Genomic DNA, 60559 nt, shown 5'->3' on the forward strand with positions numbered 1-60559 from the left:
TTGGGTGGTTCCATGTAATTCCGGAGTAGAACGGGTGCTTTGAGGATGGATTGGACTGTATTTAATGTCAACAGTCTGCTACACTGACTCAGGAATACAGTTGCTTCTGATCATCATCACTGTACCCCGCAACATTGTATATCTGCTTCAAATGGACATTCGGTGCAACCCAGATGAGGATGGGTTCCCTCTTGAGTCTGGTTCCTCTCAAGGTTTCTTCCTTATGCCATCTCGGGGAGTTTTTCCTTGCCACAGATGCTCATCAGGGACAAACTTACTTACAAAGAACATATTTACTTTTAATCACCACATTATCTGTGTAAAGCTGCTTTGAGACAATGTGCATTGTTAAAAGCGCTATACAAATAAAAATGAATTCAATTCAATTGAATTGTTATACCACAAATCAGTAAGTCATCAGTGTATTGCAAAACCGAACTGGCTATGTCTAGTGAAGCTAAATCTTTTGCTAACACTTGGTTAAAGTTAGAAGGACTTTCACAGTACCCTTGTGGCAACCTGGTATAGGTATAGGTAAATGCAAATATTGGCTGTGGTTCAGGGTGTAGTGGGACACTAAAGAAAGCAGAGCATAAGTCAAGAACAGTGTACCACTTTGTTCCTTCAGGAATATTTGACGATAATGTATTTGTGTCTGGGACAATAGGCATGTCTGCTATAACCAGTTGGTTTATTGATCTTAAATAAAGCACCAGTCTTTATTTGTCTGAGTTGGGCTTCCTAGCAGAGAAAATTGAGGTATTGCAATGGCTTCTATATAATAGGTATCAATACCCCTGCTTCCACTAAGCCTTGAATAGTTGGTCTTATCCCTTCCCTAGCTTGTACTGACAATGTGTCTCATCCACAAACTTTGTTAGTTTCTTTAATACTTCCTTTGTTTGCCCTATTTCTTTCCCTGTTAATGCTAACTGTTTCGCTTCTTCTTCATCTACATCTATGCTCTAGCTTTGTGTGCGTAGCTATTGTCTGGTCTATTGCTACCTGTAAAATTCATACAAACAAACAAAAAGTGAAACTAGTATATTATATAGATCCATAACACATGAACTGATATATTTCAAGTTTTTATTTCTTTATTTTTTTTTTATTATGGCTTACAGCTTATTGGGTCACCTGGTGGTCTAGTGGCTAGGATGCGGCGCTCTCACCGCTTCGATCCCCGGTCAGGGAACCAACCCCAGCCACTCTTAGTGCCAGGCCCAGCCCGGATAAATGGGGAGGGTTGCATTAGGAAGGGCATCCAGCGTTAAAACATGTGCCAAATTAAACATTCGGATGATACGCTGTGGCGACCCCTGATGGGAGAAGCCGAAAGAAAGTTTTTATGGCTTACAGCTTATGAAAACCCAAAATTCAGTATCTCAAAAAATTTGAATATTGTGAAAAAGTTCAATATTGGATACTCCTGGTGTCACAATCTAATCAGCTAATTAAATAGAAACCCCTGCAAAGGTTTCCTGAGCATTTAAATGGTGTCTCAGTCTGGTTCAGGCTACACAATCATGAGGGAAGACTGCTGACTTGACAGTGGTCCAGAAGATAATCATTGACACCCTGAACATGAAGGGTAAGACACAAAATGTCATCGCAAAAGAAGCTGGCTGTTCACAGAGTGCTGTATCCAAGCACATTAATGGAAAGTTGAATGGAATTAAAAAATGTGTTAAAAAAAGGTGAAACGAAGCCCATTCAATGGCCTTTAATGAACTTCTGTTCCTAAATACTCATTCTTTTTCTCCCTCTGGTGGAGTCAAGATAATGGGTGTCGCCTCCGTACTTGTCTCATCCATTCTCTCTTTCACGGGTTTCTGTGCTACGGCTTGTGCTTTTTCTGCCCATTGACATGTCATTTTAACTGTTTCAGGTTTGTATCCAGCAACTTGCTGCCCTCATTTAGCAGTTTATAATTAGTTGTCACTATTTCTTGGCTTTTTCTTGCAATTTCTTCCATTCCTTTCACCCCTGACCTAAGTTCTGTCATTGCCTCTGCATTTCTATCCAGGTCTTTGTCTTCCTCCAGCAATATTCCAACTTGGAAGATTAGCGACCACTCGTGGAAGCTAATGGGGTTCCAAATAAATAAATAAATATAACTAACTTCTCCTTCCAGTCTCACTAGCTTGCCCTGTACATCATTTTGACTACATCTCTGACTATATTCTTTCATGCTCTTGATGAAGTGACTAGGGTCTTGACTCATCCCTTGATTCTGCTCTTTTTCTTTTATATTCTTTATGTCTGTCTTCAAACAGTTCGAACCCTGCTGGTTCCTCACTGTTTAGATATGGTCTCCAGTTGTCTATTATTTACTAGTTCTTGGGGGGTGCTGATCTCTGGGTAATTTTTCCAATAGTGCGTGACCTTTCGATTTACTTTGCCTGTCATTCTTTTGCTCAAAGAATGTTTTCAGTCTTCTTCTTGTTTTGTTTGGAGCAAGGCAGACCGATGGGACTCCACTGTGACATAGTTTCCTTTGTTTGACTTGTTTGCCATGAGTTCAGTGTTTGTATTTTTCTTTTTTAAACTTAAAATTAACAATTTATCTTTTTTTCCTCATTTAACAAACAATTGTGAATAATAGTTTTTTTTGTCTTCCTGACTTGTGCCTGTAGCTCGATAACCAACTACCACTAGTGTTGATTACATTCATTGCCTCACACCTTATCTTAACTCTATTTGCTATTATAAGCACTACGTTGGTTGTGTGTCTGCCTTTGAGCACAGGTAAGGACTCATTCAAGTTGAAAGCAGTGGAGGTGGAGCTGGAGGCTTTGGAGAAACAGATCTGCGACCTACATGCAAAGCATGCCCAACTGCGATAGCGGAAAGCGGCACTGGAAACATCCTGGGCGGAGACATCCCGCTCACTCATCCCAGGTAAATTCTCGGGTTGAACATAATGCTTCCAGCAACTCAACTCCACGTGTCTCCCTGCCCAGGCCCAGCACACCTAGAACTTGGTGTGAAGCCCCGGTCGAGACTGCGAGACAGAACGCGATACCGTGATTCTTGGAGATTTTATCATCCGACATATCCGTGCTACCGGGGCCAAAGGTAAAGTACACACTCACTGTTTTCCTGGTGCTCATGTTCTCGATGTCGCTGCCTGAACGAGAATTTTGGAGCTGTTGTTTTCCATTCCGGCGCGAACAACACCAAGCTGAGGCAAATGGTGATCTTAAAGAGGGATTTCAGGATCCTGGTGGAGACGGTATGCAGCACATCACCCACAATGAGGATCATAGTGTCAGGACGCCTTCCCACTTACCAGCAAGCAATTGAGAAGTTTAGTAGACTTTTTGCATTAAATGAATGGTTGCAGTCATGGTGTTTAGAACACAAACTACTCTTTATTGATAATTGCAATTTTTTTCTGGGAGTGTCCTAGGTTCTTCCGTCCATGGTTAAAAACCTGGAGAGATGGTGCCAGGAGAACAACCTTCTCCTGAACATCAGTAAGACTAAGGAGTTGATAGTGGACTTCAGCACAAAGCAGGAATGGTCATACCAACCGCTAAACATCAACGGGACCCCAGTGGAGAGAGTGGACAGTACCTAGGTGTTCACATCTTACAGGACCTGTCTTGGTCCTGTCACATCAACACCCTGGTAAAGAAAGCCCGGTAGCGTCTGTACCATCTGAGATGCTTAAGGGACTTTAAACTTCCTTCTAGAAAGCGTCTTGACGGGTAGCATTACTGCCTGGTTCGGGAACAGCACCATGCAGGACAGGTGAGCCCTCCAATGGGTGTTGAATGTACCATCCACACCATGCTCCCTGACCTGCAGGACATCTACAGCACACAGTGCCGGACCAGGGCCAGGAAGACTGTAAAGGACCTCAGCCATCCAAACAATGGACTCTTTTTTTTTTTTTTTTTCCTTGTTTCGTTCAGGAGCGCGTACGCTCCATGAAAGCAAACACAGAGAGAATGAATAGGAGCTTTTTCCCGCAGGCCATTTAGAGTTTAAACCAGGAATCACCCAGGATCTAGTACTGGACCTCTCTCTCTTTTTTCTGCACAACTTTATTGCACTATGACACTTTAATCTCTGGACTGTCACTTTAACTCTGGACTTGCACAGCACAGTGCCACTTTATACCACACCATACTGCACACAGACACTTTAAGGACAATCATGTTAATTACCTTAAATTTTACTGTTCTACTATCATACGCATCCTTGTATATACACATTTTCACATATATCTTCATACATATATTTTATATAGTTTATACTTTTTATTTATCTACCTTCTTTTTTTTCCTGGTTTATTTTTCCTCATTCTATTCCCTTTATATTCAATCCCCCTTTATGCTTGAATGCCAGACCTTTGTAAAAAGTTTCACTGCATGTCATACTCTGTATGTATGTGTATGTGACAAATAAAATTAGATTTGATTTGAGATCATGCAATTTACAACTATGACAACATTTATACAACATACCAAATAGTCACAAGTACACACACAGCCCAATTTATAGAAACTGTGTCTATTCCTCGTGTAGTGAGATCAAGAAATAAATACACAAGATCCAGAAATAATCTTATTGCAGTTAAAACTGAAAAATGCCAGATAAGCAAACACAAAAAAAGCTCTGGCGCTCTGGCCACCATGTACTGACCCCCAGGGCCCTATGTTCTTCTTCTTCTTCTTCTTCTTCTTCTTCTTTCGGCTTTTCCCATTAGGGGTCACCACAGCGGATTATCTGTCTCCATACCCCCCTGTCCTCTAAATCTGCCTCTTTTAACCCAGCTACATGCATGTCTTCTCTCACCACATCCATAAACCACCTCCTTGGCCTTCCTCTTTTCCTCCTTCCTGGTAGCTCCATCCTCAGCATTCTCCTATTGATATACCCGATGTCCGTCCTCTGCACATGTCCAAACCATCTCAATCTCTCCTCTCTCACCTTGTCTCCAAAACGTCCTACATGCGCTGTCCCTCTAATAAACTAATTTATTTTTATTTATATTTTTATTAATTTCCTGTTAAAACTTAAACAAAACAACAACAGAGCCAATCAGTCAACACACACAGCATACACTCAAGCATATTAATAACAATATAACAACATTGTATTTAGTTAATTTGAGAAGGTGACCATGGAAAGGCAAAGGGCAAATCAAAACATGAGGGAAACAATTACAAAAGAATAAATAAATAAACATAACAAAGCAAAAAAAAAACATAACGGACATAAGTCAGGGCGAGAGTCTTGCTTGTTCAAGTAAATCCCACAATGGGGCCCATATCTGCCATTGGATTTATTCTGCCAGTCATATGTAAGTTTTTCCAAAGGGAGAATATTAGCCACTTGTGTTAAACACATCTTTAAAGTTGGTACCTGTGATGATCTCCATAGAATAAGTATGCATTTCTTTGCCAAGTGAGAAATTATATTTAATAAAGAGTGTGAGTCAGTAAAGTAATCTAATGACGTTTTTGCAGTTTAGTAAATATATAGTTGGAGACTATATATTTGAGTTTTCTGGCCAGAATTTTCTAAACCATATCATGTACCTCACGCCAAAAAGGTTTAAATGTTCTTACAGTCCCAAAATAAATGCATCAACGTTCCTATTTCAGATTTACATTTAAAACACAGCTGAGATACATTTGGGTATTTTTTGTGGAGGCGTACTGGGGTAAGACATATTCTGTATATAAACTTGAAGTTTTGTTCATGCACAGAGTTTGTGGTTGATTTATAAAAAACATCTTCACATAGATGTAAATGATCGCCCATATTCCTTTCCCAAATCTTTCTTAAAGGATTTAAAGGGGAAGAGGCTTCTGATAACTGAAAATACAGAGAGAAAATTTTGACCCTTCAGTGCCCCTGGAAGAAGAAGACTATTTTCGATATCAGAAAGTTCCCAACGAATTTTCCCCTGTCTCACTTCAGACTAAATAAAATGACATAATTGGAAAAATTTGAATGAATCTGTTTTGGGAATTTGGTAATCTATTCTAAGCGTCTCAAAATATTTAAAAACCTTCTCTGTAAATAAACTAGCCAAATTAGACATACACTTTTCTGCCCAGGTCCGAAAGCCATTGAGCTAATGAGTCAGGGAAGTCAGGGTTTAAAGCGATTGGGGATTGCATGGACAAATTCTTACGGACATTAAGATACTTTCCGGCATCGTCAAAAGGCAAAAGAGTGTTTAATAACAAAACATTCCTAGCTATTGGGTAGACCTTCCTAAAGTTATGAATAAATGGAAGGGATGTTAACATTCTTGGCACACATGCAAAAGATTCCATACCAACCCACAAGGAGTCTGTATCATTTAAAAAAACATCTAAGCATTTGTTTAAACTGAGCAGCCCAATAAAAGAGCTGCATGTTGGGCAAAGAACCACCCACACTACCTTGGTTTGAAAAGGAAAGCAAGTTTAATTGCAGTTTTTTTAATTGTTCCATATAAACCAATAGCTGCATAATTCAGATCTTTAAAAAAGTTCTGATTCAAGTAACAGGGTATACACTGAAATAAATAGAGCAAACAGGGAAGCACATTCATTTTGATTGCGTTAATTCTTCCAAAAAAAGAAATTGGTAAAGGGGTCTACCTATTAATATCCTGCTTAAGTCTTGCCATTAAGGAAGAGTAGTTCTTATAGAATAAATCCTTTAAATCAGAGGTTATGTATGCCCAAATAGAGAAACCCAGAGTCAGGGATATGAAAGGGACATTGCGAGTTAACAGGTTGTGCGGTATTTAAAAAACATGGCCTGGGATTTTCCAAAATTTCTTTTATATCCAGTAAACTGACCAATTTCATTAATTGTCTCCAACAGACTGGGAATGAATAACTGTGGTTGTTTTAAGTAAAGAAGTACATTGTCCGCATATAATGATAGATGGTGTTCCATCCCACCTGCCATCACCCCCTGGATGTCCCTATGCATGCAAATACTTTCCGCCAGTGGTTCGATATACAAGGCAAACAAGAGTGGCGACAGGGGACAGCCCTGACGGCAGACTCTTTGGATTGAAAGTCTACTTGATAGTAAACCATTAGTATTATACACAGCTAATGGGCTAGAATAAAGAAGTCTCACTAGTTTAATATAGTTAGAGCCCAAATTAAATTTCTCCAACACTTGAAATAAAAACCTCCACTCAACCCTGTCAAACGCTTTCTCTGCATCCAGAGATATTATAGCAGCCGGGTCACCATCTACAGACAAATGCTGTATTATGTTCAACAGATGACGCACGTTGTCTGAACCATAACGGGATTTAATAAATCCAGTTTGATCTGGTATAATGATCTTAGGTAGAATCCTTTCCAGACGACAAGCTAAGGTTTTAGCCACAATTTTAATGTCTACATCAAGTAAACTGATTGGGTGAAATGAGGCACAGTCTAATGGGTTCTTTCCTTTTTTGAGGATCAAGCTAATATAAGCAGTCCTCCAGGAATCTGGAGTAAAACTGTCTTCCAAAAGATTTTCAACTACTGGCATGAAAATAGGGGACAGCACATGCCAGAATTTAATTTTTTACTCTGGAGGGAAGCCATCCAACCCTGGTGCCCTCCTGATAAGCATAGATTGAATAGCTGCAAAATTTCTTCTTTTGTTATAGGGGTATTGAGAAAGGCCTGGTCCTCGTCTGAGATTAAGGGTAGGGATATATAATCAAAAGGCAGGGTCTTGGGGTGCACAAGAGAAGGTGTACAGATTCTCATAAAAATCTGTAAAATTAGAGTTTATTTTAACTGGATCATGTGAAATTACTCCCATAGCGGTTTTAATGGCTCTAATGGACCTTTCAGCCTGTTCACATTTGATTTGATATGCCAAGAGGTGACTGGGTTTATTGCCATACAGATAAAACTTCAGCCAGCTGAACATCATCACTTTTTTTACATGTTCTGAATAGTTTAAGTTTAATTTAGATCTGGCACCAGTTAGAAGATTTTAGTTGTTTTGTGTGGGTGAAATTTTATGAACCAATTCCAAACTTTCCTGTTCTCTGCTTTTTTTTTTTAATGCCATGTAGAAAAAGAGATAATGTGGCCTCTTAAGGTGGCCTTAGCTGCGTCCCATTTGGTGGTGCTGTTTACTGGACAGAATTCATTATCCTGTCAGTACTGGTATATGTTTTCTTTAAAAAACTGGCAGAAAGCATTGTCATTAAGGAGAGAGCTGTTAAATTTCCAGTAAGAAGATTTTGGGGTTGAAAGTTCTATTAAATCTGAATACACTGGGCTATGGTCTGAAAGAATTTCAGAGGATCTTACACAATTAACAAATCTGTAAGGCAAAAATAGATAGTCTAATCTAAAATAAGAATTATGGGGAGAAGAGTAAAATGTATAATCCTTGACCCCCATTCTTTTACACACACATTCAAACACACTCCGTTTCCACACAACCTCCGCCGATAAGTCTGGGAAAAAGCGTAACGTGGTACCACTATGGTTTACCTGTGTTTTCCTGGCAGCTCTTAAAACTGCCCCTCTTACTGGGAAGCATAAGACTGTTAGGCGTGGTGCGGAGGCGGAAGCCGGAGTAACGGCAAACAGAAACTTTATTCAACAAAGGCAGAGCCAACACAAAATACCCGCGTAGATCGGGATAATCCGGCAAACGGAAGTCCAATAATACCATCCACGGTGCGTTATCGAGGAAGCGCGGCGCGGAGGAAGCGACGGGGAAGCGTCGGAAGTCCGAGGTGCGCTGGGGAAGGAAAACGCCGCCGTGGAGTGAGCGAGGAGTCCGGGAGGAGAAGGTATGTAGCGGGTGCAGCATACACACGACCACGCATGAACACATACAATAACGGACGGGGAGTGTGGGTGAGTGAGCAGTTTATATAGGAGCTTGGGGAGAGTGAATAACAAGCTCCCGGTGTGTGTGATTTGAGCTGAGAGCTTGGGAGCACGCGGAAGCAATGACAGCCACTGCAAGATGGCGTGGCAGGTGGATTTCTGACACAACCCCCCCCTCAAAGGGGCAGCACCGGACGCCCCAACCCACCACCAGCCCGGCGGGCCAGGGCACTCGGAAGAGGGCCCCCCAATCCTCCAGGATCAAAGGGGACCCGGCCGGAACCGCCGCGAAGCCAGGAACAGCCGGGAAGGGCCCGAGGCAAGGCGCCCACCCCTGCGGAGAGCAGGAACGGGACAACGACCCCCGCGGGGCCCCGGAACTGAGCACGGCCCCATGCGGAGGCCAGGAACGGGGCGAAGTCCTCGGCGCAGACTAGAGGCGGAGAGACGTCCACCACGGAGACCCGGAGCAGAGCGACGCCCTCAGCGAAGACCGGAGGCAGCGCGACGTCCTCCTTTCCTGCCTTGGAGCAGAAAGACGCCCTCTGCGGGAGCTGCAGGCGGAGCGACGACCCCCCCGAAGACCTGGAGCGGAGCGATGCCCTCGTCGGAGACAGGAGACGGAGAGACGACCCCCCTGGAGACCTGGAGCAGAGCGACGCCCTCGGCGGAGACAGGAGGCGGAGAGACGCCATCCACGGAGCACTGGAGCAGACTGACGCCCCCAGCGAAGACCGGCAGCTGAGCGACCTCCTCTGCGGTGGTCTGAAACTGAGAGGCGGTCACCCTGGAGCCCTGGAGAGGCATGACGTCCCTGGCGGTGACCTGAGGCTGAGCAATGACCACCCCGGCGACGTGGAACGGATCGCCGCTGCCCAGGAAGGTCTGGAATGGAACCTCATTACCCACAGGGACCTGGAGTGGAGAGACAACCCTGGTGACTACCTGAAGCAGGGCTAAGCGCTCAACAGGGCTTACCGGCTGGAAGACCCTCTGGATAGAGACCGGAGATGGAGCGACGCCCCTGACTGAGCACAGAGGCTGAGTGATGACCTTGGCAGGGTTCATCGGTGTGACCTCACCCTCCAGGGAGCTCAGGAGCGACTCGTCTTCGTCCAGGGAGCTTGGAGGCAGGCTCAGGAGCGAGACGTCGCCGTGGGAGGAGCTTGGGAGCGAGACGTCGTCGTGGGAGGAGCTCTGTGACGTGACTTGGTCTTCTGAGTGCTCGTGGGGCGGACCGTCACCTTTTGGGAGACTGTGGGGCGAGCCGTCGCCTGCGGATGAAGCCAGGGACAGCCGTTCGACTTCCCTTTCGCAGTCCCGGAGCTGAGGTGAGTGCTCTGGGGTCTCCTTGGGCGAAGAGGAGGTCTGTTACGTAGCTTCGCCTTCTGAGTGCTCGTGGGGCGTGCCGTCACCTTCTGGGAGACTGTGGGGCGAGCCGTCGCCTTCGGATGAAGCCGGGGCAGCGGTTCGACGTGCCTTTCGCAGTCTCGGAGCTGAGTTGAGAGCTCTGGGGATCCTTTGGGTAAAGCGGAGCTCTGAGAGGTGGCATCGCCTTCAGGGAGACTGTGGGGCAAACCGTCGCCTTCGGTGGAGCCCAGGGGCAACGGGACGACTTCCCTTTTGCAGTCTCGGAGGTGAGTTGTGTGCTCCGGGATCCCATTGGACGAAGAGGTGTTCTCGGGGAGGCGTTGGCGCGGAACCGGGCTCTTCTTGGGACGCTGGCACGGAACCGAACTCTTCTTGAGACCCTGGAACGGAGCTGAACTTTCCTGGGAGTCCTGGGACGGAACCGAACTCTCCTCGGGAATCGGGAGCGAAGAAAAGCTCTCGTCGGGGACCTGGAGCGAAGAGAAGCTCTCGTCAGGGACCGAGAGCGGAGAGGAGCTCACCGGGAGGTCCTGGGACGAAGCCGAGCTCTCGGGGACTCTCTGGAGCGGAACCGAGCTTTCGGGGACTCTTTGGAGCGAAACCGAGCTCTCGGGGACTCTCTGGAGTGGAAACGAGCTCTCGGGGACTCTCTGGAGCGGAACCGAGCTCTCGGGGTCGCTCAGGGACAGAGAGGAGCTCACTGGGTCACTCAGGGACAAAAAGGAGCTCACTGGGTCGTTCAGGGACAGAGAGGAGCTCTCACGGAGGTCCTGGGACGGAACGGCGCTCTCACGGAGGTCCTGGGACAGGACGGTGCTCTCTTCAGGACCCTGGAGCGAGGCGGAGCACTCTTGAGGAGCCTGGAGCTGGGCGGAGCGCTCTTGAGGAGCCTGGAGCTGGGCGGAGCACTCTTGAGGAGCCTGGAGCTGGGCAGAGCTTTCAGCGGAGACCAGGAGCTAGGCGGAGCTCTCAGCGGAGACTAGGAGCGGAGCCGAGCTTTTCGGGAGGTCCTGGGGCAGAGCCGAGCTTTCCGGGAGGTCCTGGGGCAGAGCCGAGCTTTTTGGAGGTATTTAGTATTGGAGGTATTTAGCTTTGCATATAAAGCCAGTATGCTCAGCTACAGACAGGTGCTAAATGCTGCTAGAGCTGAGCACCTGAGCAAACTCATAGAAAACAACAAAAACAATCCCAGGTTCCTTTTCAGTACAGTAGCTAAATTAACAACAAATCAGGTATCTGAAAAATGTATTCCATCACAGTTTATTAGTGAGGACTTCATGAATTTCTTTACTGAAAAAAATTTAAGTTAACTAAATATATATTATATATATATAATATATATTATTATAATTTATAACTAAAAGGGAGAACCAGAAGGTAACACAGACAAAAAGGATCTCTGGGATAAGAGACGACCCACCACACAACCTTCAACAAACCTAAGTGAACGTGTGAATGTGAGTGGACGACAGCATACAAATATACCAGTTCACCAAACACTCTATATCTATGTTCCCTCCAGATCTGAGCCTTTACCTAAAAAAAAATCTACTGGACAAGTGTTTGGTTTACATTTTAATAATGTTAACAGACCGAGTTTGTTAAAACTAAACCTTTTGGTGGAATGCAAATCAAACCAGACTCAACCCCAACTTTTTTTGTCGTGCAACCTAAATAGATGAGATTTCTTGCCTTTTTCTATATAAAAGAATATTTATGCTTCCTCTGGTTTTCTTGTCAGGTCTGCCACCTTTCCTCTGTGCTGAGTGCTCCCGTCTTGCTCTTTTTGCTCACCCTCTCAGTTCTGTTTTTTGCACAAAAACAATCTTAGTTTCTCCACATGTCAGTTTGTCACAAGTTATGATTATTTTAGTTATATAGGTTCATCTGTGTGTCCATTTGTTCAATACCTGTTTTTTTTTTTTGTTCCTCATAGAATCTTGACCTCATTTTTGTAACTTATGTGCTTCTTTTTCAACAAACACAAACAAAGCTAACAGTGACAGTCACAGTGATTTACCAGCCTGAGCTTGGGATTTCCCTACCATGCAGTCCTGTTTCTTTATTATCAGTATCTAAGGGAGGCCTTTACACACCTATCTTCTATGCAGCCCTGCTTGCCCATGAAACTCCAGTTCACATAAGCAGCAGTATTACAAGAAATGTTCTCTTTTTCTGTAGCCACTTGCCCAAGCAAACCTATTTCACAAATGCCTTCATTACACCTGGATATACTCTGTTATATGCAAAATAGTGGTATCACGAGACTTCCTTTCACTTAAATTCACATTCCACAGCATTGTGGACGATCACACACACCCGTCACACACACTTTTTACACTCCTACCATCAGGAAAACGGTTCCGAAGCATTTGGGCTGCCACAACAAGACTATGCAACAGTTTTTTTCCACAAGCCATCAGGCTTCTCAACACAAAGAACTGAAACGGAACTCTCTCACAGACACACACGAACTCAAATGTGTGTAACGATCTGTAAAATTTTTCCTGGACTTAACACTTAACACACACTCATCACTCATCTCAATCCATTCCACCAACATTCATTTATTTATTATTATTCTCAACTGTACCTCACTCTTAACTGCTGTTTTTTTTACACATTTATCATTTATCACTGTATTATCCTGTTTACATGCTGTTTTTTGCACCTTCGACTGCTGCTGTATTTTTGCACTACATTGTTCTGTTTACACTCACTTCTGGGATAGTTTTTATTTTGTATAGTTTTTACAGTTTTCTTGTACAGTACTGTATAATCAAGTATACTGCTGGTTTACTGGTCGGCGCTATATAGGGTTTTGTGTCTTGTCTTGTGACGTCTGTCTGCACTGTCTGTCTGCACTGTTTGCACCAGGTTGCACTCGATGCACTTTATGTAACTTGTGTTGTAGCTCTATGTTGTTTTGTTTGTTGTTGTTTAGTGTAGCACCAGGGTTCTGGAGAAACGTTGTCTTGTTTTTACTGTGTACTGTGTACCACTGTGTATAGTAGAAATGACAATAAAAACCTCTTGACTTCTTGACTTAACATTCACACCTGTCCAGAGCTCACTGTTTTTTGTTTTTGTTTTTTTCATCTGGAGGTATTCTTTAAGTTACATTAATTGCTCCTACTTATCCACTCACCAACATGATCTTTAATACACATTTTTTTTTTTTTTCCCAGCTTTCTATCACCTTGGGTGCTTTTTCTCTGCACTGTAAAAAATTATTTTGGTGGGCAGTAAATATTACCCTTGCCAATAGTGTACTATTTACTTAATATTTAAGTCAGCACATTTAATTATATAATAATGAGTAAAATTAACCCACACTACCTAATTATTTATAGTAATAACTGCAAACTAAAAAAACTTTGTAATATATACCCAAAAACGTTGGCCTGTCTGTTAGAGCAAAAGCTATTTGGGGCACATGTTCGTTGGGCGAGCTGGATTGTGGAAGTTGACTACATTGTCAAGCTTCAGTGCTGACGGTAAGATAACTTTTTAGCCTGCATATTTATCATGTGATAAAAGAAAACGGGCACTTAGTTAGTTTTATCTGTCATAAGATTGTGGTCATTGTTCTATGTAAGACGAGGAGTTCACGTATAGCTTCGGACATCGGTCATAACGAGCTAGCTAAAAACACATTTTCTCTTGTACTAATGGTAAAAATGTGCTTTTTTCCGCATTATTGAAGCGCTAATGGTACTGCAAGAACGCAATTTCGAAACATTTACCCGTGCTATTATATTCTAATCTAAGTTTTATTAAGTTACCGAAAGGTATCTACCTCCACAATTGTTTTTCTAATACTATCAATTTTTTCAGTGAAGAAATTCATAAAATCCTCACTACTAAACTGTGATGGAATACATTTTCAGATACCTGATTTGTTGTTGAATTAGCTACTGTACTGAAAAGGAACCTGGGATTGTTTTGGTTGTTTTCTATGAGTTTGATCAGGTGCTCAGCTCTATCTGATCTGTAGCTGAGCATACTGTCTTTATAAGCAATTCTAAATACTTCCAATTTATTTTAAAAAACATTAAAAATTAAATAAAATACAACCTACTCACCAGAGATGCATACTCATAATTTGCACCGCTCCTCGTAGGCTGTAAGCCAGTGGTACTGCTTGTATTCACTGGTCTGGAAGTGGCGGACAAACCCTTTCCCGGGCTGAGACAAGCTAGCTAGCTTCGGGGTTGGCCGACCTGTCCTCACGATGTCTAGCTTTTCTTAAAAATGTATTTTTATGTATGCCCGAAACAAAATTAATTTCTCTTTCTTCGCAGGCATAAAAAAAAGGCTTAAATCAGATGTATTAATGTGTGCAGAGTGCTACACACGTGTTTTGCCAGTCGAACTTGGCTGTAACTGTTTCCCTCTGACCAAGCAAAATGCTGACGCTATTCTGGGCTAGCTAGCTGGCCCTGTGAGGCGAATATGAAATCTGAATGGATAAAGAAACAGACCCATTGCTAATATTCTCTATGGTAAAAGAGCCAGCAAAACTGATTTTGAATGCCCTGGGCAGATTAGATTGACATGGCAGCAATCTGATTGGCAAAAAAATCTAACATACACATTCACGTACTAAAAGCAGTGCAGCCAAAAATAAAGCTACGAAATGAAGAGAATAAACTGTTGGGAATAAATTAATACAATTTCTGTTGTAAATGTAGGTCAGTGCTTCTGATAGTGTTTAGGCCAGCAGAGAAGGCTTTGCTGGCAATGACCGCCCGCCACTGATATTCACAGTCCTAGCTCTTCCAGTTTTTCTTTTTGGATGCCAAATAAAGACTACATCTGTAGGTATGGGAAAGTTTTGTTCTGTCAGGCAAGGGCAGAATGTACAAACACAGTTGTGTGCGTCAGATGGTCAAACGCTACATTATACCACATGCAATATATCCACCTGTGCTCTGGAATTAAGGCCAAATTAAGTTAAGCATTCTTTTCAGGTACCAGTGTTCCTGTACCTTTCCTCTCCTTTGATCTGCCTGGTTTGTCCCTGTGCCCTGCATCTGGATAGAGTTCTATTCGATTAGAGGCCACTCTGTGCAGCTGGGGGTGGTTTAACCTCAACTGGCTGGGGATACATTAAATTGTGGAGCCACACAGGAGCTTTGATAATGGATTTGGACTGTAGTCAATGTCACCAGTCTACTACAATGGCTCAGGCCACAGGTTGCATTTAATAACATATCACTGCACACCCTAACAAAAATGATAAACTGTAATGAATGGACAGTGGCACCCAGATAAGGATGGGTTCCCTTCTGAGTCTGGTTTCTCTTAAGGTTTCTTCCTCATGCCATCTCATGGAGGTTTTCCTTGCCACAGTTGCCACTGGCTTGCTCATAAGGGCCAAACTTACAATTATAAGGAACAAACTTATACATAACCACTTTATGTCTGTGAAGCTACTTTGATACAATGTCCATTGCTAAAAGCGCTTTACAAATAAAAAACAATTTAACTGAATTTAAGTTTTGCTTAAAAGATAGATAAACCTATAACCTAACATTGAAATGTTTCTCAGAAAATGTACAGCTCACTTAGGCCTGAAAAGCATCTGTTTACTGACTGCATAAGAAACTTTAACAGTTTAAGTTTTTGGACAAAGGTGATGCCATAATGAATTGTCTCCCTCTCCTTCCCTTCATTAGACATTATGCAGGTATGGCTTTTTACTAGACATGTTAAGTTAAATATAGAATAGCTTAGAGTTACATACAGGTTTGTATTTAATAAAACCTTGTTGCCCCAATAAGGTGTTTCACTTTGAAGAGCACAGAACTGTTCAATATTCATCTGTTTGAACAAAAAGATAGATAGTTGCATCATGTATCTTTGTACTTTACTTTTGAACATAGTTATACTGTTTGATCAAAATCACAATCATTTAATATTTTTTTCTTAACACTATTCTTCCGCAATACTGACAGTTAACCCAATCCTTCCAGGTTTTAATAATGCATTTGACAGTTCTTAATCTATTGATTTCAGCAATCTTTTAATTTTTTTTCTATGCTTGGTGTCCCTTCTGAAACATATTTAATTCAGACATAGTTGTTTAGGAAATGAGAAGCTACACATTGCAAGAGTATTAAAAGTCAGTTAAAACATATTAATCACTGTTTATTTTAATTCAAATAATAACTGTTTCGAATAGGCGTGTGTGATGGAAATATCTTCACATGTACATTTAATGCTTTGGTTTATTTTGTTAAGATTGTATTGTATTGCATTTTTTTAAGAGCTTGGCTCTTCTAGTTTGCCGTAAGTGACGGAATCCATCAAACTGCTCTTCACTTTTGAGCTGACCTTTCTGATGTTAATCCTTTTCCGTTCAGAAGGTGGGATCTTCTTTTCGGTCTCTGTGAAATGTAAGATGTTGAAAGTTCTTTATAGTTGTAAGATTTTAAGATAACTGAGACAAGTCGACACGTGTACTGTTACTACGGTCCAGAAAGGTTTTTTTTAAGGAGTTTTAGTGAATAGCGAGGCAAATACCACCTTGGAAGCGGACGGGGGGGCGATCTTCCACATACTTAAAGTTTTACAAAATCTTGGACTATTATTAAGTCGGCAAAAGTTTGTGAACACCGTTAGCATAATAATGGCAACGTGGTTTGTTTGCTTCAACGATCAAGCAAAGTAGAGTAGAGTAAAGTAGATCGCCGAAGTTGAAACAGCAAGATCGGGTTCCCTTCCGTGTACAGTTTGGTATGGTCTCATTTTAGAGTCCTAGTTACAACAAATCTGGAATGCGTTAGTCTGGGAAACGTGGATGAAACATATCTGAATTGTTCCTCTGTGAAACTTGGGGAAGTTTGAGTGTGAATCTGCCTTTGATATGAATGCAGGTGGTAAGTCAGCGTTTGTTTTGGTTTTTTAAAATAATAAAAGCATGAACAATTAATACGACGCGTTAACAGATACACTGAAATGTACCTATAGACTGTATTCTGTTTCGTACAGTAGGCCTTATACAATTACCTAACCTTTAGAGTTATACCCTCTTTATTGTTATCCTGCATGCTATAAAATAGAGCTACAGTACAGATCACACATTTTAATCTCGAGGATGCCTCTTATTTACAGAATAATCGAAACTAGGCTCAAAACGAACTTTTTTCAAATCAGGAACTTCGGATACAGATTCAGTTCTTCAGTTACCTCGTTCACAGGTCGCTGTGAGATCCTGCATCTCTAGAATGCGGGATCAGTAACTCTAAGAAATGTAACTTGGAATTTGTTGCAGTAAATTAATTACCAGTAACAATCTCTACAAATGCAAGGAACTTCTTTTACATAGCATTATACTGAACGTGATTTCTGTCCTAATCTGCGTGTAGATATGTGTCATTAAATCGTCTGACAATTATTTCACAAATTCGGTTTGTGACTATAGACAGGCTTATAAATTCTCGTCCCCTGACACACTGTTATTGTTATTTACAAATCTGCGCGCAAATAGAAACTTACTACATAACTTTCAGTTCAGTTTAATCGGTTTTTACGGTTGTCCAGCTCTTTACTGAGATGCCAAATGAGCAATGTGTTAAAAATATAGGCTATACAAATGGCTTTCAAACAACTTTACTCAGGGACATTAATAGTAAAATAAATTGCATCGAGCCAGACAGTATGTATTTATTTCATGAGCACTATTTCACTATTTTCAGCACTATTTCATGAGCAAAGTAGTTTTCCATTACTGATATGTCCATTGACAAAATACATGGTCAAAGTTGATGTTTTTATATGAACCTAATTGTTTTTGACTGATGAATTTTGGTTTAATTTAAACTAGGGCTGCAGCTAATTCTTATTTTGATAATCGATTAGTCGAACGATTTCTTTGATTGATCGGATAATAAAAAACTAGATAGCTTTAAAATGAGATATTTTGCTTATTATAACTATTTAAAACCCTAATTCATGGTATTCATGTATAAAAGTGTACTGAAAAAAAGCAAAAGGCACATAGTGAGTTTAACTATCTTTAGTTTAGACATTTTAAAGCTTATAGTGGCATTTGTAGTAGTTTGTGGAGGAGTGCATGGGTTATTTCTCTTTTGAATAAATTTCCCCATGCTGAGTTTCTTTCCGTAAATTTTTTTTTATACAAAATAAACAGCATTTGAGTATGCAAGATGAGGCAATTTGTGTAAATCAACATTTGTATTGTATTTTGCAGATGGCAAGTAAAAAAAATTATATAAAATATAATACATAATTAAAAATTTTGTTTACAAAAATACACAGACATTTTGTTAATTTGTGAAGATATAAGCATCTAGAATATATAATTAATTTAATCTTGTATAATAATTAAATGATATATGCATAAATAAAATATACAAACATTAAAAACAAGCATTTGAATGTAGTAAAGCCGCCGTAAATCACTTTTGAAAACAGATAAGTAAACTGTTGTAGTAGACAAATGCTATAAAAAAGGGAAGGGAGAAACGGAGCAAGCTAACAGGCTTGATTAATAAAAAGAAAAAAAAATATGCATTGGTTTACAAATGCATAATCATAATTATAATCATAATGACTAAAAATGTAATTGTTTACTGCTGCTGTTATGTGCTGTTTTTAGATTTAGTGTTTGTTCGCCCCGTTTTAGTTGAATCCATCACTATGTCGCGAGCGAGCTGATTGTGCAACCTGATGCTCATGAGTCACGACAGAACAGATCCAGTGATACTGTCCCAAATTATTAAACAAACAGTTTACACAATAGCACTTTATTAAACACCATTTTTACATGGTGATGATTATACAGAATTTGCTTACTGTGCTGATGTTTCGCCTTCATCTGTGACACCACTGTGCTTTATTTTCACATGCTCGTGCATCACTGTGGTACTTCCATGCCACACAAGCTCCGCTTTGCAATAACTTGCAGGTACATTTGTCCTTATTATGTTTAATATAAAATGTTCCCATTACTTGGGACACACACTTCTTAGCCTCCCCGGTTACGGTATCTGAATCCTATTGAACTGCAGTGGGATTAACTGGATTGCAAGGTCAGAAAGAAATATTTAACTCTCAAAGTAAAGCTTTGTCAAGTTTTACAAGAGGCATGGCATAGTATTTCAGCTGAATCTTTGAAGTTAACTATCCAGATGCCAGGAGTGTGTAAAGCTATTACTAAGGGAGGATTTTTCAGTAAAGATATACTATAGAATATTTATTACAATTTTGTACCAAATCATTGTTGGATCAAAGTAAAAGTTGTGGCATATAAAAAAAGAATGTGCACGTGTCTTTAAAAAAATTATAAAATACTAGGTGTAACTTTTGAAAGGCACTGTACATGTTTTAGTTTTGATATAATAATAGGTCACTTTGTACCATGACAATCATACAGTTGCTTAGCCTCAACTGAGACAGTAACTGATCAGATGACCTCAAAAAACTAGGACCTGGGTGTGGAGAGAGAAGATGCATAATTTATGAGTGCATTAGCCCATTACAATATTTAAAAGCATATAAACGAACCCTAAACTAGATTCTATACTGAACTGAGAGTCACAGAACAGACGGTAAAAGTGAAACGATGTGATCCATTTTCATGGTGCCTGTAAGCAGTATTGTTCCAATGTTCTATATTAATTAAAGGCAAACATGTGCTGACGTTCTGAGTCCTGTGTATAAGGAATTGCAAGGGACGGGCTGAAGGGCTTTTAGTTTGCATTCCAATCTTGACACCTTCCAGACACTCATTCAGACACTTCAGCAGGGGCAGGTTATTGTGCTTTAGAAGAAGACAGAGCAGCATAATTCAAAAATAAAATTGTAACTTCTTAAAGATGTGACCCAATATCAATCCAATCAAACATCTGTGCTAAACAAACAAGTCCAATCTTTGGAAACCCTACCTCAGATCTTGGTATCACAACACACCTTTAGAGAACTTATAGAGTCCATGGCTTGATGGGTCAGAGTTGTTTTGACAGCAAAAACATGGGGGATTCACCTAATATTATTTAGGTGGTTTAAATAGCTAATTCGTATATATATATATATTGGAAAAAGACAGGCCCTTATAAGTAGGCCAGATAATAGGAAATACAGTCAACCTTCGATTTGTACTACAAAATTTGGCCATTTGTACCACTTCGTTAGTTATAGTGCTCGACATAGTTATAGTGCTCATTGTGCATTTAAAAAACACTATTATTGCTCTCTTTATGGTTCTTTAATTTGTACATATTTGATCTGATAAATCAAACTGTAATAGTATATACCATACTGCACTATACTACACCATAGTATACACGGTTTTAACAGACAGTTTGCATTTCCTTATTGATTGAAAAAAGGGCAAAAACGGTTTCTTTACTGAAGCATAAGTGAATGGCAATTATCCTTGAATTCTGAAACTCTGGACTTGATTAATGGCCATTTGATTTAATTAGGAGTCAATTTCACATTTTGATTCCGCCAAAGCCTTACAAATATGGAATTCGGGGGTGTGGTCCTAGTAATTCCATTAAATGATATATTTTAGGGAACATCAAATCATTCATTGTTTATGCTGAAATCAGTTGTATCAGCATATATTGTAGACTAGTATGTCTCTATATCCCACTGAGGTTTTTTTTTTTTTTTTTTACATAATATTTGGTGATGCTGTTAAGAAATTCTCAGAAACTTGGGGAAGGCAGTAATTATGATATCATAATAATTTACAGTAACAATGTCAGAAAGATTGTGTGTGTTAAACAGTCTAATTCTTTCACTTACCTTCTGTTATTTATTTTTTCTGTGTGCTGGTATAATATGGTAGGAATTGGAAATTATCCTTCAGGGCTCCTAGAGCTGCACCAGGGGTAAGCCCCTGCTCTAGGTGTAACAGAGTCAAGTCAAGAAGCTTTTATTGTCATTTCAACCATATATACAGTGAGGAAAATAAGTATTTGAACACCCTGCTATTTTGCAAGTTCTCCCACTTAAAAATCATGGAGGGGTTTGAAATTGTCATCGTAGGTGCATGTCCACTGTGAGAGACATGATCTAAAAAAAAAAAATCCATAAATCACAATATATGATTTTTAAACTATTTATTTGTATGATACAGCTGCAAATAAGTATTTGAACACCTGTCTATCAGCTAGAATTCTGACCCTCAAAGACCTGTTAGTCTGCCTTTAAAATGTCCACCTCCACTACATTTATTATCCTAAATTAGATGCACCCGTTTGAAGTCGTTAGCTGCATAAAGACACCTGACCACCCCATACAATCAGTAAGAATCCAACTACTAACATGGCCAAGACCAAAGAGCTGTCCAAAGACACTAGAGACAAAATTGTACACCTCCACAAGGCTGGAAAGGGCTACGGGGAAATTGCTCAGCAGCTTGGTGAAAAAAGGGTCACTGTTGGAGCAATCATTAGAAAATGGAAGAAGCTAAACATGACTGTCAATCTCCCTCGGACTGGGGCTCCATGCAAGATCTCACCTCGTGGGGTCTCAATGATCCTAAGGAAATCAGCCGAAATCTACAAGGGAGGAGCTGGTCAATGACCTGAAAAGAGCTGGGACCACCGTTTCCAAGGTTACTGTTGGTAATACACTAAGACATCATGGTTTGAAATCATGCATGGCACGAAGGTTCCCCTGCTTAAACCAGCACATGTCCAGGCACGTCTTAAGTTTGCCAATGACCATTTGGATGATCCAGAGGAGTCATGGGAGAAAGTCATGTGGTCAGATGAGACCAAAATAGAACTTTTGGACCATAATTCCACTAAAAGTGTTTGGAGGAAGAAGAATGATGAGTACCATCCCAAGAACACCATCCCTACTGTGAAGCATGGGGGTGGTAGCATCATGCTTTGGGTGTGTTTTTCTGCACATGGGACAGGGCGACTGCACTGTATTAAGGAGAGGATGACCGGGGCCATGTATTGCGAGATTTTGGGGAACAACCTCCTTCCCTCAGTTAGAGCATTGAAGATGGGTCGAGGCTGGGTCTTCCAACATGACAGTGACCCGAAGCACACAGCCAGGATAACCAAGGACTGGCTCTGTAAGAAGCATATCAAGGTTCTGGCATGGCCTAGCCAGTCTCCAGACCTAAACCCAATAGAGAATCTTTGGAGGAAGCTCAAACTCCGTGTTTCTCAGCAACAGGCCAGAAACCTGACTGATCTAGAGAAGATCTGTGTGGAGGAGTGGGCCAGAATCCCTCCTGCAGTGTGTGCAAACCTGGTGAAAAACAACAGGAAACGTTTGACCTCTGTAATTGCAAACAAAGGCTACTGTACCAAATATTAACATTGACTTTCTCAGGTGTTCAAATACTTATTGCAGCTGTATCATACAAATAAATAGTTTAAAAATTATATATTGTGATTTCTGAAATTTTTTTTTTTTAGATTATGTCTCTCACAGTGGACATGCACCTACGATGACAATTTCAGACCTCTCCATGATTTCTAAGTGGGAGAACTTGCAAAATAGCAGGGTGTTTAAATACTTATTTTCCTCACTGTAGCTGACACAGTACACAGTGAAATGAGACAACGTTCCTCCAGAACCCTGGTGCTACATAAGCAACATAAAGCTACATGACAGAAAAACACAGTGCTAAGGACTAGTAAGTGTCCTCGCCACATAAAGTGCATCGTGTGCAACCTGGTGCAAACAGTGCAAAGACAGACACTGCAAAGACAACACAAGAGATTGTAGGACAAATACACAAAATAGCACTGCCAGTAAACCTGTTGTATATTACACAGTGTGGTGTATAGAAGAGAACTGAGTACAGGAGTGAACATTGTGATTTACAAAATGTAAAATGTAAAAACAAAATGGTTTGTGCAAAAAAGCAATAGTAGCAGTCAAAACAGATGTGCAAACATTTTGTAGTAATGAAGTGATTTAATATGAGTGGTGCTGAAGACATGGATGTGTGCAGTGAGTACGATTGTGTGTGTTAAGACCTGGTTGTGCAGATCAGCCACACAGTTAAGTGTGTGTGTGCATGAGTTTCAGTTCAGTTCTGTGTTGAGGAGCCTGATGGCTTGAGGAAAGAAACTGTTACACAGTCTGGATGTGACGGCCTGAATGCTTCGTAACCGCTTTCCTGATGGCAGGAGGGTGAAGAGTGTGTGTGAGGGGTGTGTGGAGTCGTCCACAATGCTGTTGGCTTTGTGGATGCAGCATGTGATGTAAATGTCCGTGATAAAGGGGAGAGAGACTCCAATGATCTTCTCAGCTGTCCTCTCTATTCTCTGTAGGGTCTTGCGATCAGAGATGGCGCAGTTTTCAAAAGAGGCAGTGATGCAGCTGCTCAAGATGCTCTCAATGGTCCTTCTGTAGAACATGGTCAGGATGGGGGGAGGGAGATGAGATTTCCTCAGCCTTCTCATGAAGTAGAGACGCTGCTGGGCTTTCTTGGTGATGGAGCTGGTGTTGAGTAACCAGGTGAGGTTATCGGCCGGATGAACACCAGGAAATTCGGTGCTCTTGACGATCTTCACGGAGGATCCATCGATGATCAGTGGAGAATGGTTGCTCTGTACTCTTCTAAAGTCCACAACCATCTCTTTGGTTTTGTCAATGTTTAGAGACAGGTTGTTCGCTCCACACCAGGCTGTTTACTGTTGCGCCTCCTCTCTGTATGCTGACTAATCGTTCTTGCTGATGAGACCCACCACGGTCGTGTCATCTGTGAACTTAATGATGTAATTCGAGCTGTGCATCACTACACAGTCGTAAGTCAGCAGAGTGAACAGCAGTGGACTGAGCACACAGCCCTGAGGTGCCCCAGTGTGAGTGTGGTGGTTGTATAGGTCAGTCAGAGGTCAGTCTCAAGAGATTGATAACCTTAAGAGACTAGAGGCCATCGAGGTGGTCCCTTCATCAGACAGAGAGTCCGGGTTCTACAGGTACTTCATAGTTCCAAAAAAAAGGACTAAAAATTAATATTTATTTATTATTATTTAGTTTATTTAGCAACTCTAATTTAACTCAATTGAAATTTGTTTTCTGATATTTCCTCATGTCTATCTCTCTTAAACATTGGAAAGCCTGCTCTAGAATCTTTTTTTTTTTTGTGTGTGTCTTTTGTTTTGTTTTTTTAGTTTTAGGAACATGTTCTGTGTTTGCATAAATAGTATACATCATTGTGGCAGTTGTAATAGGGCAAGTAAACTATAGACTAAGCCAGGCAGAAATTTGATGCTGTTTCAAGAACTTTGTATCTTTTTTATAGTTTCTGCCTTTGCCTGTAATATCATTGCTTCATAAAAACAAACAGAGCCGTTACCAGTTTGCTTAAAACACACGTTCATACAGGTGTAAATGTGACACTCCCCTATTGTGCTTGAGGGGAATGTTGCCATGTTATTTCACAACATTGTATTTTTTTCTGTGGTTGGAGTTGGTTGTTATACATATGTCATACATATGACCAGCTCAAGGAGTCATTTTGACTCATTTCTCTTGTAATATGTGTAGTAATATATTAGTGATAAGCAGCACTGACTTTTTAATCATTCTCCCAGCTGTCGACACTGCTGCTGACTAATGACACTGTCATTTTAACACAGACATTTCAGCACATATTGCCCTATAGACTGAAAGCTAAACATATTTAAACTGGCCTGTAGCCCAAATACTGTCACATCTGTGTCACTTTGTGTATATGTGTAGTTGAATGTGGCTTTGATGGAATGAAAGATATAGTATTTTTAATTAAGCATATTTTTAGATAAATTTTTAATAAAGTTGTTGTAGAATAAGAAAATAAATAACATTCTTTAAAGTTGCTGAACCATGCATTACAGGCATCATTATTTTTACCATATAATATTCATTTCACAAAAATGTTTGAGGCACTTTTTTTACTCAACAGCTACCACATTTTTTTATGACCATGCATTTAAAAATAATTTGGTACAAATAATATAATAATATATTTTCTTTTTTAGATATGGAAGCCAAAGAGGAGATCAGTGACACAGACAGTGGAATTATTATTCTGCATTCTGGTAGGCACAGCCAGCCAATTTCAATTTGTAATAACTGTTTATAACCCTAACTAACCAGAACAGTGTGGTTAGTTAATTCAAAGATTCTTGACAATGTGTTGCTATAGGATCAATTATTTCGGTAAGAGATACATTATACTTTAGAGCAAAAAAAAAAGAAATGTTACTACAGGCAGTTGTCGACTTATGACCTATGCAACTTACAAACATTCGACTCATTACGACCACAATCGCTAGCCGCGGCGTACGACAGTAAGAAACAAAATGGTGTAGAGATTATACAAATGATGATATATACAGTATAACAATAATTAAAGAAAATTATGATTAAATACTACAGGCAGTCATCTTAAAGATTTTTATAACATCATTTCACAGTACTGTACATATAGCCTACTCTACTTATGACCAAATCGTGTTATGACCGGTCTGTCGGAACCAATCGTGGTCGTAAGTCGACAACTACCTGTATTAGATTGAGATATTTTATAAGTTACAAAATTATTTTTTGTTAATCATTGTGCACAATTGATTGTCCATGTCACTTCCCTATGCATTGTTTAGGGTGTATGTTTTTTAGAAAGTGACAAGCCTGTGTTCATAGTTCCCATAAGTATAGTTATTTATTATGAAGTTGAGGAACATTATTTTCTAAAGATGTTTCTTACAAAATCTGCAGTGTTTTTTAAAATCTGCAGTGATCTTCAGACATTCCTGACAGAGTCAAATTCGTTTCAAGACACTGCTGACCTAAGAGAGTAAACTTCTCCAGCAATGTTTCCAGCGAATTTCCTCTGTTGAAGGACATTAGCAATCTTTTTTTTTTTTTTTTTTTTTAAATGTGGGTACATTACGGTTGTATAAATATGCTTTTTTTCTTTTTTTTATTCACACTACATACTTGCAACTGGAACAGTTTTTCAAAGCCAGCCATCATTGCATTGTTAGAGAATGCAAACTTTTAACTTCAATTTAAAAGTGTGAATTGTTGAGAAAAAAAGAATTGTGGTTGCTTTAAACTTGACTTTTGACTATGTCTGTGTTGTAGGACTGGACAGTCCTATTATTCTAGCCAAGGATGCAAGTACACACACACGGGCTGTGAAGCTAAAACGGCAGTCATTGCAGGATAGGCTTGAGCTGTGTATACTGGAACTAAAGAAACTCTGTATTAGAGAGGCTGTGAGTAATGTTCATAATATACACATACAAACACTTCAAACAGACATGCTGTATTTAATAACCGACAGAACATCAGAAAGCAAAACAAACCGACTAAAATTTCCATTTACCTTTTATTTATGTAAATGACCTTAAAGTACTAGTAATCTAAACTGATCATATATTTTAGACCAATTTGTTTGCAGAGTTTTTTTTTTTTCCAGATTTAAAAGGATTTATTTTAATTTCAAGTCATTTCTAAACTAATTTAAATAAGTTGGATTACTATTTTGTAAAATGTTATGACTTTTCTGTATCTTTTTTTTTTTTTTGGAGCAATGAGAAATACTTCCCTTCCTCTGAAGGACTACGTTGCCACTCAGTAAACATTTCTTCTTGTAATAAGCTTTGCACTTGCATGGGCTTGTCTCTGATGACACCTCAGCCCTCTGTCACATTCAGGACTGAAGTCATTCCCAAGTGTGTGTCTGTAGTATAAAAGACACACCCTGATGTGGTCCACATGACCTAGCCATGTGAAGGTTAATTCCTCACTTAGAGAGATACACCATGTATGTCTTAAACAGAGCGGATCTTTGGAGGCACAGTAAGAATGCCTTAAGAAGCAGAATAAGAAAGGAAAGAAAATCTCTGTATGAGAACACAAACTTGTCTGGACTTGATTGTACTAAATAAAGTGATTCATACAGGATAAGCAGGAACCCCAGTTAAAGCCATGTTTCCAATAGCTTAGTTATATACCTGTTTTAGTTGCAATTCAGCCATGCTCTTTTGGGTGAGCCGTATGAAGTCATGTAAAGTATGAAATTACAAGTATCAGCATGCACTCAAATGTTTTTTGAACCATTCTAATTTGCTCACATAATAATAAAATAATAAAACTTTCTCTTAATACAGGAGCTCACTGGATATTTGTGTTCTGACTTCCCTCTGTTGCCTGGAGAGAAACCTCCACAAATACACAAGCGCATTGGAGCTGCTTTTAAATTGGATGAGCAAAGCATTCTGCACAAAATCAAGGTACAAAATAAAACCATAAGGTCATATTTTGTCATACTTATCTCCCATAAAATCCAACATTAGGAAAATTAATTGTAAATTCATTAGGGTTAAAGTAAATGTTACAATATGAAACCACTTTGATCATAGAGAAACTGGTTTTGTATTAATAATTAGTTAAAATGTGTCCAGCTTTTTAAATATAAACTAATTTAACTCTATTGAACATCTTTCAGGACTCAGATCTATGCTCACTGGAGGCTAAGCTGGCCCTTCAGCAACAGATCTACATAGCAGTGAACAGGTTGTGCCATGAAGAACACCTGAGCAAGGCAGTAAAGAAAAGCAGAGTACAGCAGTGCAAGCGTGAGGAGCAGAAACTAAAGGAGCTCCAAGATTCTATATTCCGATTACGCCTTGAACACAGCCACTCCTCACCACGATCTAGTATAATCATACAAAAATGTAAGCACCCTTTTTGTCAATGGGCCTACTATAGCTGACTTACTTGTACTGGTACCTGTTTTTTGTGTTTGGTTTGAAGTCTATCATAGATCACATTTAATAACAATATTATTGCTTGTGTTTCCAGATCATGGCACTTTGGATAATAGTTCATTGTCAGATTCTGCAGTGTTGGATGAAGGTAAATCATGCTAATGCTAGTTGCATTATCTGTATTTGTTTTTGTATTTGTATATCTGTCAGTATTCTAATTGAAAGGGGCATGGATATTATTGACTTTGTGACAGTTATGTTTTGCCTGTAAATCCCGATCTCTAAAGCGGAAAGTCTTTTTAAATAATAATTAGTGATTTAACCAAACAACATTTTCATTCTTGTGATTATTTGTTTTAAAATTTGTATATGTCGCAGACACATTGATTTGTTTCCAATTTTCATCTTCGTTTTTCGAAGAGCTGACAAGCCAGTCATCCCAGGCTTCGTCAGAGTCCCCTTCCATTACAGAGCTTCATTTTGTGGCACCAGGCCCTTCCCATATTTGTCCACATCCCTCTGTTCCACTGCTTTATCCCTCTGAGCCAAGATCCAGCCCCCATCAGCCACCTCTTGAGAATTTGCACTCCTGTCACAGCCCCTTGCTGGAGTATGACCCTGCTCCCATCCAGAATTCACCTTGGAAAGAGTCTAGCCTTGATCAGCCTTACCAGAAATTGAAGAAACCTCAATCCAGTATCGTTAGCTCCAGGTATGTCAATTTATTGAGTTTTGTTAATGGGAGCCAGCACTTTTTGTGATAATGATAACCCTCTTTACCTGCTTTTGGGGTCATTTTGGGTAAAACAAAAAAATTAAATTTCACCTCCACTTTCATAGTCCTCTTACACAAATTATAGATGTAGCAGAAATAAAGTTGGAAAACAACTAAAGCCTATTTTCCACTGTCAAGCTGAAAATTTACCACAGACATTTACTGAAGTTTTTTTTTACTGTTACAGTTAGGTTTATATGGTAAGGAAGGAAGTGTTATCAAAAAGTCAAAAGTTATGTCAAAGGTTTGGAAACACCTAGTCTCATATGTTTTTTTTTTTTTTTTTAATAAAACACATGCATGGTCTTTTGTATATATGCAACAATCTTATTATTTTATCTGTATGAAGATTTACTTTGACTAAACAAATATAAAAAATTAATAAAGGTAAACTTTATTTGTGCATGTGTTTTAAAAGAAACCCTCCTTTAGCATGAATAATAGCTTTACACACTCTTGTCATCCAGACAGTTAGGTTCTAAAGACTATCCAGCTGAAATACATTGTAATGCTTCTTGTAAAACTTGCTGAAGTTGTTGTTTTGCTAGTTGGATATTTTTTCTGATCTTGCAATCCATCCCAGAACAGTTCATTAGGATTCAGTTTCAGGTACTGGGAAGGTAAGGGCATGATGGATAAGAATCCAGCCGACTGTTTGTTTTCTAAATCATGCATATAGGGTATGATTCGGATTATTATCTTGTTTTATGGTAAAGTTGGTTTCAATTAGCTACAGTCCAACCGAAATTGCATGGTTTTGTAGTATTAAATGGTAGTCATATTGATTAAGTAATCCTTCCAACTGTTAGTTAAGTATTCCTTTTAGCCTTTCCTGTTTTAAATTAACCTCAAACGTTAAGCTTCCACCTTCATATTTGACTGAGGGTGTGAGGCAGTCTGATTCTCTTCTGCTCTCTGTCTTACATCAGTTTGTCTGTTAGAGCCAACAGTTTTGACTTTTGTCCATATAATTTTGTTCCAGTGATTTAGTGTCATATTATTGTTTTTTTGACTTACAAAGTTTGTTACATATGAACAGAAAGAACATGCATCTTTTAAAAACCCTAAGTTTCCAAACTTTTCACAGGCACAGTACAATGGCTCGCAAATTCACCATGCAATGTTAAGGAAGGAAAAGCAATAGGGTATCGTATCAGTGACCTTAATGTATTAAGCCATTATAACAGAATTGTTCTGCTGAACTAAGCATGGGCAATTGTAAATATTTCACCCCAAACTGTGGTCAGATGGCAAGGCTTTATAATTTGGCTGTACATTTGAAACCTGGCTGAAATGAAGAATATTTTTTATCACAAATTCATTTAATTGTGTAACTTGTAGTCCTGCAGTTATTCCTACACTGCCCCCATTGGAAGCTTGTTTAGAAGAGATCGACCAGAAACTGCAGATACCCAAACATACAGCACTGAGCCACACACAGTCCAGCAGTACTCCCTCTACTCCAGAGATGCATCTACGAAGAGCACTGTCCATCAGGTCAGAATTTGCCTCAATTGCTTCACACATTTGTCCTGTGTTGCAACTCAAAATACAAAGAATATTTGGTTCACTTCCTGCAGTTGGCTTGATAGAGCAGCAAATGTAAAAGCACCCTTACATACTTCTTTATTTTCCTAAATTTGTGATTTTCATTGCTTTCATATTTATAGACGCAATTGTCTGCACTTTGACAGAGTTCCCAGTAGTGATCCACCAAATAATGAAGAGCGAGACAGAGGGCGGTCACGCGGTGCCAGAAGACGACTGACGGATGTTATTCTGACATCACCGGAGTACTCCTCTGTAATGTCTATGGAACACCAATTACATTACTCCAGCTCAGAGGATAGTTGCTCTGAGCACTCGTTAGCTACTTCCTACAATAGCTCACCATGCCAGGAGCTTTTAGCTGAGCCAGACCAGCTATGCCAAGCACAGCACAGATACCAATACTCTAATCACATCTCAATGCCATACATAACTCACAGCTACTACAATTCTACGGCCCAACTTTCCCCCAGACTCTACAGAGGCTATGTAGATAAAGGAACAGGCCATGATATGGACTTGAGTAGAATATATATCAGGCGTCACCCTTCTCCTTGTACAAGTGGTCACTACGAGTACCGGTACGAAGGGGCACCACTATACCAGCAAGGGGGAAGACTGATTCCCCACAATCTGACACTATCCCGTGCCCCCTCACTCAAAGAGTACCCTCAGCACCCAAGCAGAACTCTTCCACGACAGTTGGTTTCAGATGAGCTGAAGTCATGGCATCAGCGCTGCCAGTTGCGGCCACGGTCTCTAGACAGACATGGAGCAGTGCGTAGTCGGAACATGCCCTTACATGAGTCACCACTCTCTCATCAGCATGACTTCTTTGATCAGGTAAAATATGTAATTCTGTTACTTATTGTAGGTAGGTGGAGATAAAAAACTTACAGAAGGACAAGAAAGCAGCTTGATTTAGTATTTTCTGACAAATCACTTAATAAATAATATGTTAGCAGTTAAATAGATAAATCAATAGTTAATTAAATTACATTTATTAAATTATTAACAAAATTACATAAGTTATCTTGACTAGCATTATATCAAGAATTTTGATAGTGATTGATTTCCACAATCTAGTAATCATAAGAAAGTAAAAGAAAATGATAGTAATGTAAATTTGTCAGTAAAGTAATACATGGATTAATTATTGATTGCCCCTGCCAAACAGCTTATCCCATATTGTAGAGGTTTGCGTAACAGAATTCCTGAAGCTCTTTTTACTGTCATGTTTTTATCTGTTGGAGGAGAAAGAAATTTAGCAAAAATGCAAATTAAATGATCTGGGAACTGTCTGGGCCTGTTTGTGAGGCCACGTCTCAGGAAGAGTTAAAGTGTGTGTGTATGTGTGTATTGCTGATGGAAGGAGGTTTTCACTCAAAATCTCATGATACATGGCCCCATTCATTCTTTCCTTTACACGGATCAGTCGTCCTGGTCCCTTTGCAGAAAAACAGCCCCAAAGCATGATGTTTCCACCCCCATGTTTCACAGTAGGTATGGTGTTCTTAGGATGCAACTCAGCATTCTTTCTCCTCCAAACATGACAAGTTAATTTTTTACCAAAAAGTTGTATTTTGGTTTTATCTGACCATATGACATTCTCCCAGTCCTCTTCTGGATCATCCAAATGCTCTCTAGCAAATTTCAGACAGGCCTGGACATGTACCTGCTTAAGCAGGGGGACAAGTCTGGCACTGCAGGATTGGAGTCCCTGGCGGCGTAGTGTGTTACTGATAGTGGCTTTTGGTACTTTGGTCCCAGCTCTCTGCAGGTCATTTACTAGGTCCCCCCCGTGTGGTTCTGGGATTTTTGCTCACCGTTCTTGTGATCATTTTGACCCCATGGGGTGAGATCTTGCGTGGAGCCCCAGATCCAGGGAGATTATCAGTGGTCTTGTATGTCTTCCATTTTCTAATAATTGCTCGCACAGTTGATTTCTTCACACCAAGCTGCCTACCTATTGCAGATTTAGTCTTCCCAGCCTGGTGCAGGTCTACAATTTTGTTTCTGGTGTCCTTTGACAGCTCTTTGGTCTTGGCTTTAGTGAAGTTTGGAGTCTGACTGTTTGAGGTTGTGGACAGGTGTCTTTTATACTGATAATGAGTTCGAACAGGTGCCAATAATACAGGTAACAAGTGGAGGACAGAGGAGCCTCTTAAAGAAGAAGTTACATGTCTGTGAGAGCCAGAAATTTGCATGTGACCAAATACTTATTTTTCACCATAATTTGCAAATAAATTCTTAAAAAATCAGACAGTGATTTTTATTTTTTATTTTTTCTTTCATAGTTGAAGTGTACCTATGAAGAAAATTACACGCCTCTTTCATCTTTTTAAGTGGGAGAACTTGCACAATTGGTGGCTGACTAAATATTTTTTGGCCCCACTCTATTTATGTATAAAAATGTACTTAAAAAAAAAATGCTAAAGCCATATTAAATTTTGACATTTTAAAGCTTATAGTGGCTGCTTGTTAAAGAGTGCATGAGGGATTTCTTCTTTAAACGAATTCAGTCATGCTGGGTTGTTTCTTTCTGTAAAAAAAAAAAACAGCATTTGAGTATGCAAGGTGAAGCAATTTGTCTAAATCAAATCAGAATCAGAATCAGGTTTATTGGCCAAGTGTGTTGACACACACAAGAAATTTGGTTCCAGCTGTTAGTGACTCAAAAGTACAGACATAAATTAAACCTATACATGACAAAACAGACAAGACAAAAACAGACTATACAAGACAATACAAGACAAGACAATACAGACAATGTGAGACAGTATAGACAGTGTGGGTATTAAATAGGGATACAGATCAGTAATGTACATAAAGTGTGCATGGTAGTGCAAATGACAGTATTGTGTGTCAGGTATGATTAGAGAGTTTACTATAAAACTTTGTACAGTATATAGCAGCCATAGTGTGTGCAACATATACAGATGATGTGATGACTGACAGTTCTGTGCAGTACTTATAGATATGAGCAGGGAATATAATTATGGTCAGTTGTTAGTGAGGCTGATTGCTTGGGGAAAGAAACTGTTCCTGTGGGTTAGGGTTAGGGTTCTGGCAGTTTTGGTGAACAAAGTTCTGTTGCGCCTGCCAGAAGGGAGGAGCTGAAAGATGTTGTGACCAGGGTGTGAAGGGTCATTAATTATTTTTTCTGCCCGGTTTCTGGTTCTTGTTTGGTACAAGTCCTGGAGAGTGGGCAGAGGAACACCAATGATTTTTTCTGCTGTTTTAACAGTTTTCTGCAGTCTGTTTCTGTCCTGTTTTGTTGCTGCTTCAAACCAGATGGTGATTGATGAGCACAGGACAGATTCAATGACTGCAGTGTAGAACTGCATCAACAGCTCCTGTGGCAGACTGTACTTCCTTAACTGGCGTAGAAAGTACATCCTCTGCTGGGCCTTTTTCAGAATCGAGTTTATGTTGCATTCCCATTTCAGGTCTTGGGAAATGGTAGTGCCCAGAAACTTGAAGTTCTCCACAGATGACACAGGGATGTTGGATATTGTGAGGGGAAGTGGTGTTGAAGGGTGTTTCCTAAAGTCCACTATCATCTTCACAGTTTTAAGTGTGTTTAGCTCAAGGTTGTTCTGACTGCACCATAACACCAACTGCTTTACCTCCTGCTCATATGCAGACTCGTCACCATCTTGGATGAGTCCGATGAGCGGGGTGTCATCTGCAAATTTCAAGAGTTTGACAGTTGGGTCACTTGATATGCAGTCATTTGTATAAAGGGAGAATAGCAATGGGGAAAGGACACATCCCTGAGGAGCACCAGTGGTGACTGTCCGAATACTGGAGGTAACATCTCCCAGTCTCACCTGTTGTTTTCTGCCTGTCAGGAAGCTGGTGATCCATTGACAGGTGGCAGGGTGTATAGTGAGGTTTAGGAGTTTGGACTGGAGAATTCCTGGAATTATTGTATTAAAAGCCGAACTAAAGTCAACAAACAGAATCCGGGCATATGTTTCTGGGCAGTCAAGGTGTTGTAGAATGTAGTTTAGCCCCATGTTGACTGCATCATCCACCGATCTCAGTATGCAAACTGTAGGGGATCCAGCAGTTGTTCTGTCACCTTCTTTAGATGGGCCAATACCAGCTTTTCAAAGGTCTTCATGACGACAGATGTCAGAGCGACAGGCCTGTAGTCATTCAGTCCAGTAATGGAGGGTTTCTTGGGGACCGGGATGATTGTGGAAAGTTTAAAGCAGGAGGGGACCTCACACAGCTCCAGTGATCTGTTGAAGATAGAGGTGAAGATGGGAGCTAGTTGGTCGGGACATGCTTTGAGACAGGAGGGGGAGACAACGTCTGGTGTCAGACTGCTTTCCTTGTCTTCTGTCTCTGAAAGAGCCGATACACATCCTCTTCACAAATCCTGAGCGCAACTTGAGTGCTGGGAGGAGTTGTAAGAGGGGTTCCCAGAGGTGTGATGGTGGCAGACATTGGGCTGGGTTGGATGAGAGGTGTAAAGATATTGTTCTCAAACCTGCAGTAGAAGGTGTTTAGGTCGTCAGCCAGGTCTTTGTTTGCGTCAGTGGGGAGGGGTGGTCTCCTGTAGTTTGTGATATCTTATAATCTATACAAATCATTTGCATTGTATTTTGCAGATGGCTAGTTGACAACCATGCTTAAAAAAAAAAAAATATATAAAATATCTATATATGTCTATATAAAATATAATACAACATTGTTTTGACAATTTTTGTTTCAAACATACACAGATATTTTGTTCATTTGTGACAATATAAGCATATATATAACATTTAATTTTGCATAATAATTCAAGTCAAGTCAAGTTTATTTCTATAGCGCTTTTCACAACATTGTCTCAAAGCAGCTTTAAAGAAATCCCTGATGAGCAAGCCATTGTGACTGTGGCAAGGAAAAACTCTCTTAGATGTTATGAGGAAGAAACCTTGAGAGGAACCTGACTCAAAAGGGGAACCCATCCTCATTTGGGTGATATCAAGAGTGTGATTATAATAATTAAATGATATATGCATAAATTAAATATACAAACATTAAAAACAAGCATTTGAATGTGGTAAAGCCGCAGTAAATCACATTTGAAAACAGATAAGTTAACTGTTGTAGTAGACAAATGCTAAAAAAAGAGACTGAAACTGAGAAATGCAGCAAGCTAACAGGCTTGATTTAAAAAAAAAAGAAGAAAAAATATGCATTGAACATGTACAGTGGGGCAAAAAAGTATTCAGTCAGCCACTAATAGTGCAAGTTCTCCCACTTAAAAAGATGAGAGAGGCCTGTAATTTTTATCATAGGTACACTTTAACTATGAGAGACAAAATGAGAAAAAAATCCCCAAAATTACATTTTTAAAGAATCAGATTTTTAAAGAATTTATATGCAAATTATGGTAAAAAAAAAAAAAAAAGTATTTGGTCATCTACAAAAAAGCAATATTTCTGGCTTTCACAGACCTGTAACTTTTTAAGAGGCTCCTCTGTCCTCCACTTGTTACCTGTATTAATGGCACCTGTTTGAACTCATTATCAGTATAAAAGACACCTGTGGAGTATTTTATATTAAATGTAAGGCAATGGGAGCATTTTATAATCAAATGCTGTAAAACCTGCTTGTGTGGCACCTCGCTTGCTAGTGATGGATTCGATTGAAATGGTGCGAACAAACACTAAATCTAAAATGCATTTGCAGTATTTTTTTACTTTTCATTTTCTGTTCTCGACTGTACTTATTGAAGTCTATTGTTGTAGCATAGTTGCCTCAGAGTTTGAACTGAAATGCTTTTCTGTTTTCTGTTGAGAAACATTATTTCAAATGATTTACATTCAAATGATTTTCTGATGGTGCACATTCTGTATAATCTGTAGAGACTGTATTATGTCAAAATCACCACCTGAGAATTGGTGTTGCTATTAAAGTGACCAGTAAGTATAATGCCATAATAATTTTTTTTTGTAGGTCCCCAAAAGTACTGTGGATAGGACACCAGTGAACCGGTACGAAGAAGAAGACCAAGAGATTGTAAGCCAGGTATAGCAAAAGTACCCTGTGGGACAAAAGTCCTATTTATGTTTTAATTTATTGACTAATATAATGAAAATATCAGTGATTGTACCTGTAGTTTGGATGAGCGTTTATATAAAACATTTTATATAATGACACTACAATACTTCAGCGGTTAAGGCGCTTGGTTGCCGATCGGAAGGTCTGGGGTTCAAGCCCCGGTATCGACAAGCTGCCACTTTTGGGCCCTTGAGCAAGGCCCTTAACCCTCTATGCTCCGGGGGTCCCTTATGAGGGAAATATCAAGGTCCTTGACGTCGGAGTGACGTGGGGCCGCCTTCCCGTGGGCTCACCACCTGCAGGAGGGACCGTAAGGGACGGTGCTGTGAGGATTGGGCAGCAGTCGATGGCGGGGGCCTGCTTAGACTGCTGCCACCGCGACCCGAATTACGGATAAGCGGGAGAAAATGGATGGATGGACACTACAATATTTTGTCATTATTCCACTTTCTAAACTTTTGTTAATAGAATGGATTTTATTTCTATATTTCTTTATTTTAGTTTTTAATAAGTAGTTGCATTTTCCAGTCTGTATTGCTACTGATGAAAATAAAATGAAATCTCGGTTTAACTTAAGATTTTATATTGTTTTATTTAATTGTGTATTTTTTTTATTTCAATGTTAATGTTGTTGCATATATATATATATATATATATATATATATATATATATATATATATATATATATATATATATATATATATATATATATATATATATACTCAATTTGATGACAGTATGATATTTTTCATAGTAGTTTTTGGTGTAATGAGAACATTTGACAAATAAAGGAAAACAGATCATTCAGAAAATTTCCACCCTCCAAAAATGTTTGATTGATTATTGTTAATTCACAATTAACAGCATGAGAAAGTGTGTGTATTGATTCTAACAAACAATAAAGGGAGTAGGATGTAACAGAAGTGTGGGTTTTGAATCATTAAAATGTGTTATCTATTTAATGTATACTACAGAACAGCTATATGGAAAACATCAGTAAGTTATTTATTTATGGTGATGGTATTCATGCTGTAAGATCAGTAAATATTTAAACATTGACAAAGTTTCCAAACGCAGTATACAGAAATTAAAATTAAAATAATGTGATCTCAAATAGCAGATTATAGGCATCCCCACCACTCCACCACCACCTTTAAAGGAGCCAGAAGTTCTTGGACAAAATAACAATTAGAAATAAAATTCTTAGTACTTGTATAGTAATTAGTGTACAAATCCTTTGCCATCAGTAACTGTCATATGTCTAGATCCACAGTGTTGTCTTTGCTTTAGAAAGAGTCATATTGCTTTTGACTTTACTTTTATGATTTCAGTCAGTCTCACTATAAGTCTGCACTGAGTACATTTATTGCAAATAATTTGACAATATGTGTGTGTGTGTGTTGCAGAGTATAGGTATCCTGTATTTTATATATATATATATATATATATATATATATATATATATATATATATATATATATATATATATATATATATATATACACACACACACACAGTAAAGGAAAATAAGTATTTGAACAACCTGCTATTTTGCAAGTTCTCCCACTTAGAAATCATGGAGGGGTCTGAAATTGTCATCGTAGGTGCATGTCCATCCAGAAATCACAATATATGATTTTTTTTTTACTTTTTATTTGTATGATACAGCTGCAAATAAATATTTTAACACCTGTCTATCAACTAGAATTCTGACCCTCAAAGACCTGTTAGTCTGCCTTTAAAATGTCCACCTCCACTTTATTATCCTAAATTAGATGCACCTGTTTGAGGTTTTTAGCTGCATAAAGACACCTCTCCACCCCATACAATCAGTAAGAATCCAACTACTAACATGGCCAAGACCAAAGAGCTGTCCAAAGACACTAGAGACAAAATTGTACACCTCCACAAGGCTGGAAAGGTCTACGGGGAAATTGCCAAGCAGCTTGGTGAAAAAAGGTCCACTGTTAGAGCAATCATTAGAAAATGGAAGAAGCTAAACATGACTGTCAATCTCCCTCGGACTGGGGCTCCATGCAAGATCTGCAAGAAAATTGACCATTTGGATGATCCAGAGGGGTCATGGGAGAAAGTCATGTGGTCAGATGAGACCAAAATAGAACTTTTGGGTCATAATTCCACTAAACATGTTTGGAGGAAAAAGAATGATGAGTACCATCCCAAGAACACTATCCCTACTGTGAAGCATGGGGGTGGTAGCATCATGCTTTGGTGGTGTTTTTCTGCACATGTGACAGGGCGACTGCACTGTATTAAGGAGAGGATGACCGAGCCAGAAACCTGACTGATCTAGAGAAGATCTGTGTGGAGGAGTGGGCCAAAATCCCTCCTGCAGTGTCCTACAGGAAACGTTTGACCTCTGTAATTGCAAACAAAGGCTACTGTACCAAATATTAACATTGACTTTCTCAGGTGTTCGAATACTTATTTGCAGCTGTATCATACAAATCTTCTTCTTTCGGCTGCTCCCATTAGGGGTCGCCACAGCGGATCATCCGTCTCCATACCACCCTGTCCTCTACATCTGCCTCTTTCATACCAACTACCTGCATGTCTTCCCTCACTACATCCATGAACCTTCTCCTTGGCCTTCCTCTTTTCCTCCTACCTGGTGGCTCCATCTTCAGCATTTTTCTACCAATATAATTCATGTCCCTTCTCTGCACATGTCCAAACCATCTCAATCTCGCCTCCCTCACCTTGTCACCAAAACATCCTACATGTGCTGTCCCTCTAATAAACTCATTTCTAATCTTGTCCATCCTCGTCACTCCCAATGAAAACCTTAACATCTTCAGCTCTGCTACCTCCAGCTCCACCTACTGTCTTTTACTCAATGCCACTGTCTCTGATCCATACAACATCGCAGGTCTCACCACAGTCCTATAAACTTTCCCTTTCATTCTTGCAGATACCCTACTATCACAAATCACTTCTGTCACTCTTCTCCACCCACTCCACCCTGCCTGCACTCTTTTCTTTACTTCTCTAACACACTCTCCATTACTTTGCACTGTTGACCCCAGGTACCTGAACTCCTCCACCTTCTCCACCTCTTCTCCCTGCAACCGCATCACTCCACTGCCCTCCCTCTCATTCACACACATGTACCCTGTCTTACTCCTACTGACTTTCATTCCCCTTCTCTCCAGCGCATATCTCCACCTCTCCAGGCTCTTCTCAACCTGCTCTCTACTCTCACCACAAATCACAATATCATCTGCAAACATCATAGTCCAGGGAGACTCCTGTCTGACCTCGTCCGTCAACCTGTCCATCACCGCTGCAAACAGGAAAGGGCTCAGGGCCGATCCTTGATGCAGTCCAACCCTCACCCCGAACCAGTCTGTCGTACCTACTGCACACTTCACTGCCGTAACACTGTCCTCATACATGTCCTGCACCACCCTCACATACTTCTCTGACACACCAGACTTCCTCATACAATACTACAACTCCTCTCTCGGCACCCGGTCGTACGCTTTCTCTAAATCCACAAATACACAATGCAGCTCCTTCTGTCCTTCTCTATACTTCTCCATCAACATCCTCAAGGCAAATAAGGCATCTGTGGTGCTCTTCCTCGGCATAAAACCATACTGTTGCTCACAGATGGTCACCTCTTCTCTCAGCCTGGCTTCCACTACTCTTTCCCATAACTTCATGGTGTGACTGATCAACTTAATTCCCCTGTAGTTACTGCAGGTCTGCACATCTCCCTTATGCTTAAAGATCGGTACCAGCACACTCCTTCTCCATTCCTCAGGCATCCTCTCCCCTTCCAGAATCCTGTTAAACAATCTGGTTAAAAACTGCACTGCCATCTCTCCTATACATCTCCACTCTTCTACCGGTATGTCATCTGGTCCAACCAACTTTCCATTCTTCATCCTCCTAATCGCTGCTCTCACTTCCTCCTTACTAATCCTATCTACATCCTGCTTTACCAACTCCACATCCTCCAACCTTCTCTCTCTCTGATTTTCCTCATTCATCAGCTGCTCAAAATACTCCCTCCATCTTCTCAACACACTCTCCTCACTAGTCAACACATTTCCCTCTCCATCCTTTATTGCTCTAACTTGCAGTACATCCTTCCCAGCTCGGTCCCTCTGCCTGGCCAATCGGTATAAATCCTTTTCTCCTTCCTTAGTGTCCAACCTCTTATACAGCTCCTCATATGCCTTTTCCTTGGCTTTCGCCACATCCCTTTTTACCTGCTGCCGCATCTCCTTGTACTCCTGCCTACTTTTCTCATCACTCTGCCGATCCCACTTCTGTTTTGCCAACCTCTTTCCCCTAATGCTCTCCTGCACTTCCTCATTCCACCACCACGTCTCCTTGTCTTGCTTTCTATTTCCAGATGTCACACCAAGTACTTTTCTAGCTGCCTCCCTCATCACTCCTGCAGTAGTTGCCCAATCATCCAGCACCTCTTCACCACCACCAAGCCCCTGTCTGACCTCTTCCCTGAACCTCACACTACACTCTTCCATCTTATTCTTCTTTCAATCCTTACTTTCCTCCTCTTCTTCTTCGCCTCCAAAACCATCCTACAGACCACCATCCGATGCTGTCTAGCTACACTGTCCCCCGCCAACATCTTACAGTCTCCAATCTCCTTCAGGTTGCATCTCCTACACAGAACATAATCCACCTGTGTGCACCTTCCTCCACTCTTATACGTCACCCTATGATCCTCCTTCTTCCTAAAATACGTGTTCACCACTGCCATTTCCATCCTTTTAGCAAAATCTACCACCATCTGCCCTTCCACATTCCTCTCCTTAAAACCATACCTACCCATCACCTCCTCATCACCTCTGTTCCCTTCACCTACATGCCCATTAAAGTCTGCCCCAATCACCAATCGTTCTTTCCTAGGTACACCATCTACCACTTTATCTAATTCACTCCAGAATCTTTCCTTCTCCTCCATCTCACAGCCAACTTGTGGAGCATAGGCACTGATGACATTTATCATCATCCCTTCAACTTCCACCTTCACGATCATCACCCTATCAGAAACTCTCTTCACCTCCACTACACTCTTACTGTACTCTTCCTTCAGAAAGCTGTATCATACAAATAAATAGTTAAAAAATCATACATTGTGATTTCTGGATTTTTTTTTTTAGATTATGTCTCTTACAGTGGACATGCACCTACGATGACAATTTTAGACCCCTCCATGATTTCTAAGTGGGAGAACTTGCAAAATAGCAGGGTGTTCAAATACTTATTTTCCTAACTATATATATATATATATATATATATATATATATATATATATATATATATATATATATATATATATATATATATATATATATATATGTGTTTCTTTCCATTTTTATTTTTATTTTGGTATATATATATATATATATATATATATACATATATATATACAGTGAGGAAAATAAGTATTTGAACACCCTGCTATTTTGCAAGTTCTCCCACTTAGAAATCATGGAGGGGTCTGAAATTGTCATCGTAGGTGCATGTCCACTGTGAGAGACATAATCTAAAAAAAAAAATCCAGAAATCACAATATATGATTTTTAAACTATTTATATGTACGATACAGCTGCAAATAAGTATTTGAACACCTGTCTATTAGCTAGAATTCTGATCCTCAAAGACCTGTTAGTCTGCCTTTAAAATGTCCACCTCCACTACATTTATTATCCTAAATTAGATGCACCTGTTTGAGGTCGTTAGCTGCATAAAGACACCTGTCCACCCCATACAATCAGTAAGAATCCAACTACTAACATGGCCAAGACCAAAGAGCTGTCCAAAGACACTAGAGACAAAATTGTACACCTCCACAAGGCTGGAAAGGGCTACGGGGAAATTGCCGAGCAGCTTGGTGAAAAAAGGTCCACTGTTGGAGCAATCATTAGAAAATGGAAGAAGCTAAACATGACTGTCAATCTCCCTCGGACTGGGGCTCCATGCAAGATCTCACCTCGTGGGGTCTCAATGATCCTAAGGATGGTGAGAAATCAGCCCAGAACTACACGGAAGGAGCTGGTCAATGACCTGAAAAGAGCTGGGACCACCGTTTCCAAGGTTACTGTTGGTAATACACTAAGACGTCATGGTTTGAAATCATGCATGGCACGGAAGGTTCCCCTGCTTAAACCAGCACATGTCCAGGCACGTCTTAAGTTTGCCAATGACCATTTGGATGATCCAGAGGAGTCATGGGAGAAGGTCATGTGGTCAGATGAGACCAAAATAGAACTTTTGGGTCATAATTCCACTAAACGTGTTTGGAGGAAGAAGAATGATGAGTACCATACCAAGAACACCATCCCTACTGTAAAGCATGGGGGTGGTAGCATCATGCTTTAGGGGTGTTTTTCTGCACATGGGACAGGGAGACTGCACTGTATTAAGGAGAGGATGCCTGGGGCCATGTATTGCGAGATTTTGGGGAACAACCTCCTTCCCTCAGTTAGAGCATTGAAGATGGGTCGAGGCTGGGTCTTCAAACATGACAATGACCCGAAGCACATAGCCAGGATAACCAAGGAGTGGCTCTGTAAGAAGCATATCAAGGTTCTGGCGTGGCCCCTCCATGATTTCAAAGTGGGAGAACTTGCAAAATAGCAGGGTGTTCAAATACTTATTTACCTCACTGTATATATATATATTTGTCTTTGTCAGGCTATGTGTGGCATGTCTGGGGGTGGAGCTGTCTAGCTACACTATCCCCTGCCAACTCCTTATAGTCTCCAATCTCTTTTAGGTTCCATCTCCTGCATAAAATATAGTCCACCTGTGTGAATCTTCCTTTGCTCTTATGTCACCCTATGCTTCTCCGTCTTCTTAAAATAAGTATTTACCACTGCCATTTCCATATTTTTAGCAAAATCTACCACCATCTGCCCTTCCACATTCCTCTCCTTAAAGCTATACCTACCCATCACCTCCTTGTCACCTTTTCCCTTCAACATCTTGGCCATTAAATTCTGTTTCAATCATCTTTCATTCCAGTGTAAAAGACATTTTGGGTGTAATTGGGTGTGATAGCTCAAGAAGGCGCTGTGTTCATTTTATGGGTGTGTTACAGTTTCTTTTTTTCCCCTTGGGACTTGCCATAAGCAAGAGAGAGATATTATTGCACCTGCAAACAGTGATGCTGTTCTTGGCATTAAGTACAATAAAAAGTCGGACTGTTTGTTTCACGGTATCCTGTTTCTGTTTCTACTATTATTTTTAGAGAAAAGTATTTTGGGTGAACTTACCCCTTTACAAAACGCTTGGTTACACCAGGTACACTCTCCACTACTTTATCTAACCCACTCCAGAATTTTTCTTTCTCCTCAGTCTCACAACCCACTTGTAGAGCATGGGCACTGATGACATTCATCATCACCCCTTCAGCTTCACAATTATCACCCTATCAGAAACTCTCTTCACCTCCACTACACTCTTACTGTACTCTTCCTTCAGAATCACCCCTACACCATTTCTCTTTCCAACCACACCCTGAAAGAACAGTTTAAACCCACCTCCAATGTTCCTGGCCTTACTCCCTTTTCACTTGGTCTCCTGAACACACAAGATATCTACATTTCTCCTCTCCATCATATCAGCTATCTCTCTTCCTTTACCAGTTATAGTACCAACATTTGAAGTACCAACCCTAACCTCTACTCTCCTACACTTCTTCGTTCCCTGCTGTCTTTGTAGACATCTTCCTCCTCTCCTTCTCCTCCTTTGGCCAACAGTAGCCCAATTTCCACCGGTACCCTGTTGGCTAATGATAACTGTGGCGGTCGTTGGTAACCCGGGCCTCGACCGATCAGGAATGGAATTTAGGTTTGTGATCCTCATTTTTGATTTGGCACATGTTTTACGCTGGATGCCCTTCCTAACGCAACCCTCCCCATTTTTTTCGGGCTTGGAAACGGCACTAAGAGTGCACTGGATTGTGCAACCCTAATGGCTGGGTTAGAACATCCAGAGAGTAAGGCATTACAATTGTCAAATCTAGATATAACAAAATAACTATTTTTTCTGCATCATGTAACAACACATTTATTTCACCAATATTTCTGAGATATTATATTTTTAAGACTAGATTCAATAATCACAAGGTTTTTTACTGCTGCACATGATGACACAGAAAGACCACTCTTACTTTGGCACTGGGGATATTGTTCAGGCCAATATACTATTTGAAATAATAAATACACTCCCACCAATGAAACAGAACACCTAGAATGTTCTGGCTTTGTTCCAAAAATTATGTGACATTATAATTTTGTGCCTCTAGTACCCCTCCTTTGTCCATCCTTCTCTATCTCAAGTTTATTTATGTTTTGTTTTTTCTCTCTCTAAACTCTAAATTTCTCCATTCTTAAAGAATGAAGTCCCTGAATGAGGAGGGAGAATTAAGGTAAATCTGTCTTTTTGTAAGGCATGGCATGTTAGGCTACTGAATCACTTTATATGCCAGACAGTTGGGAACTTATTAGAGCCAAAAAAATCTTCACTCCAGTATAAGGCCTAATAGTCTTTGCCTTCTTGAACATGAGTCCTGGCAAATTCTAGATGAGCTTTTTTGTGCATAGGCTTCAACAATGTCTTCGTTCGTGAACGACAGCCATCCATCCTCTGCATTGTACTTCACCCAATTTGACTTTCACTTGCATGATGCTTTTTTAAACTTCTCTTATCATAAAACATTCTTGAGGAGGTGTTAACTTGTTTAGTCTTCTTTTTCTCAAAAATACCACTTTTAATTGTCAATTATTCTGTTGTCAGCTGTGTGATGATTAGACCGATCTGCTGGTGAATTTCTGTTTCAAATTTTATTTTCTCCTGTCACTCATTGGGATGTACTCATTTTTGCACCATGACCTAAATTATTTTCTGAAGTTCCAATTTTGCCTTGGTACTGATAAATCTAATTTAAATTATTATTTTAAAAGAGAGATGGATGCTTTTATGAGAAATCTTTCAGTGTGGACTCTTATACTGGCCACTGTATATTTCTGGCCTATTCATTAGTATGGGTAATCTTTCCTTTATTTTATAAATTATGTTGCTAACAATAATTTTCTGTTACTTCTAATATTTATGTTAAGTGCCCGAAGAAGTCTACAGTCTCCTTCCTCAATGACTATCATCCCATCGCACTCACACCCATTTTAATGAAGTGCTTCAAGAGGCTCATCATGTCAAGTCAAGTCAAGTTTATTTCTATGACGCTTTTCACAACAGACATTGTCTCAAAACAGCTTTACAGAATTTAAGAGTTAAGTTGAGCGATGTGTATTTATCCCTGATTAGCAGCCTGTGGCGAGGAAAAACTCCCTTAAACCCTATTTGGACGGGACTAGTTTTACAGGGGGGCGTTAGAGAAATTTCTGTTTCACAGACGTACTTTGTGATTTTAATCCCGTCCGAATCTGCCATGTCTGTCTTTCTCTCACACGACCTCTGTAAAAATTCCAGAGCAAATTACCTACTACCAACGAACTACCTATCATAAGTAACATCAAGACCCAGCTTCCACCCTCACTATACCCCATGCAGTTTGCGTATCGTCTATACCGTTCCACGGACGATGCCATCTCCAGGACACTCCATCTGGCCCATCTGGATAATAAGGACACACATGTACGAATGCTGTTTTATAGACTTCAGTTCAGCATTCAACACAATCATCCCTCAGCTCCTAATTGAGAAGCTGAGCCTACTGGGTCTGAACACCTTTCTCTGCGACTGGATCCTGGACAGCATCTCCAGCACCACCACACTGTCGCCCATAAGGTCAGTGTGCTCTGCCCACTGCTGTTCACTCTGCTGACTCACAACTGTGTAGCAATGTACATTATCAAATTCACAGATGACACAACCGTTGTGGCTCCCATCAGCAAGAACAACGAGTCAGCATACAGAGAGGAGGTGCAACAGTTAACAGCTTGGTGTAGAGCCAACAACCTGTCTCTGAACGTTGACGAAACCAAAGAGATGGTTGTTGAGAATGGAAAACAGAGAGCGGCAATTCTTCACTGATCATCGCTGGATCCTCGATCAAGATTGTCAAGAGCACCAGTTTTCTTGGTGTAGATCAACTTTACCTGGTCACTTAACACCAGCTTGATCAGAAAGCCCAGAAGCACCTTTACTTCCTAAGAAAGCTAAGCCATCCCCCCCCCTCCCCCCTCCTAACAATGTTCTACAAAGTGACCATCAAGAGCATCCTGAGCAGCTGCATCACTGCCTGGTTTGGGAACTGCATCATCTTGTATCGCAAGACCCTACAGAGGATAGTGAGGACAGCCGAGAAGATCGTAGGAGTCTCCTTCCCCTCTATCACGGACATTTACACCACATGCTGCATCCGCAAAGCCAACAGCATTGAGGACAACTCCACACATCCTCCTGCCATCCGGAAAGAGGGCATTCAGGCCCTCAAATACAGATTACGAAACAGTTTTTTTTTCTAACTTTGCTCTGTGTTTCACTATAGGAGTTGCTTTGGGCGTGACCAACTACAGAAGCTCCTATGACACCATGTCTGTCTTGACAGACAGGTCGGCCTTAGCTCAGGCTCTGCCCCCCCGACAATATCATTCACGCTTTCTTCCTATGAGGTACTACATCGAGCTCTCTTAGCACATCCATTTTCCTGCTGGTTTTTGCTAAACTGTTCATCGAGCGGGCCACAGAATTCAGAATAGTGTCCGTGTGAAGGCACGCTATTCCTTTTCGACCTATCAAGTATTAAATTACACGGTAGGGAATTAGTGGCATCAAGCTACAGTAACTAAGGGCTTCATGCATCAAGGTGAGCCTTCAAAGTGCTAACTACCCTATGAAAATAGACTAAAGTGTTGTGACGAGTCTTGATTTCTCTGTACTCAGCCATGTCAACTGTCATCAAGTAGTCAAAGATCAAGGAGTTTGCATCATGCCCATGTCCATCATAATGTGGAGCAACCATCTCGGGCAGGGACCCTCACCCGATGAGCATCATGTGTATGGGCCCAAAGCACGCTCGAACGTCGCTTGCAGACCCACAAGCATGCGTTCACTGTTTCACGTTAATGGCGTTGAAAATTTTAGAAAGACGCCTGAGAATGGCGGTGGCTAACCAACAGGACCCTACAGCCGCGGAGAACTGCATCTCTCATACAGTTGTGTCCCCAGCCACATCTCAGTCAACCAGTCAGAATAACGTATACATGCGTCAAAAACGCTCTGCCAATGGGAAAGCCCCGCGACTTCATGCAGTTGCGAGAAAACGCTCAGTGTCCTCTGTACTTCTCTTTAAAAGGACAAACATGCACCATATACACACTTTTCAGAGTGCCAGAGCCTTGTCTACTCGCACTATGGGTTACTTAACGTAATCCCGGGTTCTTTGTTAACAGAGTGAGGTGTTTCACCATGGAAATCGCTTTGGGCGTGACCAACTACGGAAGCTCCTATGACACCACGGCCTTAGTTCAGGCTCCGCCCCACATTTACTACTCAGGTCGACCTGTACAACCTGAACAACACACACACACACACACACACACACTACTCATCTCAATCCATTCCACCACCCATATTATATTTATATTTAATCATATTTTACTGTTACATGCTGTTTTGCACCTCTCGATTGCTGCTACTGCTGTTATTGCACTACATTGTGTTTATGTTTACAAATACAATCTTGTTTATAGTTCTCTTTTGCTCTCATTACTGTATACTCATAGTATACAATAGGTTTACTGTTTGGTGCTATTTTGTATTCTGTGTTTTGTGTACTGTATCCTTCCCTTGTCGTTTTGTCAGTCTGCACTGTTTTTTTGTCTGCACAGTTTGCACTAATTTGCACACGATGCACTTTATGTGGCGAGGACACTTACTTTAGTCCTTGCTCTGTATTTTGTTATGTAGCTTTATGTTGTGTGATGTAGCTCTATGTTGTTTAATGTAGCACCAGGGATCATTATCAGTTTATTGATGTAAATGGTGAGTTCTCTACACTCTCTGAGGTAAAGTTTGGTGTTCCGCAAGGATCTGTATTAGGCCCACTGCTTTTTTTCTTGTACGCTGCCTCTGGGTGAAATAATACACAAACATGGTACTGTATTAGCTTCTATTGCTATGTAGACAATACATAGTTGTCTGTTTCAGGACGTTTAGCAGTGGATCCTTGAAAACTTTTCTCTGCTTAACTCGCATAAGACAGAAGTACTTTTACTAGGTCCACATGCAGCTAGAAATTAACTTTTGGGTTACGTAGCATCTCTGAATGGTGTTTCTGTCTCAGTGTGTACAGCAGTCAAAAACCTTGGTGTAATTATTGACACTAGTCTGTTGTAAGGAATTATCTTATCATCTGCCCCCTGGACAGGATCACCTTCTGTCATATAGACAGGATACTCCCGAATTCAGCCTTTCCTCTCGATCTCTGCTCTCCTACAAGCGCTTGGGGAAGTCTCAATGAAAACACACGAGGCAGCTCTCAGAGAAAAGTTCCAAAGTTTATTGTCTCACACATGTAGATATACAGTGAGGAAAATAAGTATTTGAACACCCTGCTATTTTGCAAGTTCTCCCACTTAGAAATCATGGAGGGGTCTGAAATTGTCATCGTAGGTGCATGTCCACTGTGAGAGACATAATCTAAAAAAAAATCCAGAAATCACAATGTATGATTTTTTAACTATTTATTTGTATGATACAGCTGCAAATAAGTATTTGAACACCTGAGAAAGTCAATGTTAATATTTGGTACAGTAGCCTTTGTTTGAGGTCAAACGTTTCCTGTAGTTTTTCATCAGGTTTGCAAACACTGCAGGAGGGATTTTGGCCCACTCCTCCACACAGATCTTCTCTAGATCAGTCAGGTTTATATCCTGTCACTGAGGAACACGGAGTTTGCGCTCCCTCCAAAGATTCTCTATTGGGTTTAGGTCTGGAGACTGGCTAGGCCACGCCAGAACCTTGATATGCTTCTTACAGAGCCACTCCTTGGTTATCCTGGCTGTGTGCTTCGGGTCATTGTCATGTTGGAAGACCCAGCCTTGCCCCATCTTCAATGCTTTAACTGAGGGAAGGAGGTTGTTCCCCAAAATCTCGCAATACATGGCCCCGGTCATCCTCTCCTTAATACAGTGCAGTCGCCCTGTCCCATGTGCAGAAAAACACCCCCAAAGCATGATGCTACCACCCCCATGCTTCACAGTAGTGATGGTGTTCTTGGGATGGTACTCATCATTCTTCTTCCTCCAAACACGTTTAGTGAAATTATGACCCAAAAGTTCTATTTTGGTCGCATCTGACCACATGACTTTCTCCCATGACTCCTCTGGATCATCCAAATGGTCATTGGCAAACTTAAGACATGCCTGGACATATGCTGGTTTAAGCAGGGGAACCTTCCGTGCCATGCATGATTTCAAACCATGACGTCTTAGTGTATTACCATCAGTAACCTTGGAAACGGTGGTCTTAGCTCTTTTCAGGTCATTGACCAGCTCCTCCCGTGTAGTTCTGGGTTGATTTCTCACCTTCCTTAGGATCATTGAGACCCCACGAGGTGAGATCTTGCATGGAGCCCCAGTCCGAGGGAGATTGACAGTCATGTTTAGCTTTTTCCATTTTCTAATGATTGCTCCAACAGTGGACCTTTTTTCACCGAGCTGCTTGGCAATTTCCCCGTAGCCCTTTCCAGCCTTGTGGAGGTGTACAATTTTGTCTCTAGTGTCTTTGGACAGCTCTTTGGTCTTGGCCAAGTTAGTAGTTGGATTCTTACTGATTGTATGGGGTGGACAGGTGTCTTTATGCAGCTAACGACCTCAAACAGGTGCATCTAATTTAGGATAATAAATGTAGTGGAGGTGGACATTTTAAAGGCAGACTAACAAGTCTTTGAGGGTCAGAATTCTAGCTGATAGACAGGTGTTCAAATACTTATTTGCAGCTGTATCATACAAATAAATTGTTAAAAAATCATATATTGTGATTTCTGGATTTTTTTTTTAGATTATGTCTCTCACAGTGGACATGCACCTACGATGAAAATTTCAGACCCCTCCATGATTTCTAAGTGGGAGAACTTGCAAAATAGCAGGGTGTTCAAATACTTATTTTCCTCACTGTACTTCCAAAGAGAAGGGAAAAGAAAGGGAGGGCTGCCAGGTGTGTGTATGTGTGTGTGTGTGTGTGTGTGTGTGTGTGTGTGTGAACAGAAGATGAAAGTTAGGAGAGACAACTCCACAAGGTCATGTTGAGCCTGCAAAAGATTAACCTGAAACAGAAATACAGGAACCACTGTGTGTGTACGAGCAAAGTAACAAATGCCACAAAAGGATAGTTCAGGGTATGCTCAACAGAAGCATACAAAAGGTTATTCTAGAAGCATACAACAGAATTACTATAACTACTAATGGCAACAAGATACATATTACCATACTGTGAGAACAACAAAACGCAGGTTAGCAACAGTTTGGGTTTTCTCACAGTGAAGCGTATGAAAAAAGGATAAAGACAAGAACTGAGTGTTCTGGGTCAACCTAATCTAAGACTAGTGATCAAGGATATCTTACAGTATGTATCAGAAGATGAGAACCTAATGTTCAGAGCAAAGGTTGTATCCAATCCACATATATGTATAGGACTAGTGATCAAGGATATCTTACAGTATGTATCAGAAGATGAGAACCTAATGTTCAGAGCAAAGGTTGTATCCAATCCACATATATGTACATATATTATTCCCACATCTGTCATTTGAGGCTCGTGTTTTGTTACATCGAGATTAGACAATTGTAACACTTTACTGTCCGGATGTTCTAGTAATGCAGATTGCACTAGCAAGAGTCCTTATCAGAACCAGAAAATATGACTACATCACCCCTGTTTTAATCACTCTACACTGGCTCCCAATTAAATCTCACAGTGATTGCAAAATACTACTACTGACTTATAAAGCACTGAATGTTCTTGCGCCACAGTATTTAAAAGAATATTTGATAAATCATGACCCTGAGATTAAAAGGTGAAGGCTATTTGTTGGCACCTCAAATAATGAAGACTGCGGCAGGGGGCAGATCTTTCTCTTACAAAGCCATGCAGTTATAAAACAGCCTTCCAATTAGTGTTCAGGACTGTTCAAGTCTAGAATGAAAACATTTATTTTTTTAACCTTTTTGTCAGTAGGTTTTCCTTTTTGTCCAGTAGGTTTTAGATCTTGCCTCTACGGAGTCTTAACTTACACCCTGATCACACATGGTGTCCTTAAACTTTTAAACCATCGATCTTCAACTGGGGTTTCACAGTGGTACTGCAGGGGGTCCGCTAATTAATAAAAAATGGAACCTGCTATTTTGCAAGTTCTCCCAATTAGAAATCATGGAGGGGTCTGAAATTGTCATCGTAGGTGCATGTCCACTGTGAAAGACATAATCTAAAAAAAAAATCCAGGAATCACAATGTATGATTTTTTAACTATTTATTTGTATGATACAGCTGCAAATAAGTATTTGAACACCTGAGAAAGTCAATGTTAATATTTGGTACAGTAGCCTTTGTTTGCAATTACAAAGGTCAAACGTTTCCTGTAGTTTTTCACCAGGTTTGCACACACACTGCAGGAGGGATTTTGGCCCACTCCTCCACACAGATCTTCTCTAGATCAGTCAGGTTTCTGGCCTGTTGCTGAGAAACACGGAGTTTGAGCTCCCTCCAAAGATTCTCTATTGGGTTTAGGTCTGAAGACTGGCTAGGCCATGCCAAAACCTTGATATGCTTCTTACAGAGCCACTCCTTGGTTATCCTGGCTGTGTGCTTCGGGTCATTGTCATGTTGGAAGACCCAGCCTCGACCCATCTTCAATGCTCTAACTGAGGGAAGGAGGTTGTTCCCCAAAATCTCGCAATACATGGCCCCGGTCATCCTCTCCTTAATACAGTGCAGTTGCCCTGTCCTATGTGCAGAAAAACACCCCCAAAGCATAATGCTACCACCCCCATGCTTCACAGTAGGGATAGTGTTCTTGGGATGGTACTCATCATTCTTCTTCCTCCAAACACGTTTAGTGGAATTATGACCCAAAAGTTCTATTTTGGTCTCATCCGACTACATGACTTTCTCCCATGACTCCTCTGGATCATCCAAATGGTCATTGGCAAACTTAAGACATGCCTGAATATGTGCTGGTTTAAGCAGGGTAACCTTCCGTGCTATGCATGATTTCAAACCATGACGTCTTAGTGTATTACCAACAGTTACCTTGGAAATGGTGGTCCCAGCTCTTTTCAGGTCATTGACCAGCTCCTCCCGTGTAGGTCTGGGCTGATGTATCACCTTCCTTAGGATCATTGAGACCCCACGAGGTGAGATCTTGCATGGAGCCCCAGTCCAAGGGAGATTGACAGTCATGTTTAGCTTCTTCCATTTTCTAATGATTGCTCCAACAGTGGACCTTTTTTCACCAAGCTGCTTGGCAAGTTCCCCGTAGCCCTTTCCAGCCTTGTGGAGGTGCACAATTTTGTCTCTAGTGTCTTTGGACAGCTCTTTGGTCTTGGCCATGTAAGTAGTTGGATTCTTACTGATTGTATGGGGTGGACAGGTGTCTTTATGCAGCTAACGACCTTAAACAGGTGCATCTAATGTAGGATAATAAATGTAGTGGAGGTGGACATTTTAAAGGCAGACTAACAGGTCTTTGAGGGTCAGAATTCTAGCTGATAGACAGGTGTTCAAATACTTATTTGCAGCTGTATCATACAAATAAATAGTTTAAAAATCATACATTGTGATTTCTAGATTTTTTTTTAGATTGTCTCTCACAGTGGACATGCACCTACGATGACAATTTCAGACACCTCCATGATTTCTAAGTGGAAGAACTTAGAATACTTATTTTCCTCACTGTAGCTTCCTGTTATTGATTGTTTGCCGGGAATTTTGTGTTTGTATCGGTGTTTAAATTTGTACGTATAGTTTTTTTTCTCTCTCATCGCTTTAAAATCTCAAAATATCGTTTTGATTTCCTGCATCCTCTACTTTCCGTTGGCTCCATTTCTTCTCTTTTTGCTTTTGGAAAAGTGCTTTATTCCCTGTTCAAGGGTTTGAAAGCAGTGAGCGGAGACCATTTCCATCAAAACTACGAACACACACTACAGTAACCACATTAAGGGTACGTAATTTTTCTGCTATGGCGAGCATCCAGCTCATTCAGTGTGTAAAGTGCGAAATGTTTAGTCAGTCTTTCTCCCTTGTTAGCGATAATTTTGTCTGTGGGAAGTGTAAGTTAGTTTGCTCTTTGACGGAGAAGATCTTAGCATTAGAGGAGCGCATCCAGAGTCTTGAGAGAAATAGTAAATGCAAGAGCAGTCCAGGTTTTGCAGGGGAATGTCTGGATGCCCTAGGTGGAGTTAGCATTCCCCCGACTCCGGCATTAGACCCCTCACAGCGGGGCGAGTGGGTGACGATTTGGTGGCATACTCGCAAAGCCAAAGCTAACGCTAAGGCTCACCCATGGGAGAAACATTCCTCTCCAATTCATGTGTCCAACAGGTTTGCTCTCCTTAGTGAAGCACCCGCTGATAAACCTGAAATAGCTCTGGTTATAGGAGACTCAATTCTGAATTCTGAACTCAATCAGAACCCCTGGATGAACTGGGATGTCAGTCTTTTGCTAAAAGCAAGCAACACAGCCTTCAGGTCTGCAAAGCCAAACATGTATAAAAAACAGTGGATTGAGAAGCACATCAACTCTGCTGACCCCCAACACATGTGGGAAGGGATTTAGGGATTGTGAAGGGATCACTGACCTTAAACCACCCAGTGGGGCACCTCCAACCAGTTCTGCTTCACTCCCTGACAAGCATAACCTCTTCTACACTTGTTTGGAAAAGAGGAACATAGAGCCCATGCTCAAGGCAGAGCTATTACCAGTTAAGCAGCCACTCACACTCTCCACCTCTGAAGTGTGTGCTACCCTTGGCAGGGTATAAAAAAACTGGGTGAGGTCTTCACGGACATCTTTAATCTGTCCTTGGCCCAGGCAAACTGTCCCCACCTGCTTTAAGTCTGCTACCATCGTGCCAGTTACAAAGCAATCCGCTGGAGCACTGTCGCACTTACCCACCATCGCAAAGTGCTTGAAAAGACTGGTCCTTAACCATCTTAAAGCCTGGCCTTTAATTGGTATGGCTGTGGACCCAAACCAATTTGCCTATCAGCTGAATAGGTCAACTGAGGACATTTCCATTGTCGGTCATTCTGCCCTGACTCACCTGGACAACCCTGACACTTATGCTAGGATGTTGTTTGTTGATTTAACTCAAGTTTTAATACAGTTAGCCCTTCCAAGCTAATCTTAAAGCTGAAACATATCTCTGTAATTAGACACTGGACTTCCTTATGAACAGAACAAAGCCTGTTCAACTGAACACTATCACCGCCCCAGTCTCACCCTTAGCAATGGGGTTCCTCGGGATGTGTATTGTCCCCTCTGCTACACCCTGTCATCTGTGAACTTAATGATGCTGTTTGAGGCATAGGGAGGTACACAGTCATGGTTAAAAAAACATGACTGTGTACCTGCCTATGGCTCAAACAGCTCCTGTTTTAATCACTCTACACTCTGGTGAAGAATGTGTGTAAGGAGTGTCTGGGGTTGTCCCCAATGCAATTGGCTTTGCAGATGCAGCATGTGGTGTAAATGTCCGTGATAGAGGGCTGTCCACTAGACCCTACAGTGGACAGCCCTCTATCAGGGACATTTACACCACATGCTGCATCCGCAAAGCTAATTGCAATCCGAGACTGTGCAGTTCCTAAACCACGCAGTGATGCAGCTGCTCAGGATGCTTTTGATGGTCCCACTGTGGAACATGGTCAGGACAGGGAGAGGGAGATGGGTTTTGCTCAGCCTTCTGAGGAAATAGCGACAGCTTTCTTGGTGATGGAGCTGGTGTTGAGTGACCAGGTAAAGTTCTCTGCCAGATGAACACCAAGGAATGTGGTGCTTCTGACAATCTAAATTAAGAATCCATCGATTGAGAATAGTGCTCTCCTAAATTTAACAACCATCTTTTGAATTTTTTTTTAACATTCAGAAATAGGTTGTTGGCTCTATACAGGGCTGTTAACTGTTGCACCTCTTTTCTGTATGCGGACTCATTCTTGCTAATGAGACCCACCACGACTCTGTCATTGGAAAACTTGATGTGATTCGAGCTGTGTATTGATACACAGTCGTGAGTCAACAGAGTAAACAGCAGTTGAGCACACAACCCTGAGGGGCCCCAGTGCTTAGTGTGGTGGGGCTGGAGATGCTGTTCCCGATCTGGACTGATTAAGGTCTCCCAGTCAGGAAGTCCAGGATCCAGTTGCACAGGTAGAGTTCAAGCTCACTAGGCTCAGCTTCTCAATCAGGTGCTGAGGGATGATGTTTTGGCACCATTATGTTTCCGGAGGGGCCGCTGCAGGCTAATGCTGCACCTCCATCTTGGATCAAAAAAGATAATGATCTGCCAAATAAGACCTGAGCCAGAAGACAGCCGTTCCCTTAATTCCAACAACATTTTCTAGTTTATCAAGGTGAATATTATGATCAATGTGACAAAAGCTGCACCAGGTAAAGAAGGATATAGATTGTTAAGTATCATCATTCTTGTATGAAAGTTAAGGACACTGTGCAGTTGGGGAATCCATCAAGACTCGCTATGGCAGCATAACTAAAAGGGAGAGCCAGAAGGTAACACAGACATGGGGGATCTCTGGGATATGAGACCGCCCACCACACCACTGTAAACAAACTGAGTGTATGTGTGAGACTGAGGGGACGACAGCATACAAATAAAAATTTTGAGTTCCTGTTGTGACGTAGCTTCCTGTTATTGATTGTTTGCCGGGAATTTTGTGTTTGTATCGGTGTTTAAATTTTTACATATCGTTTTTTTTCTCTCTCATCGCTTTAAAATCTCAAAATATCGTTTTGATTTCCTGCATCCTCTACTTTCCGTTGGCTCCGTTTCTTCTCTTTTTGCTTTTGGAAAAGTGCTTTATTCCCTGTTCGAGGGTTTGAAAGCAGTGAGCGGAGACCATTCCCATCAAAACTACGAACACACACTACAGTAACCACATTAAGGGTACGTAATTTTTCTGCTATGGCGAGCATCCAGCTCATTCAGTGTGTAAAGTGCGACATGTTTAGTCAGTCTTTCTCTGTTGTTAGCGATAATTTTATCTGTGAGAAGTGTAAGTTAGTTTGCTCTTTGACGGAGAAGATCTTAGCATTAGAGGAGGGCATCCAGAGTCTAGAGTGAAGTAGTAAGTGCAAGAGCAGTCCAGGTTTTGCAGGGGAATGTCTGGATGCCCTAGGTGGAGTTAGCATTCCCCTGACTCCGGCATTAGAGCCCTCACAGCGGGGCGAGTGGGTGACAACTCGGTGGCATACTCGCAAAGCCAAAGCTAACGCTAAGGCTCACCCATGGGAGAAACATTCCTCTCCAATTCATGTTTCCAGTAGGTTTGCTCTCCTTAGTGAAGCACCCGCTGATAAACCTGAAAGAGATCTGGTTATAGGAGACTCAATTCTGACGCACGTGAAATTAGCTAGACCTTTAGGGGCACCAGCAGCACTGGTCATGTGTATACCGGGAGCCAGGGCGCCGGACATAGCAGGTCAGCTTAGGTTTTTAGGAAAGCACAGGTTCTCTAAGATAGTTTTTCACATATGATCTAATGACATTCACCAGCCCTGTCTAAATGGCAGAGGAGGTGGAGTCACAGCTATTTATAATAATAATAATAATCTAAACGTCACACAAAAGACTTAACACAAATGTAAAACATTTAAAGTTCTTTACACCAACATAAAATATTCAGTGTCCAAAAGTAGGTCTAGTCAGTCAATTCCATCAATTATTATTTATAGGGCCCTGGGGGTCCCTGATTTTCTCATAGAATTTGCAGATTTCATCACAAATCTAGCTACTTCTTTAAACAAAGCATTAATTATTGGTGACTTTAATATTAATTTTGATAATCAGGAAGACTCCTTAAGAGCAGCAGTTGTGTCCCTTCTAGATTCAGTTGGAATTAATCAGAATGTTATAGGACCCACTCATAGTGGTGGACACACTCTTGATTTATTATTAACATTTGGATTAAAAATAAAAGATTTAGTCATAATTCCACAGTCTAAAGCTATTTCAGACCATTACCTCATCTCTTTTAAAATCTGCCTTAATCATTGCATTAGTACCTCACCACGTTACTGTGTTAAGCATACATTCACGTCAGCTACAGCAGCGAGTTTTATCAATAATCTGCCGGAAATGACGATATTAAATAGATCTCCGTCTGAAACCCGCAGAGCTTTATTGGGCCACTGAATACCTAGAATCTACGTTCCGTCACACTTAAGATGATGTAGCTCCCCTTAAGACCAGAATGATCAGGGAGAAAAAATTAGCACAGTGGTATAATGATCATATGCGCACCTTAAAACAGACCACTTGGAAATTAGAACGTAAATAGCGTCAAACAAAATTAACAGTATTTCAAATAGCATGGCCTTCCTAAATTATAATAAATTATACTAAATCTCTTAGTGCTGCTAGATCAGCATATTTCTCCACCCTCATAGAAAATAACAAGCATAATCCTAGATTTTTATTCAGCATGGTAGCAAAATTAACAGGAAATAAAAGCACTGCACTAACATGCACAGCATCAATAGGTAGTAATGATTTCCATTTCAACTTTTTTAGAACCTTTTTAGTTGAAAACATCAGGCAAGACATCCAGACGATTAATATAAATCTAATCTATTTTACAAATAACCCTGTAGACAGCAGTGTAATTAGAACATACAATCAATTAAAATTTTACTCCTATTCAAGAGAATTACTTAATTTAATTTATTTTCTCATCAAAATCATCAACCTGCATTCTTGATCCCTTGCCTACAAGTTTCAAACAGATAATTCCAGGGGTAATTAAAAATAAGAAACTCTTCCATTAGCACTAGTTATGTACCTAAATCCTTCAAACTGGCAGTTATCAACCCCCTAATTGCAAAACCTGACATTGACCCATGTCAGCTGTCCAACTACAGGCCAATATTAAACCTTCCCTTTATATCCAAAATCTTAGAAAAGGTTGTAGCACAGCAGCTATGCACACATCTACTTAGAAATAACATTTTTGAAATGTATCAGTCAGGATTTATGCCTCATCATAGCACAGAGACGGCGCTAGTTAAGGTGGTAAATGACCTGTTATTGGCCTCTGATCAGGGTTTTGAATCTTTACTTGTTTTGATCGACCTTAGTGCAGCTTTTGACACCATTGATCATACTATACTGCTTTCTAGATTTGAGAACGTTGTTGGAATAAAGGGAACAGCTCTCTCCTGGCTTAGGTCTTATTTTACTGATCGCTATCAGTTTGTTGATGTAAATGGTCCTCCACACCCTATAAAGTAAAGTTTGGTGTTCCGCAAAGATCTGTCTTAGGCCCACTGCTTTTCTTGTTATATATGCTGCCTTTCTGCGTGAAATAATACATTAACATGGTATTCGCTTCCATTGCTATGCTGATGATACACAACTGTACATTTCAGCAAAGCTAGATGAGAGAGATCAGCTTAACAATGTCGAGGAGTCTGTAAAGGACATTAGACAGTGGATGCTTGATAACTTTCTTCTGCTCAACTCAGATAAGACAGAAGTACTTTTACTAGTGTGGCGGAGGGGAATATGCCAGCGCCTTGTGGGGCAGATTACAAGCCTTTGACTAAGGAAGACTGAGTGGGCAACAGGATCCTAGTCCTCCCACCCAATGCTTTAGGTCTCAATATAACAAGTGGTTATATGTTGGTGTCTATCGTTTTGTCATGTGGGACTACAAATAAGGTGAGGTGGGCTTCAGGATCTCTTATTCACGGTGGTAGCCTAAAGTGTGCGTGAGTGTGGAGAATACTCAGAAAAACCCACCCTCCCAGATCTAACAGGATAGATGAGACGGCCCCACTCCTTAGTATAAAGGACTCAGGTTAACTTACACAAGTTCAATTGAACTAAACAAAAATATTTATTTAAATAAAAAAAACATTAGTTTTATAAAATGGCTCAGAATAAAACCAATATATATATATATATATATATATATATATATATATATATATATATATACTGTAAAGAAATAAAAAAAAACCAATGTGACTGTTTCAGTCTGTAAACTGTAAACAACGTGTTCTTTTGCCACACTAAAAATTTCACATTTACAATTAGTTTTCAATCAAACCGGTTCACCTCAAAACCGGTTTGTTTTAAAAATCAAGGGAAAAATTATACTCAGTCCATTCATGAGTCAAAATGTCCATAGTCTTTGTATGGAAAACTCACATATCAGTTTCTCGAACAACAGTTTCTTTAAACACAGTTCTGTTTTGATACTTGTTGAAAGGAAAAGGTAACTTGCTTATCAACCTTCAAGGAAAAATGAACAAATTATTGTACATCACCACCCTTGGGTCCTGGACGGAGCGCTGAAAGGTGTCCGGATAGGCAGGGTACTGTTCCCTTAACTATTTGATCCCCAATGATTGCCCTCGTGATCCTGAAAGACACAGCACGACTCGACGAGGCCACAATCCCTTCCAACGGTGATTAATTAGAGGAAACAACGAACACACGATGCCATCCAACGAATCAGCTAATAGTCCCCGCAACAGCATCCACTACGCTTTGAGTTCATTTGAACTAACAAAAATCTGGATGTAAATTGCAAAAAAAAATAAAAAATACGGGGGTATTCAACTTCCGCACCAAATAACTCAAATGACCTTAACAGGCCTGTTGTCCAGCCTTATTCAGGAGCACAACGGAAAACTTGCTACATTGCTAATAATAACAGACTAGTTAAGATGAACGGAGACTTAGAAGCACGTCAGGTAGCTTTGATGCATGTCATCAGTCTGAACTAACTTCCTATGCTGATTAAGAAGTTCAAAATCACTGCACGTTTTTCATAAGCTCACCACTGCTCTTCTCCCTTTTTCCTTCTTCTACATACATTTTTCGCGCGCATGTCGGATCAAAACAAAATCAAAATCAAAGTCCCCGCATAATTGAATCTGTATATCCACTACACTAGGACCACAGGCAGCTAGAAGCAAACGTTCCGATTATGTAGCATCTCTGGATGGTGTTTCTGTTTCATCGTGTACAGCAGTCAAAGACCTTGGTGTGATAAT

At 40.6% G+C, this 60559-nt stretch overlaps 3 protein-coding genes and 1 long non-coding RNA gene across 5 annotated transcripts; 1 reads left to right on the forward strand and 3 right to left on the reverse strand.

Annotated features, from left to right (window-relative positions):
* Window positions 1-8825: 8825 nt before the first annotated feature.
* On the reverse strand, window positions 8826-48842 carry LOC310722001 (uncharacterized protein). Its single transcript, XM_083534291.1, has 4 exons — window positions 48714-48842; window positions 9798-9912; window positions 9453-9734; window positions 8826-9331 (listed from the first exon to the last, which is right to left on the reverse strand). Exons 2-4 carry the CDS (start codon window positions 9885-9887, stop codon window positions 8996-8998), a joined length of 708 nt encoding a protein of 235 aa, XP_083390417.1. The 5' UTR covers window positions 9888-9912; window positions 48714-48842; the 3' UTR covers window positions 8826-8995.
* Window positions 9956-13344, reverse strand: LOC310722248 (uncharacterized protein; the record flags this gene model as incomplete). The annotated part of the gene is made up of 3 exons (XM_083534608.1): window positions 9956-10660; window positions 10691-11020; window positions 13339-13344. 3 exons carry the CDS (start codon window positions 13342-13344, stop codon window positions 9956-9958), a joined length of 1041 nt encoding a protein of 346 aa, XP_083390734.1.
* On the forward strand, window positions 16875-36391 carry inavab (innate immunity activator b). 2 transcript variants are annotated; one of them, XM_083534158.1, is made up of 11 exons: window positions 16895-17074; window positions 23474-23660; window positions 25169-25228; window positions 26277-26410; window positions 27308-27430; window positions 27646-27874; window positions 28002-28055; window positions 28328-28619; window positions 30024-30179; window positions 30377-31073; window positions 36189-36391. In XM_083534158.1, the coding sequence occupies exons 3-11, from the start codon at window positions 25171-25173 to the stop codon at window positions 36264-36266; spliced, it is 1821 nt and encodes a 606-aa protein (XP_083390284.1). In that variant the 5' UTR covers window positions 16895-17074; window positions 23474-23660; window positions 25169-25170; the 3' UTR covers window positions 36267-36391. The 2 variants fall into 2 exon arrangements, with proteins under 2 accessions (XP_083390283.1, XP_083390284.1); XM_083534157.1 differs by lacking the exon at window positions 23474-23660 and having other exon boundaries at window positions 16875-17074.
* A 10983-nt stretch (window positions 48843-59825) lies between the features above and the next one.
* Window positions 59826-60384, reverse strand: LOC310721864. Its single transcript, XR_014532218.1, has 2 exons — window positions 60344-60384; window positions 59826-59922 (listed from the first exon to the last, which is right to left on the reverse strand). It is a non-coding gene; the product is annotated as an uncharacterized lncRNA (long non-coding RNA).
* Between the last annotated feature and the right edge of the window lie 175 nt (window positions 60385-60559).

The sequence above is a fragment of the Silurus aristotelis genome, assembly GCF_946808225.1.
Source record: "Silurus aristotelis genome assembly, chromosome: 28".
NCBI lineage: Eukaryota > Metazoa > Chordata > Actinopteri > Siluriformes > Siluridae > Silurus > Silurus aristotelis.

Bases quoted from the DNA above. Each gene is read 5' to 3' on its own strand.
- LOC310722001 (XM_083534291.1), bottom strand. From the start codon at position 9,887: ATGAACCCTGCCAAGGTCATCACTCAGCCTCTGTGCTCAGTCAGGGGC. The intron at 9,735-9,797 runs GTAAGCCCTGTT...TCTCCACTCCAG, and splicing joins TCCAGAGGGTCTTCCAGCCG to GTCCCTGTGGGTAATGAGGT. The intron at 9,332-9,452 runs GTCGTCTCTCCG...GCAGGAAAGGAG, and splicing joins TGCTCCAGGTCTCCAGGGGG to GACGTCGCGCTGCCTCCGGT.
- inavab (XM_083534157.1), top strand. The intron at 27,875-28,001 runs GTAAGCACCCTT...TTGTGTTTCCAG, and splicing joins TAGTATAATCATACAAAAAT to ATCATGGCACTTTGGATAAT. The intron at 28,056-28,327 runs GTAAATCATGCT...CGTTTTTCGAAG, and splicing joins TTCTGCAGTGTTGGATGAAG to AGCTGACAAGCCAGTCATCC.